Raw genomic sequence first — 62,674 nt, forward strand, 5'->3', positions numbered from 1 at the left:
GTCTATAAATTCGTAACTTTTTGCGCCGGAAATTAGCAGTTAAATTTGTTTAAAGGATGGATGAAAAGGACTGAATGAGTGCCTGAGAGTGTAGTGAGTGTTGCGAGTTTGTTGAGGTTTATTTATGAGTAGATATGTCCAACTTACAATTCTTACTATAATAAAACTTAAATATTTGACTCATTAAAAAAAGGGACTTTTAATTTTTTTTCGAGCCACCAAATTTTTCTCTCAGGCCACCAAAAATATGAAATTGAGGATTTTGGTGGCCCCATTGGGCCACCAAACAAAAAAGTTAAACCTGCTTTATACAATGTATAAGATCGCACATGAAATGTCACCTCACGTTATTTGTAAACTTTTTCAATTTAAGAATAATGAGCATAATCTTAGACACCAAAATTATTTTCAGTTACCAAAAGTCCGTAGGGCCTACTGAATTCAAAAAAAGAAGTTTGTCGTTTAGTGGGGTAAGACTTCGGAATAGTTTAACAAATGAGATAAAAGGGCTTGGTTGGAACGACTTCAGGAGACAGGTGAATGATTTTATAGCGTCAAACATTTGAGTTTAGTAAACACCGAAGATTAGTAAAATAAGTGTTCGGGGGGGGGGTGGAGATCAGTCTGCAATTAGCCGATTTCATTTGTGTACCTTACTATCACAATTATCTTAAATTTTGTATAATTTCTGATAATTCTATTCTGTACATATTTCTACGTCTTAAGTTTTGTACGTTTGTTATGCTGTTTTGTATTGTTTTGTTTTGATTTGATTTGTTTTTCTACTCATTTTCAGTTATGTAACTTTTGTATTGTACAATTCATTGTGTATCGTGTATTTTTAATTCACGGACTGACCGAAAAACAGCCTCCGGCTGAGTCCGGTACCGTGACAAAATAAAATGAATGAATGAATGAACACACACACACACACACACACATATTATATATATATATATATATATATATATATATATATATATATATGTGTGTGTGTGTGTGTGTGTATACGTGAATATAGAAATGATATTCCGCCCAGACGTAAAACAATATTTCTTGCATCTTATTATATCATAAATAGGAGAACAGAGTTCTAGAATTGACACATTATGCTGCCAATACCAACAGTTTGAAAGCACACTTTGTGTATGATCAACTTGTAAAAAAAAAAAAAAAAAAAAAAAAAACAAACAAACAAACTTCGTAAACAAACTCTCTGTGAATAAACTGTTGATATTGAGAGCATGATACATTTCTAGAGATCTGTTCCCCTACTGTTGATGATTCTATTTGACCAATACACGGACTGCGAATAATGTATTGTGATATATACATTGTATTCACTACTGTGAACATTGTGAACAGTGTTCGTATGTGGATAGGTGTATACGTGTAGGTGTATACGTGTAGGTGGAAGTATCTATAGGCCTACCTACCTACTCTTCTCTCCCCCAGATGAACTTAAAGTGGAAATTCAGTCCAACTTTAAGTTAGTCTCATAAAAGAGTAGAATCTGATGAGTTCAACAGTAAAAAAAAAAAAAATTAACAATAAAAAAATCTGAGTGAAATCGGATGAAAATGAGAAGTTTTGCTAATTTCTGCAAAACAGTTCTTGTACAGTGGATATGAATATGCAAATGGGTGAGCTAACCATGTCATACCCAAACAATCTTCCATTGATCCTGTACAAAAACATGACGAAAATTCATTGTTTTTGTCATTGAAGTCTAAAACATGATTTTATTCCTGATTGAATAACTTCAGAATAGTGATCAGTTGGATATACCAGGATTTGAGCCTCGGTCATATGATTGCGTTTAAATGAAAAACTGGAAATTTCAAAATTGTATGTACAAACTATAAAGGCAAATTGTGAGGGTATGACATGGAAAGGAAGAAATCCTCACCAACGTCACAGTTGAATCCACCGTAACCAGAATCACAGGAGCATTGGTACTCCTGGGAGGTGATTCGAATACATGTCCCTTGTACGCACGGGTTGGAGGAACAGGGATCTTTTGCAATGTAAGAATGTAAATTACGAAAGAAAAAAAATTCATACAGAAAGGAATAACCGTTTATCCTAGACTGAAAGATAGCTCTGAGGAGACGGGTAAAATGAAGTTCCAGTGCATTTATAATGATTAAGGTAACATGAGAATATTCCTCACCAAGCCCGTCAATCTCTTGGGAACAAATTGCATTCTCTATGTCAATGATATCAGAAAGTTGATGTAGAAACTGAATGATTACAGAATATTCCAAAAAGCATCTACACAAAGCATACGGGGCGCTCAACAACAACACCAACAACAAAATGATACTTTTATTTTTCATCAACTTATCATTCTTCAGAACTTTACTTTGGAAATGGTGCATTTCAATATTTCATGATATACAGCACGCACATTGCCACTTTTTATACCAAGATCTAAACATGATATACATACAAAGCACACCATGAAGTACAGAACGGTACAAACCATGGAGCTGTTTCTTTGGTGCGAAACAGACATTTGATCATTGTTATTGCTACATGTATTACAGGCCTAATATATACTACAGAGGTACTACAGCCAGGAACCAGCATTCGTAAGAAAGTGGGAAGAGAGCGAGGTGTTATGCTTAATGTTTTGGTTTACTATGGTCATGATGGCATTGTATGATTGTGTTTTCCTTTTCATTACGATCATTGACCTGCTAAAATATTCTTAACATTAGGTCGTCACGTAAAGGGTTTAAACCATCAGACTGAACTGATTCGAACGTATTCAAGCATTTACTTGTTCACCCCGTATTTCTGGTCAGAAATGACTTTTATGTTGCTGATCAAAATGGTCCATTCATATTTGATATTTTGCCGTAGGTCTATCATTGAAAAAATCAGAATGTGAATAGACGTTGCTGAAACAAGAAAATAACTTTGTTTATGAGTAAGCATGTCATATCGATTATCCGTGTATTGCTCATAATTCATGTTCATAATCTTTACCACATACCTTATCATGCATTATCGTATAAATATATAGGTAATGATCTTCAACCCACAACCAATACCTATAGTTAAATTTATATATTTTTCTACATTTATTTCACTAAGTTTGAGGATCACAGGGTTTTGAGTTGAAGTCTCCTCTCTGACAAATCTAATTGCTTTTCGTTACATTTTTTTTTTTGTAGGATGGCTTATTTTTTTTTTTTATTGATGAATTTCAAGCTGCATTTGCGTTTTCCAGATGTGGCTGAACAATAGTTTTGTACACTGTACAAATTTTTCTTTTTAAAGGGGGTATATCACTGAGCGGCGAATGTTAGCGAACGTACCGAATTTTAGGGAATTTTATTTTTCGCCAGGGCTCGTTAACAGTTGCCATCAAATTTGTAAGCAATTGAAATTCGTAAACAGTTTTTATTGCTGTAAAAAAAAATTCCTGTCTGCAATCAGTTTTTCTCGTCGCAAAGAAATTTTGAACATGTTCAAAATTTCTTTGCGAATTTGTATTTTCGCTAACAGTTGCAAACATTCGCAAAGCACTCATAAGAATTCGCAATACGGTGTCGCTAACATTTTTTTAATTCAATTTCAATTTCAATTTCAATTTAATTTTCATATTTCTCAATGAATAAAAAGAAATAAACATTCGCTTATAAAAGTGTAACAAAATGCTATTTCTGGCTCAATAACTTAAAAATTATGTTCAGTTGGTTGTTTTGGGATATCATACGGGGCATGATCAAAGAAAAAAGAAGAAGATAAAGTTTGTACAAACTATATAATAAGTTGTGAGGCAATGACACCATCACCTTACTCATTTGTATATTCATATTAATTGCTTAAGAACTGTCGTGAAGATTAAGAAAACTTCATGACTTTTTTCATCTCTATCTGAATTTGATGAAAGATTAAAAGGTGTTGCGCTTATTAAATTATTCTGTTTCTATCAATTATAACGGAAGTGAGACAAGCATAAATTCCGACAGTCTTGAGAACATGAAAAAAATCGATCCGCTAATCTAATCTATCTAATTTAATCTAATTCAATCTAGTCTAATCTAATTTATAACTTATACTGTTTCTATCAATTACAGCCAAAGTGAGAAAAGAATGAATTCCGACAATCTTGAGTATATGAAAAAAAAAATCGATCCGCTTTCTGCAGTTATCACTTGACAAGTAACAAATAAAGTTTTATTCTGAAAATCATATTGCAGCAGTAAAGCATTCAAAATTAAGAATCGTTACAAAATATAGGCGTACATGGATCTTTTTTTTATTGTTCACCTTGCTTAAACCGGAGAGTTATAGTTTATCAACTGGTCATAGAATCAAACCCGGTATACCCATGGTGTACTCACAGCAGTTATGACATACGCCTCCACGTATAGTGGGAGGAGCGGTGTATTGAGCAGTATTGAGTGGCTTCTTTCATGAGACTGAGTTTTAGCAGATCTCGAATCCTCGATATCCATAATCTGGACATCAACAATGGACTATGAACTTCTCATGTTAACAAAATCCTGAGTATTAAGTAATCTTCGTTTGAATATATTAATAAAATGTGCTGAAGTTGGAAGGAAATATACTACATTGGAGCAAACATGTACACGACATTCATTGATACAATTATGCATGAAATCATTAATCTCAACATCAATACTGCTAGACTCAATCAGGTTAAAACTGCTGTCTTGATATATTTTTTTTTTTTTTTACGGGATAGGATTTCATTGTTGTGGATCTTTAGGACTTTAATTATCTCTTTTTATGCCTCCGCCACGAAGTGGTGCCGGAGGCATTATGTTTTCGGGTTGTCCGTCCGTCCGTCCGTCCGTCCGTCCGTCCGTCCGTCCGTCCTTCCGTCCGTCCGTCCGTCCTTCCGTCCGTCCGTAATGAATTTTGTGGACAAGGTAACTATCAAAACCCGTTGAGGTATCCTAATGAAACTTGGCATGTATGTATATTAGGGGGTGAAGTTGTGCCTATCAACTTTTGGGTGCACATGCTCAAGTTCAAAGGTCAAAAAGTCAAGGTCAAATACATAAAATTTCACTATTTCCACCATATCTATTGAATGCCTGAAGATATTTTCTTGAAACTTAGTGCATACATGTTTTACCCGATTAAGATTCTCTGGTGAAAGTTTGGGTCATGAGGTCAAAGGTCAAAGGTCAAAAGGTCAAAAATATTAAAACTTTTTTTTCTCCATACCTTGGAAAATTGTTCAAGGTATCTTCATGGAACATAGTATATACATATACTGACTGGAAGTGATTATCTAGAGAATGTAGGGTTCATGGGGTCAAAGGTCAGGGGTCAAAGGTCAAGTGCAACACTTCAAAATTTTACTATTTCCCTCCTATCATGCAATGCCAGCAGGGTTATTTTTTTTTTTTTACACTTGGTGTATGCATACATGTGTAACCTAATAGAAATTCTCTGGAAAGTTTTTTTTTTTTTTCTTCTTTTTTTGCCTCAAAGGTCAAAAGGTCAAAGATCAAGTGAAAGTGGTGAACTAACTTTTTCCTCCATATCTCGGAAGTGGCTCAAGTTATCTTGAAACTTAGTACATATTATGCATGTTCTACCTGAAAGTGATTATCTTATGAATTTTAGGGTCAAGGGCCAGATGAAAATGGTAACAATTTACTATTCAATTCAGAAATTGCACTTTTTCTCCACACCTGTACCTTGAAAATTACTCAATGCCTAAATGTATGAATGGGTCAAAGTCAAGTTAAAGGGGCCCTGAAATCCAAATGCATGTTGATCTGTGTTGATTTATAATACCTTCAACATCACTTTTGCGGTGAAACGAATATCTAGAAACATTCCATTTATTTTTAATGATTTTTTCTTTTATTTTTCTTCAGATTACTTGGGAACGCCCACATAAAATCCTTCCAAAGCAATCAATATTCATATTCTTGAGATGACATCATCTGTCAATCATTGCTAAAGTGCTGAAATGTTTAACAAAAGACATTGGAATGCACCTTCCCCTTGGCTCAGCATAACTTGCATGTTTCTGTCATATTAATGTGACTAACAAAAGACATGGCGAGGGAACATGAAAGTTATGCTGAGTCGAGGGGAAGGTGCATTCCAATGTCTTTTGTTAAACATTTCAGCACTTTAGCAATGATTGACAGATGATGTCATCTCAAGAATATGAATATTGATTGCTTTGGAAGGATTTTTTGTGGGCGTTCCCAAGTAATCTGAAGAAAAATAAAAGAAAAAATCATTAAAAATATATGAAATGTTTCTAGATATTCGTTTCACCGCAAAAGTGATGTTGAAGGTATTATAAATCAACACAGATCAACATGCATTTGGATTTCAGGGCCCCTTTAAAGTCCTTAAATCCCTAGATACATGCTCTCCTATTCATCCAATTAAACCTAGGTCAAGGAAGGTGAACATTCAACACATTTGTGACAAACTTGTCATTTCAATATTTTGCCAATTTTGTGAAAATGTAATCACACATTGTCCACATGTACTATCTAGACCTATTGGGAAAATCATGCATTATGGCGGAGGCATACCAGTCGCCAAAGCGACATTTCTAGTTTTCTTTTGTGATAAAGTGAGAATACTATAGGTTTAAGATTCGTCAAAGACTGGGTTGGAATGCTCATGTACGTGACTCTCATCTTCCTTGGTATCCATCACATCTTTCTCTGTATCGGACTCTCCAGAAGGGTGAACCTTTGGAGGGGAACGGATGTAAAGGAAGAGACTGATGCCACCACCAAGGATCACGACGGACAGGACGACCGATATGGCTATGATGAGAGCTGTGTTATCTTCTGTCGGTTCCTCAGTGGGTGTGTCCGTTGTTAAAGGATAGCTTTCCTCGGTGACTGTTGGTTCTTTGATGCCTTCTTCTGCAGTAGTTAATGGTACAATCGGTTGTCCCGAAGTCGGAGCTTGGGTAGTGTTTACCTGAGTGATAATGATAACGGATGTTGATACGATGTTTGATGTCGAACCCACGTTGCCAGCCTCGTCAGATGCTCGCAGGGAAAAGTGATGCGAGACATTCAGGGAACCTTCAGGGAGCTGTACTGTGACGCTCTCCTCCATGCCGGCGATGGCGATGTCGGATAGGTTACCCTCGAGCAGGTGATCGTTGTCTACCAGAGTACACTCTGTGAAGTTCGTCCTCAGTGTGGTGAAGTCAATACAATACCTCAATTCATATGACGAAGCTGGACAAACGAAAGAATATATCATCACCTTATATTCTAACATTCTTCATGCTTTTTGCTTCATGCTTCTTCATGCTTAAATAAAGAGAAAAACAACGTGAATATCATCTTTCTAGAATTGCTTTATAATGATTAAGCGCAGCTCCCACATCTTACCTACTTGCACTCATTTAATTTCTTTTGTGAGGAGGAATGATTAGAGTCAATGAACTTCTTTTCCCTTAAATGTTTTAAAATATTCGTTAGAGGGATGTTTATTCTTAATTTCTATGCTTGCAATGTACAATACTATTCCAAATTAGAGTTTGTTTCACAGGTCCCTAAAAAAACAACAACAAAACAACAGTAGTATCCTAAGACCAGCCTGGTCATGGTCCTCCGATTGGATTTTCACTTTGACATCATGCTCTTGTTATGGTAATTCATGATCGTTTATACACATTGTAATTTAAATATTGGGCAACAACACACACACACACACACACACACACACACCTTTTTGTTCACTGTGCTGAGCATGAAAAGGAGGCCAATGATATGAAAGATGGCTAACATTATCGGTACCTAGGCCATGGTCGAAATCATCTCCGACTGCAGTCCATGCCAGGATCACCGCACTGCTGTCGTATAATGCTGTGTGCCTAAGGTCCATGATGGTGGACGGCGCCAGGATATCAGGGGCAGTGGGTGAGTAGTTCTCAACAACGAACGCTCCGCCCGAGGCAGATCGCATGAATGCCGTCTGTGAGGGCGCTACAGTTGTTCCAACAGATCGGCGACCTGCAGTGCAACAATAACCTCCAGAAAGTGAGTACAGGGCACCGTGTCACGAAAGTTGTCAGCGCTGACAAGTTGTCAGTCACTGACAATAACCATAGTAACAGTCAGTGACCAGAGCATCTCAGCCAATCAAAACCAAGGATTTTACTGAAATAGTCAGCGCTGACTAAATTGATGAAACACCCCCAGATTGTAATTTCATATTCCCAACCTCTTACAGAAGGAAATAAAAAAAATAATAGAATTTACAGATCTAAACCAATATCTCATTTCTTTCATTTTCTTCTTATGTTGTAGTCCAAACGAAAAGAACAGAAACGTTTTCTATGTAGGGCCTAATGCTTATGCGACAATTCCGACAAAGCTTAATATAAATGCTTTGGCTTTGTTTTGCTTTGAGTAAGGTGTTTGATTAGTTTGGTTAGACTCAGTCTGAGACTGAGTCAAACCCAACTAATCATGTAAAATGAAAAAAAAAAAAGTGAATGAAGTAGTGGGTGGAACTTAGATTGTACTCACGTCTCCTGTTGCTCTCAGTCTGTGGTTCAGTCACCATACCCTCAACTCTGGCCGTCACGCCATATCGACCATCTCCGTCGAATTCAAGGAAGACTCCTGAGTACACTCCATCGTCCTTGACTTTATCAAAACCTTTAAACATAGTAATAAGCAATTTTACCACCAGAGAACTCGAGATAAAATGTCGAGATGTCTCATCCGTTCAGCACAGAAATTCAGCAATAATACTCTCACATTTTTTTCTTTTGAAGAAGAAGAAGAAACAATGCAACTCAATGATATTGTAACCAATTCTTAATACTCTGTCAAAGAAATAACAGTTTGTTTGTTTGTTTTTCCCCCTCGAACAAAGCGTCTTCGTCGGCCAAAAAAAAAAAAAAAAAAAAGTGTAACCGCCTCAACATCTCCCTGTTTCTTGCGTAACGATATGCATCAGTTAAAGGAAATTAACTCCAGACTTTTTTTCAATTTTTTTTTTTCAATTTCACAAGAAAAAAAAAATCCTGCAAAACAGTGCAAAAGTGATCAAAATGGGATAAAAAACAGAGAAGTTATGACATTCTGAAATTTCACAATTCTTCGGAAATCACTTCTTGACCAGTCGTTATGGATATTTAAACAAGCAAGCTGATGGTGTCATGCTTTCATAATTTCTTATTGATTTCATATACAGAAATGACGAAAGTCTCACATTTCAGCTGTATAAATATGAAATTACCCATATGGGTGATTTCACGCACAATAACAAAAGAACAAACGTTACCTCTGATATATTTTGGGATGGGAATATGCTTTTGCCTGTATCAGCAAGAAATAACCATTTTTCCTGTTTTCCGAAAAATTTTGAACTTTTAAAATATCATATCGTCCTTTTATTTCGCATACGATTAATGTTATTTTTGGAAAGTTTAAAGGGATTTTTTTCTCTCTTTTTTAGTTTATTTATTTTTTGGGTGGACCTGATTCCATTAACATCTAAAGCACCTCGTGCTGCTGCTAAAGATTGGATACAAAGAATATTCAATGATTGTCAGTCATGTCCCTATTTTCACAGTTCTTCATGTTTGAAATATAATATGTCGCCGCTAAGCTTGCTGACATTCTAAAGGTGAGCGCTATACAGCTGAATTATCTCCTATAGAGTCATTTAATCATTGAGCACGTTAAACAACAAAACTGGTCGGTTCACTGATGTTTTCGAAATTATGTAGGCCTACATTTTTCTCCACACATCTACTGACGATCTATTCCATCCACCTATAGGCCTGCATCCTCGATATTTTTCAATACTGCATGCATGAATGAACGCTTTGCACATCGGTACATTAATTGTTGCTACACTCTTAGAAAAAAAGGTTCTTTTGAGCACCATTAAATGGTTCTCAGCACTGTCACAATAGCGACACCCTTTTAGGTGCTCGTGAGAACCTTTTCTAAATGGTGCTTGTCGGCACCTTTTGCAAAAGGTGCCCATTAGAACCTTTTTCCGATGAAATGGTGCTCGTGAGTACCATTTAAAAGGTGCCCATGGGCACCTTTTTGACTAAAGATGGGCACCTTTTTGACTCTTTTCAAAAGGTGCTCATGGGAACCATTTCGTTGGAAAAGGTTCTAATGGGCACCAATGTTAAAAGGTGCTGACAGGCACCATTTAAAAAAGGTTCTCACAAGCTCCAAAAAAGGTGTCGCTATTGTGACAGTGCTGAGAACCATTTAATGGTGCTCAAAAGAACCTTTTTTTTTTCTTAGAATGTAGTACTAGTATTGGTGTGTTTCACATGCAGTGCTGGTAAAGTGCTTCACTGGCACCATTCTTAAAGGTACATTACCTATCTGCATTGAAAATGTGCATCACAAACTCATTTGAAATGAAATGAATTCATCTGAATTTCATCTCATCAAACATACGTTCAAAACATGTATATGAGCAATACATCAGCATATCATACATTATCATTGACACTGGAAAAAAAAGAGCAAGGATAACACACCCATGCACACACAGTTTCACAAGCATGAATACATGTACATGACATTCACCAATATTTTTTCATGAAACATTACTCAATAACTGAAAACCATAGAAATTTGCTTTCACAAATTCGCAGAAATGTATTTATTCACCTTCACTTTTACAATCTAAAGGTGAGGTTTGTATTTGTCATGTTATAATCTGTCAAATATTCTTAACAAAATATTTTTATTTGTTCACTATCTTTTTTCCACAATATTTGTCAATTGTGTACCGAGCAGTTCTTGAAACAGCATCACACATCTCTGTACAGATGATATGAAATAGCAAGAGGTGCATCAGGCTTTTGAAATACATGTACATAACAAAATTTCTATTTCTCTGTGAAATAATTCCTGCATGGATGAGATACAGTATAACTGTGTAAGTCTTAAAGGGTGTGTACAGTTCTGGTCGAGTTGAGGATTTAGCTTTTAACGTTTTGCGAGATATTCAGAAACCACTCTATGAGATGTCAAAGAGCATGCAATTCTAAGGGGTATCAAAAGTTTACTTGATGAAAATCGGTTTTGAAATGGCTGAGATATCCAAAAGTAAGGTGAAACAAAGAGATCCTAATAAAAGGCGTGGCCTGTCGCCTTTTATTATTATCACTTTTTTGGATATCTCGGCCATTTGAAAACCAATTTTCATCAAATAAACGTTGAATCCTTCTTAAAATTACATGCTCTTTCATATTTCATAAAAGGTTTCTCATTATCTCACTTAGGAATGTTCAAAACATGAATCCCCACCTCAACCAGTACTGTGCAGTCCCTTTAAGATAGGCAGAGGTCAAGTACATTACCTGCTTAAGCAGTATGAGGAACTTTTTCCACATATTTGCTAGTTTGTTCAGTGTTGTTTTTTTTTTCTTTTAACGTATTTGTCCTAAAAGCAACTACAAAGGGCAGGAAAACAATTCCATTAAACAGGACCTTTGGTATTGTCACAGAAAACACACATTATATTGCTGGAATGATATTTGGGGTAGGATAAGCTTTACACTTCTTCACTTCACTTCACTTCACACTCATAACGTCGAGTACTTGAATTAACTTATCTTTGTTTGTATACGAGTGACATTTTTTGTTGTTGTTCTGCAATTTGAAAGCACATAGACACATCTATACAACTGCAAATACAAGAAGAGTATCAATTCAGGTTAATCATGACTTCTGACAATTTACAGCATGTTCTACGAAAACACACACACAAAAAAGAAAAGAAAAGAAAAGAACACATTGTTTTATGATGAGAAGGATAATAAGAATCCCAAGGGGAAAAGAGCTAGGATAACACACCCACACAGTTTCACAGGCATGAATGAACAAAATTCCTCAACCATGATCTAAAATATATAACATTGGGAATCGATAAAAATTTGAAGAGTTTGATAGCAAAAACCGATAAGTCCATTTTTGAAGATTTTGAAGTACGGTCTCTGTCATAAAGTACAAAATAATACCTTTTAAATTATATATTGGTTACTACATATAAAGGTACATTTTTGAAGTTATGGTCAAAAGAAGCAACAATTTTCTTATTGTTCTCTTTATTGTTCTTGACCTTTAATCGCAAATATCTCCATTTGGCAAATATGGACTTATCGGTTTTTGCGAACAAACTCTTCATTTACACTTTTTTTTTAAAGCAGAGCAACAAATTCATTAGAGTATACTATAATGCAGGCCTAAAGCTGAGGTTTGAATTTGCTGTCCTATAACCTGGCTATGACAATAATATGTTGTTAGCATTTTTGTCATTTTGTTCACCAAATTTGCCAACAGTCTTTTAAACACCACCACCACCTACATGTACATTTTGTATTTCTGCAAAAGCAATATAAACTGGTGACAAGAGGTGCATCAGTGCTTTGAAATAAATTACATAATCTTCAATTCTCTACACAATACGTAATTCCTGCGTGGGTATAAATGCAATAAGTTTTGCCAGTCTAGGTGCAAACTTTAAAAGTGAGCAGAAATCGACCACACAATGACTGGAGAAGTATAAAGAGCATTTTCCGTTTGTGCTTTTAAAGTTTAGAACTATGAATGACTCCACTTCTCAGATTGGCATCTGGTCTGATCTCATTACGTCAACCCCCCCCCCCCCCCAATACAGTTGATTCAAAGATGTTAAATGCAAATTATAGTGAAACATTATCACTGGTACATTGTAAGTTGCAAATACTGTATTGGGATCATAACAAAACATATGTGACCCTCCATCACACAAACCAACAAAAAGTCGCCTGACATGAATATTTGGTTGACGGCAGATTCTGAAAGAGCAGCTATAAAATACACTATGGCCCGAATTCACGAAGGTGGTTTAAACTTAGACCATGGTACAAATTTAGACCATGGTCTAAAATAAGCGTTAAATAGGCGTACCAATACATGCGCGCATCAATGCACGTTTTTTGTTTTTTTTACTGGATGCCTGTTTATAGCGTATGCAATCTGTCAATCATATCTACGCAGAAGAAATATAAATAAACCATGGTTTAAATTTAGACCACCTTCGTGAATGCGGGCCTATAAGTCAATGCAAACGGACTTACCTACCCTATCTACATATTTCTCAAAGGTTTTCTCTGGCAGCATCAGTGTTTTTTCTTTGACTCAGCTCATTCTTGGCTAGCGTAGGTTTCTGGTCGATGCTGTCAACGGGCTATCGGGCTAAAATTGTCATTCTGATCGATGTATTCTTTTGGTCACCCAGCTCATTCTTGACTAGCCCATCGGTTCTGTTTGATGCTGTCAACGGGCTATCACAGGCTGTCATTCTGGTCGATGTATCGTCTTAGCCACACAGCTCATTCTCGACTAGCCCAGGGTTCTGGCTGATGCTGCAAATGGGCTATCCCGGGCTCTTATTCTGATTGATGAATTCTTGTGGCCGCCCAGCTCATTCTTGGCTAGTGTTAAGCCTACGGTTCTGGCCAATGTTGTCAACGGTCTGTCACGGGCTGTCTCTCTGATCAATGTAGAGTCTACCTTTTTCCCTAACCGCACCAGCGACCCAAACACGTACGTACTGCTTCATCGTCCCGGCCAGAGTTACTTGTTCCCTGGTTTCTGTGCATGTTGGTGTGTCCACTTCCCTGATATATGAATTGAAAGATACAATAGACCTTCACCGCGTTAATAAAACAATGTCATTGCTATAATTTGATAAACAGAACATAGCATTACATGACGCGACTCCTCACTTAGAACAAGCCTGAAAACATACTGAAGAGATTTTGACCTAACAGTTAGGCCTATTGTTACTGGGCTGTAGACAGACCTCCATTGGCTCTAACGTTAACACTGACACAGTATTAGTTATAGAACAAATTCCCTTATTGCATGTAGACGGTATAGACCTTACCCCGGGGCGCTCCTTGTACACAGTTATCTTTGCGTTCGGCGTTTGGGCTATGTTTCAGAGTTAATAGACTCTATTTTTAATAGGCATAGAAATGTCTAAACGTTACATGCATACCTAGCTAAGTAACTTAGCCCGGCCCAGTCGCTGTAAAAACGTGACAGCCATGCTCCGGCCCGCACGGCGTCTGTTCGGGCTAGCCCATGAGCCATTGCTATGCCAAATTTCTAATTGTAAAGTGTCAGGCCTAACATGTTATTGTTAGATCTGGATCTACTGTACCTGGTAAACATTACACAAGATAGCAGCTTCGATGAAATTAGATCTAACATTAGGATTTAGCTAACCGTTAAAGGTTAATCACTGACTGAAAACGAAAACTGAGTCTGAGTGATGAATCCAACACGTAATATTCTAACTTGATTTTGTACCAACGAATGTCGGGTCATCTAAAAATGAGATAAAACCACATTAAAACTAAAAATCTTACCTCTTCTCCTAAATTGTGATGACTGCCATGGCGAAAATGGAATTGACAGTGACACGTTTCCTGTCCACTTTGTCAAAATTAATGTCTAACGTTACCGGGTGCCGTTCGTTATGGGTGTGATGTGTTTATGTGTAGAGCTTAGAGTTATGTGTAAAAGTGTCTACACTAGCCGTCTGCTGCTATGCATGCATGGGTATTGCATTCACACTCTGCCGCTATGCGGTGGTAGGTTTGAATTGCATAGGCGCAGGCAAGGCGCAGGCAGGCAGCACAGGGCTACACATAGCCGCGGCGCGTGCCGCCGCGGTTACATAGTCCTACAGTGCAGTTATGTGTACGTTTACGCGTGCGCATATCTGATCGAGCGCTAAAATTGGATGGTGGCAGCTGTCAGTTGGCACCAAAGAGATTATAATCTCTTTGGTTGGCACGCAGCCAAGAGAAGTCATTAGTCTACGATAAAAACAATATGTACTTTTTATTATCACAGCAGTAGAAACACATACAATATTTTTGTACCAATACCACAGTTTTGGTGATTCTTACATCTGGCATTCATTAATATACAGCAAGGGAAAATGAAAGTGGACCTAGAGATATTGTTTGACCTGCAGGAGTACAACAAATAACACTCGGGGACTGGGTCGCATACTAGCAAATGGTGACGAACGGAACCATTTCGATTTGGGAACCATTTATAGGTGCTCATCGGAACCATTTTGCGAGAACCATCTGATGAGAACCATTTTGGAGCCGACGAGAACCATTTGAGAACCTTTTTTTCTTAGAGTGTATGCCGGGCAAACCTCAGCCAAGCATCAAGCTAGCTTTCTTCTCGTCGGGGGAATTATTTGTTATAAATGTATGTTATGTTATGTCACACAGATTAATATTGGATAATGTTAGTAAACGCAAAATTGTCAGTAAACATGATGAAGTCTGACCTTTTCCCGAATCAGACAGCTGTAGCAGCCATGTAGTACCGACCGAGCTCTGGATGATCGCTTCAGCGCTGGCCCCTAAAACGGGTTGGTAGTTTTTTTGCACGATACCGTACACCGCAAGCATGGGAGTGGTGTGGTGGTCTATACTCTATAATAACAAAGGAACAATGTAAGGCTTTTGAAATTGTAAAGACATGTATATAGTTCACAAATATGCTATGAGCTAACACTGCCCACTAAAACCTACATAATTCGCTTGTTTCATTATTCATTTCTTTGTTGATCATTGTTTCTGTACCAAAGGGAAAATTATTTCAAATCATTTCCTTCAGCGGACATCCTTGTCAACCAGATGGTCTACATTGACTGTATGGTAAGGGATATTGGACAAAAAAAAATGACAGAGTGCAAACATTGATGTTAGATATACAACATACTAGGTTGACATCATGCATTCTATCTCGGATGAAGTCTTAATTGTAGTTTGGACAATGTTCGAGGGTCACGGCAACTTTTTAACTCGGAGTCTCAAACGAAAGTCTTACTATTATCCAACAACCTGAGATTTTCAGGTATCTTTACAATGAGTATTATACGAAGTAGACCTTTTTTCGGCGGACGATGTCATTCCTTAAGACAAACATTTAAATTTATTCTCTGCTTTTCCTGTACTAATCTTGACTAAGGTGTAAGCAGCAGAAGTCATAGATGCGTGCAATCTTTAATAATAGCGTATGTTTGCTTCAGTGACGATCCACGACTCCCTATCTCTGCGAACACGAAAAGATAAACTAAGGAGGTTGACAAACTGATAATGTAGCCACCAAACTTACCCGAGATCCGAGAATGACGTCAACGTTCACCACCCCGGTCTCGCTCCGTTGTTTTGTTGTAATCATTAAACCCATTGTTTGGTTGTTACTATGAGTAGTACTGAGGGTTACTGTCCAATTACCCGCCTGTTGAACAGAAGTAAAGTTCAAGTGTAGGGTCGTTGAACACGTATAATTGCTGTTGTCACGTTCTTATGGACACATTACGTTTTGCAAGCGATTGGATGCTCATGTAAATTGTCCATGTAAAATTCAAAATGCAATCAGTGCAAAATCATGAGAATGAACGGAGAAGCCTCTGCAAGTTTACTGGCTTATTTGAAATGACAAACAAGCTAATATTTGCACAAATACAATGTACCACTAAATTATATAAACATATCTACAGAGAAGAGAAAATTGAAAGACAAAATAAAGGAGAACTTGCCTTTACGAAGACTAGGTTCTAAGAATACTATTTAACTAAACACAAATTCTTACACAGGCGTTTAAATAAAGTTGATTGATTTAGATTTTCTAGGTAGATTATTGCGGTCTTCTAAAAGAAAGATTTTTGGAGAAAACCCGACAGTTCTCTTTCTGACACAAATGACCTCAAGTGCAGTCTGAATAAAATAATCTTTTCAACAAGTAATGTTCAGATCAATCTCAACTGAACTGAAGTAATGGTAGTATAAATATGACGCATCCGTAGATAGTTGTGTGAGTTTAAATGAAATTGGTTACCATGGTTACTCTTCTTCCTTGTGCAGACGGTAATCAAAATCTTCTTTTGGAAGGAAAAGTTGTAACACTTATGTGAAATTACTGAAAATATATGATAAACAAGTCCTGCAACCTGAGCTATCAATCACCCTGGAATGTTTAACAAAAAAGACCAAACAAACAAACACACACACACACAAACCCTGATAAACAAAACAAAACAAAAAAATCAATCGAAGTATAAATGAAATGATATCGACCGAGATTCATTCGCTCTTAAGAACTCTCAATACTGAATTACCGAAATTATCTATGTGGTTTAAGAGTAATAGATTATCACTTAATCTGAAAAAGACAAATTTTATGTATTTTATAACAAGAAGCACAACAATGAAATGCAACACTTAAATATCATGGTGGATGGAGTATTATTGGAACAAAAAGAGAGTATTCAATTCCTCGGAATATATATAAATGAAAATATGAAATGGAACGCTCATGTACAATATATCTCTGATAAAGTATCTCGTAATGTTGGTATACTTCAGAAGTTAAAGTATTATGTCCCTCAGAATATTTTATTTACGTTATATAATTCGTTAATATTATCGCACATTTCTTATTGCAACATTGTATGGGCAACTTCAAAAAGCCACATTGATAGTATATTACTTTTGCAAAAGAAAGCTATACGTATATGCACCAACTCAGGTTATCGAGACCATTCAGATCCTTTACTCGCAGAATTAAGAACACTTAAGGTAAGTGACATTAATTTTTTTTTTTTTGCAAAACTCACTTTTTATGTTTCGCTTACATAATGGCCAGTTGCCATCTTCTTTTTACTCACTATTTCAATTAAACAAGGAAATACATTCTTATCCAACAAGACAATCTGATAAGTTTCACTTGTATAATGCCAAAACAGTGATGGCTCTGAAATCTGTCAGACACACTGGACCCGATGTTTGGAATTCTCTTCCTTCTGAAATTCGAAGTTTAAAGTCCATGTATTCTTTTAGGAAGGCTGTAAAAACAATGTTGTTATCTAAATATCAGTAATTCTATCGTCATTGTTAATGTATTATACATGACATTCTTTCGTAGAAATATCGACGCAATTAATCTATTATGTCATAATGATTATGTAACCGACCATGACCTGTATCAACTGTCCACCTGCATACCTCGGTGAGGAAATATTTTGTCATGTCTTGCTAATCAGTGATACAGGTGACTTTACTTTGTATAAACCTTTAGTGAAAGCAGACAAACCTCTCCTTTCCCTTTCTCATTTCAACTATCCTATCGCTATGCAAGTCATCCCTCCCTCCTATTCTCCTTCCGAAGTAAAATATAATATCATGTTATGCTACGGAGGCGGCACGCAAATCAAGCTACGCTTATGCTGTAGCCCCTCTGTATTATTCATTGTTGTATGTTTTGTTGTACCTTTGCTGTACATTGTACACATGCAATGAACAAGAAAATACTTATATATATGTATATATATATATATATGAATATATATATATATATATATATATATATATTATCATTATTATTATTATTATTATTATTATTATTATTATTATTATTATTATATTTATGTTTGTACATGAATGTGTGCATGTACAATGATGATACAGAAACCAATAAATCAAATCAAACAAATCAAATCAAACAAACAAAGAGATTCCAATAAGTCCATCGACATGACATGGACGCTCCGGCATATTTTTTTTTTTTTTTTACTTTGTCGTACTAGAATCATTTACAATCATACTGAGAGCATGAACGACACTTTAAACAATCAAAAGGTCTGAAAGCAATATCCTACAAGCAAACGACAAGAATAAAGGTAATATACAGTTGTGACTATTTTGCATAATCATGTGCTACTCTGAATCCCAAACAGTGTCAAAGTTAAAACCATTTTTTTTTTCACGAGTAAGGACAATCGATTTTCTTGTCAATCTTATGTGTTCAGCTTACCGAATACTAGATGATTACATTATTCATGTAGCCTAAGCTTGGGTATCATGATTGACGAGAAAAGCAAAAGAAATCCCCATTGACAACTCACTTCAGCAATGGGGATTGTGATGGATACAATCCTTCTCTGGGAGTCTGATTGGTAGCCTTGAGAGTTTTCATCGAAATATTCTCCGTTTGGTCCTTCGACACTGACTTCAACTTCTTCATCGACGAATCGAGTTACTGCAATCACCGTGTCATTGCCCTCTCCTTCACCGATGACGAAAGAACAGATTTCCTGTCCAGTTGCCGACACATGCACATCGTCCATCCATACCTAGGAAGGAACAGTTACAGTAATTAATATTCTGAGTGCCTCATGGCAAGTTTTTTTTTTCTCATTCATTAACTTGTTTGGCAAGCTTTGTTGGTTTAATAGATACGCGTCAATACGTTTGTAACGGTGTTTGAAGACAAGATCACATACCGTTAAACATCACAAATGTTGTGTGATATTGTTGGGGTACCAACCCATAATACTATCAAACTTTCCTAACCCATCTGTGTAATGATGTTTAAGTAGATAAAAAAGCACTTGAGCCCTATAAAAGTTGTGAGGATTAACCTTTCACTATGCAAAAATATACAAACCATTAGCCATTCAGCAATTTGATAATTCAGTCAGTAATTAGATAAATTAGTTTTTCACGGCCAGCTCCATGTTTCAAAAAATGGGGGCCCTCATCATATATCTGGTGCCATCACCTCCTGGTTTCATCTGCTAACAAGCAAAAAACAAACAAACAAACAAACAAACAAACAAACGAAAATGAAAAACAAAAACAACTCACTCCCCCGCACTTAAAAAAAAAGACTTTACCCGCGCCATCCGCCCATTCCCTCCCCCCCCCAAAAAAAAAAAAACCAACAACAACAACAACGACAACGACAAAACAACAACAACAACAACAACGCTCTGGTAGAATTCGGGGTTAAAGAAAGTGTGGGGGTGGCAAAAGGATTACATCTTATGTATTTTTATGTATTGTGCAAAAAAACAAACAAACAAAAACAAACAAACGGGCCGAACCTCCTCCCCACCCCCCTCCCTCCGCGGTTCCACCGGCCCTGCTATCATCCATGATGATACAGGATGAATTTTTCAAGCCACAATGAATTTAAGAAAAATCTTACAGGGGAACAGCTTGATTCTTATATTTCATCACCAAGATGTTATTCACTGACCAGGAGAAATGATGATATTGAATTGACTTGTCAGTTGAAAGATGCCGACATCATAAGGCGGCTAAGGTCCTCAAACAAATTACATCTCTTAAAGTTAGTTTAAAGTGAGGACCAACGAAGTCCGATGTGACAGCAATCTCAGTATATCTTTATATCTTGTTATCAAAATAAAAACTAAACAAAACAAAAATCAACTGTGTTGGAGATTATTCATACACTAACCTGAATTGGAACGGGGAGGAAGTTGAGTTCGGGACGTGCAGATAATGTTGCTAGGAAGGCTCGGGCCAGACAAGCGCTGCTACCTCCATCAATACAGAAGTAAGGTTTCCCACCTGTCATGGACGAAAGATCCTCCATCTGTTCATCGGCCGCGTCGGTGACGGCAATGGTATCCATCACAACACCAGACTCATTGATGGCGGGGATGGTGTCTCCGATAGTTGGATACTCATTTTCTCCACCATCACTCAGCAGAAGTACATAGCTACCATTTGTAATATCCCCAAGTACCTGTGTTGGAAAATGTATACATTGCATAAGTGTAGTGCAACTGGAATACTTAATTGTTGAATGTATGAATGCAGCAATCCAACCATTCAGCATTCTACGCTTTACTCCTAACGTTTATGAACCAAGAGCTTCACTTAGTCTTTGTATCATGCTAACGAATCTCATTAGTTTGTTTCGTACCTTATTTAAAGGAGAATAAAACCCATATAATATATTTGTGAAGTGAGAAATGCAGCAATAGTCGAATATAATTTTAGCGAAGTTTTAGGAAAATCGGGGTTTGTTGAAAATTTATGAATTTTCAACATTTCGGTGTCTCCATCACTGGATAAGGCGCTGTAGACTACTGTGACATCACGCGTAGACAATCAAAAAGAAAATATCTTTAAAAGAAAGAAGAACGATACCATTTAATATTTCTTTAGCTCAGTAAAAAAAAGCGTGGACTACCAAAATCTCTTTTAAGAAGTATGGTGAACATGATGAATAATATTATCCTTCTTTTAGAAAGCAAAGGAAATAGCATAATCCTTAACTTTTGTCAGTAACTTAATAGGGGATGTAGGGGCCACTTTTCATTTCATTTAAGAAGTAAAATGTTGTGGAGTTCTCTCGATATTTTCTTTCTATCTTCGTCCACGCGTGACATCGCAAAATCTTTATCATCACAAATTCCTGTAGTCTTCTTATCCTTGGTTGGCGGTACCGAAAGATGCATTTGTTTCAACAGATTTTCTTAGATTGCACTAATTCTTTCTGAAAGTAATATTTCTGCCTTCATTACCTGACATTACCCCCGCCACCCCGGTACTATTTTCCTGGCCGAGAGACCCCACCCCCCCCCCCCCCCAAAAAAAAAACAAAAACAAACAAACAAACAAACAAACAAACAAACAAACAAACAAAAAACAAAACAAAAACAAAAACAAAAACAGAACGTTGCTTAATTCACCCCTTATCTCAGGTGAGTGCGGAATGAGCTTTTGAAAATATCAGGAAATGCAGGAATTTATCTCGAGATTTAATCAATTTTCTGTCCTTTTTGAAGATATGTCATCCCTCTTGTAAAATTCCACAGGTGTGCAAACAGAGAGAGGAAGAGAGAGAGGGAGAGAAAGAAACTTAGGAAAATCTCCATTTCAAAAGTCAATAACTCCCTCTTTTTGTCTTTTTTTAAACAAATTCCCGAGCCAGATTTCGTCCCACGGAGCCCTTTCGTAGTCGTTTACCGAAGATTTAGAGGACACGCATGCAGATGAAATATCACAGAGGAATGAGACCCAAATGTAAATTTGGTTTCATTTCCCTTTATTCCCATTACTCAAACCGCAGCAGAACTAAAGACTTAATAAGAGCACGAAGAGAGGTTCACGTCTAGCGCGGCCTCTATACCGCAGCCGATGCAGGTCATCCCATAATCGCGGGTAGGCAGTGCATTGACCAGGTAGTCTCGAGAGCTGTCGCCGTTTTCAACCAGTGTGAGGTCTGCTTCGATTGTTGCATTCGTTTCAAATGTGACGATGCCAAGGTGGCTACCAGCGGGGATGTAGTGACGAATAAAGATGGCCGAAGACTGAATCAGCTTGTCGATTCTGTTAAAACTCTTAAATAGAAGATAAAACAGATTAAAGAAAGATATATTATTGTTTTATTTCATCAGTTGTAGTCCCCTTTCCACTTCTAGGAGAGCGTTAGAAATGTGGTCAAGACAGTCATAATAATATCAACATTTATATGCGCCTTAGGGATTCATGTCTTTAGAGAGATTACAACTTAAACCAACAAGACAGTCTGTACTATTACAGTAATCTTTCAACAATTTCAACAATACGATATTCCCACGATCATTTCTCTATCACTTTGTCCTTTTCTCGCGTCACAATATTTTTCCCCGACATACTTCAGACCAGGTTGCTATCCCTGTCAGTCTGTTGAACGTTCTTGTCTGTTCTGTTGCCTTACTGTTATGTCTTATCTCATTTGTCTTGTCTTATGGTAAATTCTCCTTTAGTAGTGTTACTCCTTTCCAAGTCCCGTTTTCCGTTTATTTGTGCGTATTTGTGAGTGTCTGTTGCTCTGTCTTTACACTGGGCTACCAGACTTTTTTACTCAAGAGAAAAGAGATAGAAGAAGACTATAACAAAAAGAGTGTTGATGGACGGTTAGAGCCGCTCAGCAGTGATATTGCTTGGTTTTTGCAGAAAATAAAGTTTGATTTTAAGTTTAAGTTTTAACAGTGTGAACACAATGTGATTCATCAACTCACAATGTGAAACAAAGCATTACGATGTGAACACTCTGTGAAAACCACACCACAGTGTGAAATCATCTACAAAATGTAAATTCGAGCGTTTTCACATTATAGTTCACTATGTGATCACACTGTGAACACACTGTGGGACACTGTGTTCTTTCCAGTAGGATGGTTATGATTGATATATTGTTATGAAATATGTGGAATCTTGACAGTACTCCTTATCTGCATAAGGTAAAGTCACAACTCTTGTATTGTTTATGTAGCATGACGTCAATGTTTATACAATTTTCTACATTCCCATCTTTTTTTTTATTCAAGCTCATAATATTAAAGTAGCTTTAGCTTTAGGTAAACTGTAACCTCTTATTTTACCTATCTTTATTTCATGTCTGTGTTGCTATAGATAAAAAAAAACAATAAACGAAAAATTATAGTGGTAATATTTATGACTATATATGTGTGGTGTGCAGGTGACTCTTATGATAACGCCCTGTCCTACTCACCCCCATACTGCCACTGGTGTCTAGGACAAGAACCACTCGTCGGATATTCTGCTGAAGGATAGTGAACGAAGGCTCAGGGATGTCTGCAAGATTTGGGTCCGCGCGGTTTTCCTCATTAGTGAAATCTTCGGTTCCTCTCATCACTTCCCAGGCACTCCTTCTTCCACAGCGATAGTTTTGTAGATTATTTGCCTCGTAATTGTGTACTATGTCGTCGCAAAATTGGTAGATCTGCAAAAGATGGAAGAGTTGATGTCAAAATATTTTTTAAGTATCACACGCTTGCTTCGTCATAAGCATAAAATGACCAAAGCAGAGATTTATACCGGAATATATACCAGTTTTAAAATCTCCCTAATATACTCAAGATTGACAAGCTCGTGCATTTTTCATTAATCTATGAATCGTATTTCAGATGATATTGAGGTAAGTTAAGCTTGGCTGTCATCTTGAAAGCATTGGACAATTATCTTAAGTAGTCTGATTAGCATATTCAGCTACAAGTTGTATAAATAGCATAATATGTAATTGCTAATTTTAATCCATGCAGGAAGACTGAAAACATTTACAATACAGCTTCTTAAGGGTTTTCTATAACAAGGAATCCATTATTTATAACAACAATTTCTATTTTGAATGATGCAAGTGTCTAAACAGGCAAATTAGTATAATGAGCTAATTTACATATTTATGTACACAGTGTAGTAGATGCTACCATATGCTATGTACATGACGTGGAAAAGTTTAAGTTGTTAAGTAGATTTTTGTTTGTTTGTTTGTTTGTTTGTTTGTTTGTTTGTGTTCTAGGTGGGTATTGAAGTAAATCAGGCTTGGTTGCCCACCTGTAGTCTCTTTATAAGTCCAATTTACATATTTAGCTCACAAGCATAATGTGCAATGTTTTGCTAACTCTGATCTAACAAATCTAAAACACTGATGATACAACTTTTCAAGGGTTTTCTTTGAAGAGGAAGCCATTTGTAACAACAGTTTCCATTTTGAAATGATGGAAGTGTCTTAAGCATGCAAATGAGCATAGTGAGGTAATGTGGGGATGTGCTAATTATGCAGAGACATCAGCAACAGAGGGGCGCCCCCATGTGGCAGGCACCTTTCTGCTTGCTGTTCACAGGTGAGTTGATGGAAATGAGAACGTCACAAATTACTCAAGAATTTCAGTGCTTAGATGTTATGGTGCTGTATTATCAGTATTGGTAATTGATATGAAGAGTTTTAAGGGCCAAACAGGCATATTATGTGGAGTGAGAGTGTTTGTCAGAATTTACATGAAGCCATTCTATTTGTCTTGGTTGATGGTGGTTTTGTTCAGTGGCACTGAATGCACGGTAACTTATGTATGTACGTACCTGTGCTAAGTCGGTCTACGGACGTGTGTTGTGTGTACGGGACGTATGTAGTTAATTGCGGCTGCCGTAGTCTTGTGCGCACAATGTATTCGTAGTGCAGTAGTACAATGCAAGGGCTGCAGGCCTGCGTAGGTTTGTGTACGTGACCAATTACGGTACTGAACAGTGTATTATGTAGCGCTGTGTAACAGTATAGGGCGTTTAGCGTGATCTGTGTACTCTGGTATTACATGGTGCTGTGTAGTATGGGGCGCCTATAATAGTGTGATAAGATGCTGAGTTGATGGTTTTTGATGGAAGCTATTTACCTATACTACATTTTGGTAATGCATTTATGGTGGAAGTGTTGTGGGTTTATGATGTAATACCACTGAGGTTGTAAGAGGGAATATTATTCCTTCTGCTCTCCCTAATAGAGTAAGATTCTGTATTGATAAGAGGGACTAGGGTATCTTGTGTGTCGTCTAGCAAGAGATTTAAGAAGCTACCTGAGTATCGATCATAATAGTTTTGACACACACAATGGAGGAGTTAAGAATACAGGTGTATTGCACTGCCGTTACCATCATTTAAGGTTTGTCATGCTGAGACATTGTGTAGATTTGCATTTGTTTTTCATAGTTGGTGTACCCTGTGATCTAAAGTTGTAAGATCCGCAGTAGTTGGGTATAATGTAATTTTTCAGCATTATTATACCCCTTGCTGACATTCCAGATTTAAAATAGAGGAAACCTATATGGATCAGATGTGTGATTGTAATTGTTTTGAGTAGGGATAGGTGATTTGACTGTGACGAAGTGATCTGCAGATGTTAGGAATGGTTGGTGGAAGAGAGGATTTATCCATATGATATCGCGTGACTTTTATCTAAGAGCAAAGGTGATCTTATAGAAGGGTTATGTGGAAGTGTTAATAATAGGATGCATTCAGGCTCTGGTAAACTGTTCAGCAATTCAAATCATTGAAGAGAGAACTGCTGTCTCATTTGTTTTTATTATCATTCAAACAAAATAGCATAGTTTGAGTCAGATCTTTGCTGGACTCTAAAACAATAATTCTTTTCACAAATAATGATGAATAAGATATGTATTGTATATGTATATGCAAGGACTAGTAGTCACACATGTTAAAAGCCTTTATCCTACTATACGGGGTCTGATATTACACTAACAGAGTGGACATGACACTGGCTGCTTATCATGAAGTGTGGAGAGTATGATTTCATTCCATAGAGTGAGCCCTTTATGTGAATAGACATCACAGTGTTGCAACTCATAAGTCTCAAAAAGCAGATATTGTTACAACACATTTACATTGTATCAAATGGTTCCACAACATTTTGTATCCAGCCATTTACAGTCTGTTTAATGTATTATAGTGGTTTTTAACAGTCATGATAAGTGAAATAACACCCAGAGGGAGAGTTATGTCACATACAGTTGATTATATGGCAGATGTTTTCACTAGTTATGATACTACAATGTATTATTGATACTCCATTGTGGATTTTTATAGTTATAGAGACAATAACTCACTTGGTATCTGTGTGTTATAATGAATGAGTTGTTTTGGTGTTAAACATGTGCGGACTTGATGATGTGCACACATAGTGTTTCAAGGGTTCTCCTAAAGTACATTTTGGGAGCTGTAATTGTGTTGTGACTATATTATGAGTCAATAAAACAGACCTCTCTGCTTGCTGTTCACAGGACTCCTGTCGAGTGTTTGTCTTCATTGACTGCACGACCTCCCACCCGAACCCACGTGCCGTATAACCATCTCCATCATAGACACACATACACACCCACACCGTCTTCACATCATCTTGCCCTTCTCCACATTTCTCTCTCAATCTCCGCCCCATTCGGCCCCTCTCTACAGTAATTTGCATGTATACAATAGTCCGGTAGATGGTACCATTTACCAGGTACATGACATTGTACAGTTGTTTAGTAGTATAGGCTTTCAGTCGATTTGTGTTCTAGATGTGTACACGTATTGAAATTAATTAAGCTTGGTTGTCACCTGGGCAGCCTTGGAAGATTAATACCTTTATTTAATTGTCTATCAGTAAGCGCAATATGTGATAAGTTGCTAATTTTAATCAAGGCAGTCTGAAAACAAGTTCTTTGAGGTTTAGAATGACAAGGAAATGGTGGACCTTTCTGAAAGAGTGAAACGACCGAGGGGCGGGAGATGGAGGGGAAGGATGTTCCCCTCCACCCGACGGTGCTTTTGCATGCATTTTTAGAACAATCTGGTGCACACATTTATGGATGAAATATTTCAATTTTTCCGTGTCATATACATAGTATGATACCATCTGCTAGACTATTGTACATTTGCAAATTGACTTATTATGCTCATTTGCATGTTTAAGAAACTTACATCATGTCAAAATGAAAGCTGTTGCTACTCGTGAAATGTTGTATTCTTTGTGTTTTCTGGCTTCCAGGTGTAAGATTAGCAATGTACTACATATTATGCATATGCTAATCAGGATAATAAAAAAAGGTTTACCAATTTTGCCCAGGTGGCAATCAAGCTAATTCTAATGTAATATTTCTTGAACACAAATCAACAACAACAACAACAAAAAACACGTGCATCTAAATCTTCCAGGTCATGTTCATGATCTATGGGATCGTCTACTGGAGTATGATAGATTCTGATGAGGCCATTTCCCCCCTACGGCAAAATTGCACCGCCATTTCCTTTATAATAAAAGCACTAGTAATTCCCCTTTGTCGAATATGATGATTTTCTAAATATGGGTGTCACGAAAAAAAAAAATAATGTTTATTCCTCCATTTATTTCTGACTAGATAGTATATGCGACATTATAGAATCCCTTTGTCATACCTGTAGATTTTCTCACAATAAGCACGGTTTTAATTTAATTGTTTATCACATTATATCATTTCTCTTATTTTTCTATTCTTTTTTAGTCATACTACATGTTACTTGAAGAGTTACTTTATCATACCTGTCTATTTTCACATGATTTTCATGATTATTCTATGATAATGTTTCATCAATTGACTTTTTTCTGGTTTGTTTTTCTTTATTTTCTCGCAGGCCACCTAAAAGAAAAGAAAAATAACTTATATAAGGCTGTGTCTATTATGTAGTGTATATGCACTCAGCAAAAATAGTAAACACTTTTAAAGTTTGTTTCTCATGGAACGTTTGGCTAAAACTTAACGTATCAATCAAACACTATATGCTAAAGATAAATCAATTGGCTATCGACCTGGCAGGTCAATAAAAAGGGAAATTTTAACTCATGAGTGAACATCTTTGTTTGTCTCTTCTAAGGCACAAAAGAGAAATTTATTACAATAAGAAACACTAATTAAGTTTCAAATTTAAACCTATGATCCCTATGATATCTTTGAAGCCAAAAGGTTTAATGAAGGCTAAAAATACTAGAGAAGAATGAAAAGTCTTCTGTCAAAACCAAATTCAAATGAAGTGAGAAAAAAAGCAATATCAAAAAAAAAATGGTAGAAATTTAAATTCCTTTGTCAAATTAAGAAAATCGTAAAAAATATTTCGTTTATGAATTTGTCTCATGAATTCTTGAATTATTAAATTAAAAGAATGAATTCAGAAATTCTGTTCATATAATTATCTCTGTGCTTTAATACTTTATACCTGGCAACGCTAAGGAAATAATAATGACAGGGCCCTCTCGTAGAAGAGTGGCTACCCTGGATAAAAAAGACCTCATTATTATTATTATTCCTTATATGCAATTTGAAGTTGAGTTGACAGAAAATTCCCTCCCCCTTCAGTTTCCCACTTTGCTTATGTGTGAGGTCATAAAAAAAATATAGAGAATGATAACTTATTTTTGTTATCTCATTCATGTCTATCATTGTGTTGAATTGGTTTTTCTTATTATTGTTATCTTAAATGGCATTATTTTGCAAATGAAAGGAAATATGTCGATTTTTGCAGTTATAACTGTTGTGCCTTGGAGGGCAAAACGAATGTGTTCGCTCATGCGTAAAGTTTCATTGACCTACGGTAGGTTGATAGCCAGTTGAATCTCCTTTGATATGGCGCAAATGTCTTGATTTTCACCAAAATTTTCTCCGAGAAATATAACCCCGAAAAAGTTCTTACTTTCTTTTTATTTGCTGAGTGATATAATTATGTATACAAAACAAATACATCATCGAATAGACAGTGAGTCTCCTTCTTGTATTCTTGTATTTGTAATTTCATTTATCATCATCAAATAATTGTAAAGTAGCCTTTTTACATACCCCCTCCCCCTCCACAGAAATAAGAACGGGCTTTGGTTACCTTCAACAATTTGCGACATTGACAAACAAGAGTTGAGATAATTTTCAAACATTCATCAGAAATTTGCTTAACTAAATCGGTCAGCATGATAACCAAATATTCTGCCATCAAAGAGTATGAGACAGTTTCACCATGTAGTTTACACTTGTTTATCATCACATACAATTTATTATGATTGCAGTAAATATCTACCTGAATTTGAATGGTTGGAAAAGGAGCCTTATTTTAAAGTCATAATAAATTCAAATGATACCACAACTAAAGATGTGTTTTTATTTCAACCACCCTATTCTTTACAGAGATCTAATGAAGGGGTAATGTGAGTCATTGCTTGGTATAAGAAAGTGATTACAAGCATGTTCAACTCACAGAGTCCACGCATTGAGAGCCAACAGAGTGACCAAAGAGCAGAGAAGCGTTGGCCGTTTGGTCGCTGGGATGGGGTACGAATACGCACTCCTCCGGCACCCACCCATTAGTAGGATTCTCTCCACACCGTATGCCACTCCCATCTATCATGTCGCCAGTTAAATCACGCGAACACCTTGTCGGTTCGAAGCGATCGTTCAACTCGTACTGGTTTGCCTCCCCGTTACCTGAGCCAGTGAAGTGTTCGGGAAAGAGACTCCATCTCAACCGGCCCCATTCCCGGACCATCGCTTTCCCTGCGAGAAAAACAAGAAAAAATCAGAAACGCAGGTCTAATCTTGATGATACAGTACCCATGGTGTCATGATACTGTTTCATTGAATACTGTGTAAGCCATGGTGCGCGATGAACTAGAATGTTTGTCCCTTTCTGAAAATAAAGACCTTATAATTTTGAACTTTGACCGCTTTCCTAACCAAACAAAAACCACATCAAAATTTTCATTTTGCTATTTACAAATATATGGATTTTTTATGAATATCAATTTCAAAAAAAGTAAAAAATAAAAGAGTAAAATAAAATGAATCTGCTATCTAAGGATTTTCTGTCTCCCTCTCTCTCTCTCTCTCTCTCTCTCTTTCTCCTTTTTAATGCCAGCACACTACGACCCTCTATTCACAAAATAATTGCATGTTCCATACTGTCTTTAGGTGTTTCCGTTTTTGTTTTTCTTTAATTTCATTTGTCTGTAGACAATCTTGTCAATTCGTTGAAATTATATGTGTAATGAGTTTGGTTAAAAGTCTTGACAAAACAGAGGCCGCGGTACTTTAGGAAGTGTGTTGGGGGCGGGCCGGGCTGAGAGGGTCAGAGGTTAATATTACCTCCTCCATTCCCCGGCCCTCCCGTAAAATTGGAAGAATCTAAGTAATCAAGGGTGTTCTGATTCCTTTTTCTATTTCCCCCTCATTTCTAAAGTGAGGCTGCAGCCCCCTCCCCCATCCCACTCCTGTTGCCCGAATCTCCAACCAAACAATTCACAATGACTTATCACCCCTGATTAATTTGCAAAGACTGTAAAGTACCAGAGTTCTGTTCATCGGTGGTTCCATAGTCACAAACAGTAATTACACGAATCCAGCTAACGAAAGGGCAATGATTATTAAAGCCGAACCTGCAATTTGGCAAAGAAACAATCAACGTTGCGTCGGAACAAAGAGGTACGTGGTTATGATTAGCTCCCTGGTCCGAGTCGGAACGTTTCTCTTACCCACGCACATGTCAACATTCTGAAGAAGGTACCCAGATGTTAGCGTCATATCCAGCCCTGGCTCCCCGCACCCGGCCTGGTTCGTTACCGAAGGATTCTTGGCAGGTCCCTCCACGACCCGAATGTTGGCGCTCCCAAACGTCTGATAGGTGGCCGTCTCGTAGACATCGGGTTTTCGACTCCATGTGATGGGAACGAGAATTTTTATTTCATTCCAGTACAGTCTTCGCTGCGTTGCATTGAAGAGAATCCCTGAGCCTATCTTAAAGGTTTCCTAATGAAATAAATCAAGAACAAGATTGGTCATGAAAGTTGTCTCTCCTCACCGAACTGAAAATCATAGAGTATTATTATCAATGCATTTCAGTTAAACGATGTTTCAATGCCGTGATGCAATCTCCCGCGCAATTTAAGCATTGAACGACTTCTCGTACGTCTGTAAGGGTCATAAGAAGATTGCATAGGGAATCATCGTGAATCTGCATGAACATAGACAGATGTATGGCCTATGCATGGCTGTACCCCTGTAATCTCATGAAATTGGACTAATTTGTGCCTAGAAGAGAGTACTGTAAAGGACTCCAGATCCCTCCCATAACCTCTTCAAAAACACTCCAAACAAACAGACGAAACTCAAGGAGGGGCGGTTGACAAAATTGGATGATAAGGACCTTGACAACTGAATCATGATAGTATGTTGTAAAAATCATTCTTAGCAGCATTTAGCCTTTTTGACAGGCCCTTATGTTGATGTTAGCTTTTAAAAGGCTCAAAGTTTTGGCTCAGATGGGATTTCAGGTTTCAAACTTTTTTGTGACCTAATGAGAAACCTCTCATAAAATGTTATGAAAGACCATGTAATTCTGAGAGGGATTTAGAGTTTATTTGATAAAAAATGGTTTTGAAATGGCCGAGGTATCCGAAACAAAGTGATCATAATGAAAGATGGAACCCACCTCTTATCATGATCGCTTTGTATTACTTTTTTTTTTGATATCTCAGCCATTTCAAAACCGATTTGTAGCAAATAAACTTTAAATGCCCAAAAAAAATATTTGCCCTGAAGTGGTTTCTTAGTATCTCGCAAAAATTTTAAAGCTCAATCCCCGTCTCAACTAATGCCACCCCTTTATTAAATCGCGAGCATATCACCCTCTGATGGCTCGATGCAAGGGCTGTTCGGGGGGTATACTATTTTGCAGAAAACATAGGGTTTTCACTTGCTTTTAAGGAACCGAGGTTGTAAGACTAGTGGCATCAAAAACTGTTAAGCTTGTCAGTAAGGAAAAGGAATCCAATGTGCAAAGGCTTTTTTCCTCTTTTTGCTTGTAAGCCGATTAGCCCCGGAAAAGTCATCAGAAAATGTTAAGCCCCCCCCCCCCTTTGTGTGTTTGATTTTTGTTTGTTTGTTTGTTTGTTTTTTGTTGTTGTTTTTTTTTTTGCTTGTCAGCCTATTTTGGGACATAATTAACTCTCATTAATGTCTCTCCCTCCTCCATACTCAAAATGAATCGATGTCCCTGTTTCCATAAACTGGACCCCCTCACTTTAATAAAAAAAACGTAGCGTCGTCTTGGTCTGACATATTTAGATCCATCCATTGCTCGCTTCTATCGCCATTCCTTAAGAGCGAGAAGGACTTTGTTGTAGCTATATAAGACACCGTCAAAAGTATGTCACAGTTAGTACGTCTTTAAAGATTTCTACTTACCGCGGTTAAGGATTCTTCTCAAGAGAAAATTCAGAGGACTTTTAGACGAGCTTCCTACACTCTGAATGTTACAGATTATTGAGTAATGATTTGATGTTTATTGATTATTAATAATTTATAGATTATTTATCATTTATTCATTGGCGGTAATTCGCATGACAATGTCGAAATTCATGTCTTAATTTAGTATAGGGCCTACTGCTGAGAACATCAAGACCCGGTTGATAGCAGCCGATTCATTAGGCCGGAAGGCTGGCCCAGTTCGGATCTATTCGAGAATCTTCGTAACGAAGTGTGTACCGCCACTGATGTCTAAGTATTAAAGTACACTGTAAAGGCCGAAAATCTCTATTGGAGTCGACCATATCCAATTCGATGTTCACTGTATATACAATGTATCACGGTGCTATTCGTTTTCAAATGTACCTTGGTGGGTCGGCACCCATGAATCCCTACCCTTCAGAAAAGAAAGATTTGACCCTCAATATTCAAAGATTTCAATATTCAATTTTAGCCGATTTACCCCCCCCCCCTCCCCCCCCCCCCCCCCCCCCAAATATATAGCCAGAAACCTGTTACTACACTGCACGATGTATAGCAGTCACTTATAATTCATTATAACAACTGTCCGGCAGACACAACTCTTACCACTGCCACGTTGATTTCCATGTGCTTGGCAGCGAAATGTGATTCATACAATCATAATAATGATTGTACCGTCTGACATGTCATTGTACCCTAGCTCCTTCCCTATCTGTGCTGGAGATTTCCTTACTAGGTAAACCAAAAATTTGACAATTCATAGAATTGATATCAAGTTAGTTTTCTTTCCGTTTGACACGACTGATTTTGGTTTTGCTTATTGGATTCATTCAAAGTCTTCAAGTAAAGATCAAGAATAAAGAGCTACTTGACTCTGAGGATCGAAATATCGTACCCAACTTGAACCTTATATAAGCTGTATTTGTCATCGAGCTGCTAGATATATTTTGTCCAGCGCAATTAGAAAAAAAAAAACACACAAAGAAATTAGCTACCTGGTACAGTACTACAATCCACAAACCGTTATTTTTATATCTATGTTCTTGCACACCAGCCTAAACAAAATGTCCAATATTGTAGGAAACGAAAATATCTTTCATACGAACATCGAAAGTGATGACTCCAATGAAACGTCTCTCAATAGCCTGTTCGTGGTTATCTTTATACAGGTACACTGTAAAAACATGGGTGTTAGATTTAACACCACGGGTGTTAAATCTAACACCGATCAAACTTCAATAAAGGACCACACCCACAGGTGTTAAAAATGCACTGTGATGGTGTTGAAAAGTGTTCACCTGACACTTCGTGGTGTTAATTTGACACTGTACCAGGTGTTATTTTGACACTGTACTGGTGTTAATTAAAAAATGACACCACATGGTGTTGATTTGATACTTGTTGGTGTTAATATCAATGGTTTAACACCCGTCCAGCTTCAATAAGCTTCTGGTGTTACTTTGGTGTAAAATTATTTTCACATTTTTTCAAAAATCTAGCATTTTAATGTAAAATTCTTGATCGTCTTGTTTAAATTAAAAATCAACAAGAAGTGCAGTTACTAAGAAACTCTTCAAAAAACAGTTTAAAATTTGGAAATGACACCCGGGGGTGTTAATTTAACACCATAAATGAGCACCGAAAATTTAACACCAGCTCGGTGTTCACTATTTAACACCGGACTTTTTGCAGTGTACTAAGAAAGTGAAAACTCAAACCTTTATATGTTCTATCAGTGTGTCGTCTTCTTCAACATTGGAATCAATGGCGACGAGAATGTTGGTGTATCTCCCATTCTGAAGATGAATTTCGTTTTTGTCTTCGCACGAGCCCCTGGCAAACATCCAGGAAGCCATTAAAAGGCAAAGAAGAGCAAAACGCAATAAAATCATTCTGGTTCTTGACTTAACTATATACGAAATGCTAGATTTATCAAAGAATTAATGAAAGCGAATAGCGCAATGAAGATGAGAACAATGACGATCTTCAGGAACTTGATACTTTCGTGTTCTTCCACAAAATTCAAGTGGTATATATTTGAGCAGTCAGCTCAACACACAAGATACGCAATCTATTGGTAAAGAATAAAGTTCAAGCATATTCATACTGCGAAAGCAATGAGGAAATGGATCGCTAAAAGTGTTTATTGTTTAACCCTTTGCAAAAACTCAGATATCGAAGAACTTGCTGTTAACAGTGCATACGTCGAACTGTTAGAATACAACTTCCAGCAAACAGCATTGATGATAGAAATGTTTACTTGCATGATACCAAAGTTGTTTTAAGCAACTGTTGATATGTTTGTAAGGGATAGTAACGAGATATTTTGATAGACTTATTTGTAAGTGTTCCTTGTGAAAAGAAAAACATGTAAGAAGAAATGAAAGACATTAATATTGCAACTGTCACGCTAGGCAAACGTGTCTAATGTTGTATAGAATATGTTACTATGTCAGAAGCATCCTTAACGATGATCTTTGGCTGAGTAAACAAAGTCCTTTGACTTTGATCACGATTGACGAAGAAGAAAAGTTAACTAAGCCAATCACATTTAACACGATTTAAAACTAAGAAAATTCCCCTCACGAGGTGACACAATATCGAGCTTTAGATCTGCTACGGTTTTTAGGTTAAAAATGGTGTTCTGCACATGCGCGATAATTCAGACATGTAGCGTAACGATAGGATGGCACTAATTCCTTCTATTCCTTAATACAAGATGTCCATTCCATTTGAGTTGAAAAATTATTATCTATGATTATTATTATCTATTATTATCTATTATTATTATCTATGACGCACACACAAAGAGTTATATGAAATTCTGAATTTGGGCATGTGCAGAAGCAAATCAAACATTATATGCAGTAATAACTGTGTAAATGCTCTCATTTCTCGCTTAAATCTACACTAAAGAGAACACACACACGCGGGGCCCACATATGCACACATACATGTGTGTATGTGTGTGTGTGTGTGTGTGTGTGTGTGTGTGTATTGTATATGTATCGTATATCTACATGAATATACACTAATTTTCTCCCCCTTTTTTGGAAGGGGGGGGGGAAGATCATTTGAGTGCTTCGGTTGCATGAAGATCGTTGATAGTAATTATATCATTCAAGCTTACCGATAGTGAGTAAATATACTACAAGCAACTTCAAGTTGGTTTATAGGTAAGATATTAATCAAATATTTAATGTGATTATTATTACGATATCATTATTATGACATTTCATCATTAATACATTGGTTGATAAAAGACGAAAAGAAACAGCACTCTCACGCATCCAAAGAAGCATCAGTTCTGCTTATGTCCTTGAATGTTACTCTTTTCCCATTTTCATGGCTATGCTCCTTTTTGTTGTTGTTTTTGTTAACAGCACACTAAATATGTAGTTATCATTCTCGTTGTACAATTACTTAACATAAGTAGTCATTCGATCTTAGCTTAATCAATTGCACATATTTGTTTTGGTTAGCATAATCGTATTCATTAAATTTTCATGTTTTAAATTTTGAAAAAACAAATTTGTTATATCAATGTAATGTAAAGTCACAAACTTTGTCACATGACAGGTTGTTGGAAAATTATTTTCATTTAACATTTTCGTCATCAAATAGCAACCTGAGTGATTTTAAACTCCATGAATACGAAAAGTGATATTTGATATAATACACTGTTATCGTTATATATATAAATATTTATGAGTCAAATATATATATGAAAGAGGAGAGACACAGACAGACAGATAGAGTGCGTGTGCGTGCGTGTGTGTGTGTGTAAAACACACATGGTTGAATCATGTGCCGTGCTGAAGTAAATGAAATGAAATGAAAAGAAATGACATGGAATGAGATGAAAAAAAAAAAATGATTGACGAATTGTCCTATACACCGACGTGAATAAGCACCGAATTGATCAGTCTTTTTAGTAGTAGCCATGATTAAAATGAAAAAAAAATGGGCGTACGTAGGCCCCTACTCGGGCAGGATTCGAACCTACGATCTCCTGATCTTTGGACAAGTGTCATCTCCATTAGACCACCGAGCTTCCGCCCGAAAGCAAGTTCTGGTTCTTATCCTTAGCATGCAGAGGGTACTGCGTAAATTTTTCAAATTCATGAAATAATACGAAAAAGTGGAAGAAACCTATGCGAAGATGCTCATTTTGCTCATGTTTTAACTACCAACAAAATACTTCTAGCTGTTCAAACTATGCTTGGAATGATTGTGGTGTTGGAAACAGAAATGAATTGAACTGCATGAGGTTAATTAAACTACGAATGATATGAGAAATTAGATGTGAAACATAGGGAAATTTCTGAAATGATACCAAAAAGGGTAGGAAACCTATGTTTCCGATTAATATCAAAGATCAAAGGCTTGAAAACTCTTCATTTCGAAATCTTTATTGCGTACAAAAAGGAGCTCCTTGAGTACATAATTATCATGCAGTCTGTTATTGTGATATGTAAAGCCCTCATAACAAAGCGTGGCGAGACTTTCGGTTTGATTCATCACCATCAGCATAATTTTTGAAAGGACTATACTGAGTGCCAAGCAAACATCGTATCTGAATCATAGGCCTTTATACTGTTCACATCCTGTGAGATCACGTTGTTTAAAAACAATCCATTATGTGACTTTCCGTGCATCTTCCACTTCCGCAATCAAGAGCGAATCAACCCTTTTATAGTCGCCGCGGGGTAGTGATTATGACAGCTTTCTTGAGTGCTTGCAGCGTACCCCATTGCTTTAACTTGCACACCAACGTCAAGGATTAATACAACTGGAATCTAATGGCAATACGTGGAATGCAATTGTTTTCTTCACTGTATGGAATGAGAGGTAAACTCAAAGGTTTCAACAGCAGGCTAGAGATCATTAAGTTCATATCGAAGCAGAGAAAAAAAAAAAGGCGATGTAAAAGTTAAATGTTTTGTATGTTAGTCATGTAACTTAATTACCATATTTCGTTACCGTTTTGATGCCATAGTTTTGTGTTGCTACAGAGTAGTGCATTTATGAACCGCCGCAAGCTGCAATGGAGAGTATTTAGTTTGTGCAATAGTACTTGGCTCGCCAAACGCGTCATTGGTTCAGTTGTTATTGGTTTGTATACATGCGTGTGATAAACTAGCACAGCAACATTATGTGCATTTTGAGTGCATGAGCGTGCAATTGCTGTTAACTAACAGCGTGTGAATGTAGTAGCAAGGTATTATCAGTTCTTTCAAAGAATATAATGCACGTAATTTATGGGGTTCAATCTGTCAGTTCAGTCTGACCGGTTTAAAGAGAGCAGTGAATGAAGTGGACGCAACATCTTCCGGGCATGACAGCAAGTTTATTCTAGTCTCTTTGTAGACCACTGACTTGCAGTGTCAAAATTGAGAATCAGTAGGCCTAGGCAGAATCACTGGGCCGAATCTTTAGATTTCTACAAAGAGTCGGTATTTATACCCTTCAGCTGTTTACATCTCCTTGTTTAACATGTCTTTGTGGTGTACATCCCTGGGCCTGGCCTTGGCGGCACGCGACCAAGCCCCAAGAAGGTAAAGATATTTGGCCACAAGGCTGGATCTAAGTACTTCGTCCTTGACCTAATTCGCTAAGGTCAAGTTGAGAACACGGCCTACTGGAAGGACAGGTCAGGTCAGTGGATCGAGGACAGTGGTCCCGAAGGAGAGGATAACAGAAGCAGGGGCGGATCCAGGAATTCTGTAAAGGGGGGCGTGACTAATATTTCTGGTGCCACTTCCGGGTTTCATTTCATTTTTTTTTCTTTTTATTTCTTTTGTCTATAACGACAAATAAAGGGAGGCGTGCGCCGGTTGCGCCGCCCTCTGGATCCGCCACTAAGAAGGGACAATTTGAAAAATCAAAGGGAGTATGGAAGGGAGAGAGGGACTTGCGATTACAAAAGCAACAGTTGGGAAGACCGAAGGGATTTGGAAGGGAAAGAAGGAGTTACCGACAGAATAGAAAGAATAGCAGATGCGGGAAGGGAAAGCGAGACATGAGCCCCGTTTCATAATAAGATGTTAGCACAGCAACTCTGGCTGGAATGGCAACTTCCAATAGCAACAGCCAATCAGGAAGGTGGCTTCTTGTCGTTACTATGACAGTTGCCATTCCAGCAAGAGTTGCAATCTTATAAACTTTTATGAAATTGGGGCCAGAACCGTTGCATTCCAAAGCATTACATAACCATGAAAGCAGACTCTTTGGCCAATATGGCCCAACTCACAAGACGTTGGCAATAATTAATAATACTATCATCAAAATCCCTAACAGTGTAGACGTATTCCTATGATAAAGTTCATGTGAAAAGTACAGAAAATGTGTTCTTCATTATTTTCCCAAAAGGAAATGATTATTATAGGGCCATCAAAATGATGATGAATAAAATAATTTCACTGTCCAAATGCGCTATAAAGAATTCCGTGATGCACACTGTGCTACTTATCACGCTGTATATACGTAGTGCAAAAATATCAGGGGTGACCCCTCACGATGCTACTAAGCGGATCATTAGATATACAAAGAGGTTTGAAATAGATTACCTGATACAACAAATTTTCATTCAATCTAACTGTCATAATTCCTATTAAGTTGTATTGTTCTTGAGAGCTAAATATAAGATATCTGTTCCATCGTCATAATCTTATTACCCAGCCTAGGATCTCGGGCTTCAGTATGCTGGGATGACCGTTCGCAGCATGTAACTTTTTCTACGACGTGGCGTGACGCTGTAACCAAACATGTTTAAGAAGTTAAGACCTAAACAACGGACTTATCATCTGCAATCCAAAGAGACGAGTAAGTTTGATAATGCTTGTTCTTCTTACATCTTTAGACAGTCCAAATATAAGTTAGTATGATAAGAAAGAGTAAAATCTTACGAGTGCAACGGTGCAATATTGATCAAAATCGGATGAAAAATACGGAAGTTATGACATTTTGAAGTTTTGCTATTTTTGGGGAAACAGTTCTTGACCGGTCAATATGAATATGCAAATGACAAAGTGAGCATGTCATTCCTTCACAACTTACCATATAGTTTTTACATAAAATTTTGAAATTTACATTTTTTAATTTGAACACAATTATGCCCGAGGCTCAAATCCTCGTATATCCAACTGATCATTATTTTGAAGTTATTCAACCAGGAATAAAATCATACTTCAGACTTCAATGACAGAAACATTGAATATTCATCATATTTTTGTACACGATCAATGGAAAATTTTGAGGGTATGACATGGTTAGCTCACTCATTGCATATTCATATCCACTGTACAAGAACTGTTTTGCAGAAATTAGCAAAACTTTAAAATGTCATAACCTCCTTATTTTTCATCCGATTTCAGTCAAATTTTTACTGTTGAAGTCATAAGATTTTGCTCTTTTTTATCAGACTAACTTCTATTTGGACTGGATTTACTCTTTAACTGACGAAGTGTTTTCGGATTGTCCGTCCGTCCGTCCGTCCTTCCGTCCTTGTGACAGCATAACTTAAATTGTTTGAGGCACCCAATGAAGCTTGGAATATATATATATATATATATATATATATATATATGTGTGAGTGGACGAAATTGTGCCTGTCAACTTTTGGTTGTACACGCTCAAGGTCAAAGGTAAAGGTCAAGGTCAGCTTCTTTAAATGTAACTATTTACCCCATTATGCAAAGCTTAAAGGTATATTTTCTTGAAACTTAGGGTAAATGTATTACCAGATAAATATTCTCTAGGCAAGTTTTGGGCCATGGAGTCTGAGATCGAAGGTCAAAGGTCAAGTGTAAATGCTAAAAATTTCACTTTTTTTCTCTCCATGTCTCTGAAATGACTCATGGTATCTTTATGAAACTTAGTAAATATGCATGTACTTTACCTGTCAATGATTCTCTTAGGACTCCTTGTGTCATGGAGTGAAAGATCAACGGTCAGAGGTCAGGGTCAAATCCTTAAAATCGCACTATTTCTCTTATATCTATGCAATGCCTATAGGTATTTTCTTGAAATGTAATGTATATGTGTAGGCCTATTACTAAATGATATTCTGTGGGAGAATGGGAACATTCTAGGCCATTGGGTAAAAGGTAAGGATTAGAGGTTAGGATAAAAATGCTGAAATTCTACTATTCCTTTAGTGAAATGACACTTTTTTCTCGATACTTGGAGATTACTCGATGCACAAACATATAGGTATATACTGCCCTACTTTGACAAATGGAAGCAAGTGACATTTTTATCAGAATTGAGTTGTTGGTGTTTTGTTTTTGTTTTTGTTTTTTACTTTTTGAGGTATTTAAGGCATGCCTAACATGTGAGCAATTGCAGAAATAATGTTACTTTGCTTCTGAATTATGAAATTTAAATTTTATGTGTCAAAAGGAAGCAACTGTACACATATTGTCATAATACTTTGACAGAAGGACGCAAGTGGCTTTTATCCAGTCAGTCAGTCACAATGCAGCAAGCCAGCTGTAGGTATGGTGCAACCAGCCAATCAGAGAGCTCCATTTGCTCAGTGACCCTGTCCAGACTAAATGACAATGACAAGGTCATTGTCATTGTCTGCCAGTTTGGTTTTTGTTTGGGCTTTTTCTCTGTGTGAAGGATCAGTCAATATTATCTCAAGACTTTATAACATATTATTGAGGTGTACCAAACAGTGTTACATCATTTTATCGTATAAGTGGACAATCTTTAAGTAGCTAAATGTGACTGCTGTGTAGAAAGCGTAGAATCGAATCAACACTCTTCAAGTTTGTACCAATATCTGCTACTATGAAACTGTGCACGGTGGCCTTATTTGTTACACATTGGCTGAGAGCAGTGGCGTATACAATATTAATCTAGGGGGGGGGCAAGGGGGGCACGTGCCCCGGGCGCCACTCCTTGGGGGCGCAAAAAAAAAAAACGAAAAAAAAAGAAGAAGAAGAAAAAAAAAGAAAAAAACGAAGAAGAAGAAGAAAAAAAGAAAAGAAGAAGAAAAAGAAGAAGAGGAGGAAGACAAAAACTCGCCCGGAAGGGGGAGGGAGAATGGTGGGGGGGGGGGGCAGAAAACCAAATCAAACAAGATAAAAACAAAACATGATGACGCGGACAAAATGACAATGTTTATTGTGTTCACACAAAAATTCCATGTTCTGTGACCTGAACTTCAAAAATTTTCGGCTCGCTCAATGCGCTCGCTCGCCAAAATTTATATAAAAAAGAAGGTAAGAACAAAACGTGATGATGACAAAATGACAGTGTCTATTGTGTTCACACATGTCATTTTATATTTAGCAGGCAAAATGTTTCACGGAACAGCGGCTGCAATTTCATTCGTTCTGAAGCGATCGCCAATTGGATCAAAAGAGGGCGTCAACGGTTTCGAACATACGGGGGAAAAAAACAACAACAAATCAAACAGGATAAGAACAAAACGTAATGATGACGCGGAAATATACAAATTTGGGCTCACTCGCTCGTATTAATTTAGAGTATTTTTTCAAGTTTCATGATTTGTAAGCTGAAATACAAAAATTTTCGGCTCGCTCGCTGCGCTCGCTCGCCAAAATTTGTATAAAAAAAGAGAAGAAGATAAGAACAAAACGTGACGATGACGCGGACAAAATGACAATGTGTATTGTGTTCACTCATGTCATTTTATATTTAGCAGGAAAAATGTTACACGGAGCAGCGACTGCAATTTCATTCGTTCTGAAGCGATCGCCGATTGGATCAAAAGAGGGCGCCAACGGTTTCGAACATACGGGGGAGGGGGCGCAAAAAAAAAATCAAAAAAGATAAGAAAAAAACGTAATGATGACGCAGAAATATACAAATTTCGGCTCACTCGCTCGTACTAATTTAGAGTATTTTTTCAAGTCCTCAGTTTGTTGGTATAAATCGTTATCTATAAGGTCGTAACTATAATTGTGAGATTTAATAAGCAAAGAATGACAAGAATTCCATGTTTTGTAAGCTGAAATACAAAAATTTTCGGCTCGCTCGCCAAAATTTATATACAAAAAAAGATAAGAACAATACGTGATGATGACGAGGACATTTATAAATTTCAGCTCACTCGCGCGCACTAATTTAGAGTATTTTTTAAAGTCCTCAGTTTTTTGGTATAAATCGATATCTATAAGGCTGTCACTATATCTTGATTAGAATTGTTAGATTTGGTAAGCAAAAAATGACAAGAATTCCATGTTTTGTAAGCTGAAATACAAAAATTTTCGGCTCGCTCGCTGCGCTCGCTCGCCAAAATCTATCAAAATTCATTACATTTAAATCACCCTCAAAAGATCCCTTTTAAGTGCTTGAAAAAGCATCATGTGGACTTTGTTTAAAGTCCCTACCGGGATGGGTTTGGGGTTGAACACTTTTTCAGAAATTAGGGGCGCAATTTTCGTGCTTGCCCCGGGCGCCGTTTTCCCTAGATACGCCACTGGCTGAGAGTACATATTATACAGGAATTACACTACAAGTCAGCTTTACCAATACTTTACTACACAACTCCCTGTGGTCACTTACTTCCTGTTATGAGTGTGGGACCTTAGATAGACCAATGTATAAAGGAATGATATCATGCACCAATTAAAAGACAAAAACAAAACAGATCAATGACTAGTAAGATAAATCAGGGTACAGTCGCTGATAGTGTACTTGCATCATCTTCCATATAAGTTGACATTTTTAATACAGTAAGCCAAAATGTGAATGCTATATGTAGAAAACATTGTCAAAATGAAAGTAGGATAGAGGGGGAAACAGGCAGAGAAAAAGAGCGAGAATCATTGAGTGGACGAAATTGAGCAAGAATAGCAGTGATCATTATTTTGAAAGAAAATGAAACTGGAGAAGTGAGGACATGAAAGAAAGTCGAGTACTAGCAGTATGCGGGGAAGAGGAGATGAAATGACAATGACTTTTTTTTGAACAAGAGAATGGAAAGGGAAAACCGCATATAATATGTATCATATAATGCGAGTTCGGGGTGAGGGGAGGGAGTGTAGAGATAAAGAAGTTAAGAAATCAGTACACGCATCCATACTCACATATTACGCACAAAGAGATCTTTAACGAGCTGTAAATTTCCCTTCTAAAGCCTAACCCCTCCTCCATAATTCTATCAAACCCTTTCTTTGTTTTCAAAATTTTAACAAAAATATTAAAAACGAAACCAGGAAGATGTATCAAATATCCTTTGACCATTTGTGTATATTGGGCTATTTTAAATGCTAATGACGTTGCTTCCTTTTGTCATAGTATTTTGAGTGTCGTATCATCATAGTACCTTGACAGAAGGAAGCAAGTGCCATATTTCATACATAAATAGCAATTTATGTGAAAGTAAGTGGTTGCCTAGAAAGTGCATTTTAGTAGTATTTGAACAACATTACTTTAGCTCTCCTTTTCAAACAGTAATAATTTCTCAGTGTAAGGTAGTAGTTTTTTTTTTGTGTCATTTTAGTAGTATTTGAACAACCTTACACTGAGAAATTATTACTGTTTGAAAAGGAGAGCTGAGGGAAAAACACTTTTTGCACATTTACTACTAAACCACTTTTTGTTACTTGCTTCCTTTTCTCAAGGCACTGCAGTATCACATGCATTGCTGCACAGTGATTCTGTAGGAAAAGATTTTGGCCATGGGGTCAAAGGTCAAAGGAAAATGTTCAAATGTCACCACTTTTCCCATATTGAAATGTTTAAAACCATACAATTCTAAGAGGAATTCAACGTTTATTTGATTAAAATCGGTCTTGAAATGACTGAGATATCGAAAAACATGTTATTTCGGCCTCATGTGAGTATAAACATGACAAAAGATCTTAAAACAGCCTATGGAAAAATAAAATAAAAAGTTAGAACATACATAAAAATAATTATAATATCTTGTAGCTCTGAATGTAAAATTTGACAATGATAAACTAAACTCTTGATTTGTTTTGCAAGCTTGACACATGGTTTAAGATCTAAATGGGGAAAAAATGAGATTCGGACTACGTTTAGGCGTCAGCATTACAATAAATCAGGCGAGCACGTTTCAGGAACAAAATAACGACAACAAAGTGAACATATTGACATGCTTGACTGCTATTTCATAGTCTTAGAGAGTAGAATAAAAAGTCAATGCCATTTACATGATCTCATTTTACCTTTAAACAATACTTAAGTGAATTAAAAGCTACTTAAATTAACTATGAAGTGAAATTACTGTTTTTCACGATTGCGAATATATCAGCAACGATTCATATCAAAGGTATCGATTGCGCCAAGGAGGTGTGATTCCGCCTTTGATTGGTTGCACCACTGAACTATTGAATAGACAACTGTTGGATATTCGAAAGTACATATTTCACGTTGGTTTGGAAAGCAAGTCACGAAACATTTGATCAGATGTTCTCCTGAAGCAATGCCGTTAACCATAGTTCGGTACAGATGCAACAGAAATGAATTAAAGGAATGTGTACTTTGTTTTGCAATCATAAACAGGAGCAGCTACTGACGATGCTCTACACAGTAACGTCGTCTTGGTAGGTATAACGACCAAATCACCGTCGAATGGTCGAAAGGATGAGTTACATTCTGACCCCAGTGACAGTCATACCAAAGGCACTCTCAAAATTTACGACGAGATTCCCACGTCTACACAATCTGACTCCGGATTCACATCGCTGGATCGTACAAGCTACAGTATCAAGTCCGAATTTCACGAAGAAACCTCTTTATTTGAACAATTGGCTGACAAGGAATTTTCATCACAAGTACTATCTACCACCTCCTATGAGAATACAAGAAGACAATGTCGGGACTGGTCAGAGATCCACGGAGAGGCAGCTGCGTTTCTGCAAGCTGACAATCAACCCACACCTCATATACCGGATGCTACCTACCGTGAGAAAGAATGTATACCAGCGAGTAATGGGTCCGAATTTCACAGAGAAACCTCTTTATCTGAACAAGCTGAAGTCCCATCTACGATCTTCAGTGAGAAGACAGAAAGAAACAATAGTGACAGATCCAAAATATATGTAGAGACAATTCTGTTTACACAAGCTGATGACCAACTCTCGACACATGTACCAGATACCAGCTACAGTGAGGTGGAAAGTATACGAGGTAGTAGCTGCAGGTCCGAATTACATAAAGAAACCTCTTTATCTGGACAATCCGACACGGAATCATCATCCCAACAATCATTTACCATCGTCAGTGTCAAAACAGGAAAAAGTCATGACAGGTCAGACATCTACGAAGACACAATTCCGTTTACACAGGCTGATAATCATCTTTCGTCACATGTACCAGATACCAGCTACAGTGAGAAGGAAGGTATACCAGGTAGTAGCTGCAGGTCCGAATTTCACGAAGAAACATCTCTATCTAAACAAGCCAACACGGAATCATCATCACAATCATTTACCATTGTCACTGACAAGATAGGAAACGATCATGACAAGTCAGACATCTACGAAGACACAATTCCGTTTACACAGGCTGATAATCAACTCTCGTCACATGTACCAGATACCAGCGACAGTGAGAAGGAGAGTGTACCAGGTAGTGGCTGCAGGTCCAAATTTCACGAAGAAACCTCTATATCTGGACAAGCCGAAACGGAATCAGCATCACAGCAATTATGTACCATTGTCAGTGACAAGATAGGAAACAGTCATGACAGATCAGAGATCTACGAAGACACAATTCTGTTTACACAGGCTGATAATAAACTCTCGTCACAAGCACCAGATACCAGCTGCAGTGAGAAGGAAGGTATACCAGGTAGTAGCTGCAGGTCCGCATTCCCCGAAGGAACCTCTTTATCTGGACAAGCCGACACGGAATCAGCATCACAACAATCATTTACCATCGTCAAAGAGAAGACAAGAAAAAATCGTGACAGATCAGAGATCTACGAAGAAACAGTTCCGTTTAAACAGGCCAATAATCAACTCTCGTCACATGTACCAGATACCAGCTACAGTAAGAAGGAAAGTAAATTGTGCTGGAAATCCAACACTTTGGACGAAGATGTAGCCGACCTTGATGAGGAACTATTCACCTTCCGCAGCGATGGTAAGCCTCTCTTTCCTACGATTTCTCCTACGGTGCTAGGAATCCAGAAACTACCATCTTGTCTTCAAATAAAGGTGAATAAGATTTTCCTTTTTTGTGAAAGCAAGACTGCTCATAGTATACTTGAATGATAGCATAATGCTGTGTATTGAGTCCCTAACAAAACATAAAAGAGTGGCGTGTCGTTTCTCATTTCGAGCGTTTGTTGTTGTTGTTGTTGTTTGTTTGTTTGTCTTTTCTTCCTCCGGCAGTAACGATTTCAAACTATTGAACCAATAACTCGAGTGTACGAAACCACATACGTTTTGTCGCACAATTTCATTTTTATGCCTCCGCCACGAAGTGTCGCCGTAGGCATTATTTTTTCGGGTTGTCAGTCCGTCCGTCCGTCCTTCCGCCCGTCCGTCCCTCCTTTCGTCCGTCCGTCCATCCTTCCGTCTGTCCTTCCGTCCGTAATCAAATTTTGAATAGCGTAACTACAAAACCGTTTGAGATATCCTTATGAAACTTGGCATTGTATATGTAGAAGTGGGCAAAGTTGTGCCTATCAACTTTTGGGTGTACATGATTAAGGTCAAAAGTCACAAGGTCAAGGTCAAATTCTCAAAGATTTTACTGTATCCCTCATATCTATAATGCAATGCCTGAAGGTATTTTCTTGAAACTTAGTGTATGTAGATACATGTACTACCAAATGAGGATTCCCTAGAGAGAGTTTCGGGTCATGAGGTCAAAGGTCAAAAGGTCAAGGGAACATGTTAAAATTTCATTTTTTTTTTTCTTCCATATTCTGACTGGAACAAGGTGACTTAAGGTATCATCATGAAACTTGATATATATTTATGCACGTTCTTTGACAGTAATTCTCTTGGTAATTTTAGGGTCATATGGAAAAAGGTCTAGGTTCAAAGGCTGGGTTAAAATGCTACAGTTTTACTATTTGATATTGAAAGTATATTTTTTCTCCAAACCTTGGAAATTGCTCAATGCATAAACTTATAAAAAGGTCAAAAGTCAAGTAAAATTCCTGAAATCCCCAAGTACCTTCACTCTTAGACCTCGACTCATCCAATTAAACCTAGTTCAAAGAAAGTGAACATTCAACACAATTGTTTGTCATCTGTGACAAACCTATCATTGGATAGTTTGCCAATGACGTGAAACTGTCATTACACATTGTCAAGACATTGTACTACAGACCTATTAGGAGAACCATGCATTATGGCGGAGGGATACCAGTCGCCTTGTTAGTTTTCTTCTTCTTCCCTAGAACCATGTTGTCTGATCTACGAAATGTAAGGTCTACTTTTCGTTGCTGTACATGCCCGTAGATCTCAATGCTCATTTTTTTTTCTTTTTTAGCTTGCGACACTGATTCATCACTAACTGAACCTGCAAATGAAAACTTATACAAAATACAGTTGTTGTTTTTTTATTAAGTTTAGTCACAACGTACACAGAAACTAATCTGTCTATAGATGGACATCTATGTAGAGCAGGGCTGGCCAGAAATCCAACACTTTTTCAGAACTACGTCAACCATTTTTTGTTAAAAGCTGAAAAAAGAAGAAGAATTACAGTTTCGAAATAACGAACGAAATTGTTACAATGATATTCATTTTACAAATCTAGAAAACAACGCTAAAGCAAATCATTGATTTATGACTATAAAAGAATTGACTCCAAGAGCAACATAGACAATATAATGACATAGACCCATCTTGCTAGACAATGGACAGCTTACCGGTAAACTGTCACCACATTTGACATAATACAGATTGGTCTAATTTCAACTACTAGTATACCCTTTGTTAATCTATCGATTTTTTATTTCTTAAGGGGAGTGGGTTGCGTTTATCAATAGGTTCGTTCAACGATTTTTATTTCGCTTTGGGTTTTTTTAGAAGATTCTGTTTTCTTGTGTTTGTGTGTGTGTATGTATTTTTTTTTTTGGGGGGGGGGTAGCTTTGTTTTTGTTTTCTTGCCTGTCAATTTATCTTTATTTAGCACAAGTTTTCATATCTGGCATTGTCACGTTTGGCCTGCACGTACCGCGTGATCACGAGTTCATCTAAAATCATGGCAGAATTATGCGTTATATGTACTCCTTCACTCAATCCTGCATATTAGTATGTAACTATTAGTCATCCCTTAAACTGTTAAAGGTAATTTTTGGAGACCTGCGTCGAGTACATCACTGCTATGTGCTTGTTTAACAAGGAAATTTTATCAGAATATTGGGTTATATGTAACCCACCACTTCGTAGATCACATCGCATGCTTCCACAAGGTGAACAAAGCGTAATAACGTTTTTACACGTGACTGTTATAAGCAAATTCCAGCGCTAGAAATAGCAAAGTCCTGTCTCGCACTTTCTCTTTCAGGCTACGTCTGTCGAGTTGATGTATTGCCATCTAGATCACGGACTCACCGATCAATTATGGCGCAGTCTAGTGTCATGCAAGAACCTGCAAGAAATGAAGATATGGGAGTCGTCGTTGAATTTCTGCATTGCGCCGAAGCTCATCACCGTTACTCGTCTCACAGTAGGACCTCTCGAACACTCCTATCAATACGTGGGACTAATAGCATCTCTTCCAAGTCTTCAGGAGCTGTCCGTTGAAAATAATCCCAACCTTGACAATCTGAACGCCGTAATAACGAGCGTGGCCACCGGCTTGAGACAAACCGATGGCAAGCTCAAATGTCTCACTATCAGCGGGTGTAATGGAAGATTGTCAGAAGAAGCTGTCAAGTTTCTGGATCGCTCCAGAATGAATATTCCGTGTCTAAAAAAACTGAAGTTAGTCAGCTTAAGAGTTGATGAAAATTGGTTGGTCCACACACTCAGTGAGTTTAGAGCGAGCCGGTACATGTCGAACATTGAGTGAGTATTTCATGATTACCTTCACGTAACGGGGTAAACCTTGGGAGACCGACACCAACGAGTCATACAGCCTACGAGTTCGACATTGCAAATAATAATGATAATAATAATGATAATAGTAATAATGATAATTATAATAATGATAATAATAATGATAATAATAATAATAATAATAATAATAATAATAAAAATATATACATGAGTCACACAACCCACGATTCCTACAGCCCATGGGCTTCACACTGGAAAAATAAGGCCCATGAGTGCAACAGCAGGCAAAGAAAGCCCCAATAGTCCGACACTAGGCAAGAAAAGCTTTACGAATCCGACATTACGCTGTGAGCAGTTATTTGTCTCATTCGGTCGAGCGTCTGCCCCCAGATCCAAAGGATTCCCAAGTCAATTATTATGAGCAATGTTGTGTGTAATCATACCGTACCCTCTAGCAAGAGGCAAAACACTCTGTCCCTCGGATGTGACTTGAAATGGAGGTCACGTGTGTGAGAGAGTCACAACTCATGCAAGTAAAAGATCCAACTTCATTCATTCATCGAAAAGAGCAGGATGCCATGTAACCCGGTGAAGTGGTCTCGCCGCACATTAAACTTGACCCTATAGAAGACCACAGAGTGCAGCTGAATAATTGTGCGCTATCCAGTCATCTTCTCAGATTGAAAAATGAAACAACTAGTTAAGCAAGATCAAGGAGTTCGACACTATAGGCAAATAAAAAAAAAATCGACATTACATCACTTAAAGGGCTTTACTGGCGATCTAGTCATGCTAGTGGGCCTTTTTGCTCAGTGTCGAACTCGTGGGCCTACTGTGGGAGTCATGGGCCATTTTGCCATGACTGTATGATTCGTGGGTGTCAAACTACTGCAATGACGTGCACCCCATGCAACACACCAGGTTCCCGGTAACCATGGCAGCCCCGTTTCAAACCACCGTGGACAAAACGCCTCGGATGGACTTGAAACAATGCGATGAGACGGGATGGGCAAGCGTAACAGGCCGTGATTGTTCGAGTTTTAAACAGTCAAAAAAAAAAAAAATGTCACGGCAGTTCTGGTGCTGATGAACAATCTTGTATGCCGTGATTAAACGGGGTGAAAGCAAAGAAACACGGCCGTAACAAAACTTGGAGGCGGTCCGTAGGGGGAGGCCACTGAAAATATCGATAGTCTAGCCTGACCAGATGCCGTAAGAACAGCGTCTGATACAGTAGCTATTATGTTCACCGGGGCGAAGACTGGAACGAACAAGGCTAGAATGCGAAGGGGTGGGTGGGGACAGGAGAATATCTCATCTACAAAATTTGTATATACCCACGGCGCACTACGTTAAGGGCAAATGGGGCTGCCGTGGCCGCCGGGAACATGGTGTAAACGCAGAGATATTAATAACGTCTCCAACACGTCCATAGTTTTATGCTATCTGTATCTTCCACTAACTGTCTATCTTCTAGGAAGTTTTTTGGCAAACTTACTCAAAAGAGATAGTCTCCTCTGGTATATGTTGCATAAGCAGAGCATAAGTGCTCGCATTGTCATGAAAACTTTGCACGGCTTTCCTCATCCTAGGCTAATCGACTGCACACAGGAGGGAGGTGCAGTGCACCGGTATCTCCACATTGAGGAGGACAAATTACACGGCGAGATCGAGGTAGTTCTCCAACATGTAAGTTTCTTGTGAATGTAGGTAGATTTTTTTTTTCTTGCTGTAGCTCTTCGTAAGTTTGATTGCGTGTTCGATCTATCATAATAGCGTTCATGAAAAGATTGAACCTGCCTTGGATTTGAATCCGTCACATACAGCACTACCAACTAAGCCGAATCCGAATGTAATTCGTTGTTGTAATAACAGGATAAACCAAATTATTACAGGATTGACTAACGCGTAATTTTCTTTTTTTTTTTTTTTTTGGTTTTGTGTAGGACTATGTTAAGTTTTTAATGTTCTTTCAATATATTCATTTTGCAATAAATCTCATCGAAAACATGCACGTGACATGGACGACACGGCATACAACAAAATGTCAATATCAAAAGCCGATGCAATCACATGTAGGAATATCTGTTAATGCATATGAATGAGTCGTAATAGACAGAGTTAATCTCAAAATATTTTGATGTCCAAACAGACCTTTCGCAATCCACCGAGGAACTACATGATTCCGCAGAAAACCAAGTCCTGGAAGATGGCACCTTTTAGTTCAACCATTCAATCATTTACCATTGTCAGTGACAAGATAGGAAACGGTCATGTAAGGTCAGACATCTACGAAGACACAATTCCGTATACACAGGCTGATAATCAACTTTCGTCACATGTACCAGATACTAGCTACAGTGAGAAGGAAGGTATACCAGGTAGTAGCTGCAGGTCCGAATTTCACGAAGAAACCTCTTTATCTGGACAAGCCGACACGGAATCTTCATCACAACAATCATTTACCATCGTCAGTGTCAAAACAGGAAAAAGTTATGACAGGTCAGACATCTACGAAGACACAATTCCGTATAGACAGGCTGATAATCAACTCTCGTCACAAGCACCAGACACCATCTGCAGTAAGATGGAAAGTATACCACGTAGTAGCTGCAGGTCCGCATTCCCCGAAGGAACCTCTTTATCTGGACAAGCCGACACGGATTCTTCATCACAACAATCATTTACCATCGTCAAAGAGAAGACAAGAAAAATTCGTGACAGGTCAGAGATCTACGAAGAAACAGTTCCGTTTACACAAGCCAATAGTCAACTCTCGTCACATGTACCAGATACCAGCTACAGTAAGAAGGAAAGTAAATTGTGCTGGAAATCCAACACTTTGGACGAAGATGTAGCCGACCTTGATGAGGAGCTATTCACCTTCCGCAGCGATGGTAAGCCTCTCTTTCCTACGACTTCTCCTACGGTGCTAGGAATCCAGAAACTACCATCTTGTCTTCAAATAAAGGTGAATAAGATTTTCCTTTTTTGTGAAAGCAAGACTGCTCATAGTATATTTGAATGATAGCATAATGCTGTGTATTGAGTCCCTAACAAAACATAAAAGAGTGGCGTGTCGTTTCTTATTTCGAACGTTTTTTGTTGTTGCTGTTTGTTTGTTTTTTCTTCCTCCGGCAGTAAATAACTCAAGTGCAAGAAACTAAATACGTTTTGTCGCACTATTTCATTTTTATGCCTCCGCCACGAAGTGTCGCCGGAGGCATTATTTTTTCGGGTTGTCCGTCCGTCCGTCCTTCCGTCCGTCCATCCGTCCTTCCGTCTGTCCTTCCGTCTGTAATCAATTTTTGAACAGCGTAACTACAAAACCGTTTGAGATATCCTAATGAAACTTGGCGTTGTATATGTAGAAGTGGGTAAAGTTGTGCCTAGCAACTTTTGGGTGCACATGATTAAGGTCAAAGGTCAAAAGGTCAAGGTCAAATTCTCAAACTTTTTACTATATCCCCCATATCTATAATGCAATGCCTGAAGGTATTTTCCTGAAACTTAGTGTATGTAGATACATGTACTACCAACTGAGGATTCCCTAGAGAGAGTTTCGGGTCATGAGGTCAAAGGTCAAGGGAACATGTTAAAATTTCATTTTTTTTTTTCCTCCATATTCTGACTTGAATTGACTGGCAGTAATAATCTAGAGAATTGGGGGATCATGGGTCGAAGATCAGGGTTAAAGATCAAGGTCAACTCCACAAAATTTCACTAATTCCCTCATATCTATGCCATGCCTGCAGGATTTTTCTTGAAACCTTATACATATTTATACATGTATTACCCAATAGAGATTCTCTGGAAAGTTTCTAGACGAAAGTTCAAAGGTAAAAAGGTCAAAATTCAAGTGAAAGTGCTAAATTTCACTTCTTCCTCCATATCTGCAAGGTGACTTAAGGTATCGTCATGAAACTTGGTATATATTTATGCACGTTCTTTGACAGTAATTCTCTTGGTAATTTTAGGGTCATATGGAAAAAGGTCTAGGTTCAAAGGCTGGGTTAAAATGCTACAATTTTACTATTTGATATTGAAATTATATTTTTTCTCCAAACCTTAGAAATTGCTCAATGCATAAACTTATAAAAAGGTCAAAAGTCAAGTAAAATTCCTGAAATCCCCAAATACCTTCACTCTTAGACTTAGGCTCATCCAGTTAAACCTAGTTCAAAGAAAGTGAACATTCAACACAATTGTTTGTCATCTGTGACAAACCTATCATTGGATAGTTTGCCAATGACGTGAAACTGTCATTACACATTGTCAAGACATTGTACTAAAGACCTATTAGGAGAATCATGCATTATGGCGGAGGGATACCAGTCGCCTTGTTAGTTTTCTTCTTCTTCCCTAGAAACGAGTTGTCTAATCTACGAAATGTAGGGTCTACTTTTCGTTGCTGTACACGCCCGTAGATCTCAAATGCTCATTTTCCCCCTTTTAGCATGCGACACTGATTCATCACTAACTGAACCTGCAAATGAAAATTTATACAAAATACAGTTGTTGTTTTTTTTATTAAGTTTAGTCACAACGTACACAGAGACTAATCTGTCTATAGATAGACACATAGAGCCGGGCTGGCCAGAAATCCAACACATTTCAGAACCACGTCAGCCATTTGGTTAAAAGCTGGAAAAAAAAAGAATAATTACAGTTTCAAAATAACGGAATTGTTATAATGATATTCATTTTACAAATCTAGAAAACAGCACTAAGCAAATCATTGATTTATGACTATAAAAGAATTGACTCCAAGAGTAACGTAGACAATAATGGCATAGACCCACCCAGCTAGACATTGGACAGTTTACCGGTGAACTGTTACCACACTTGACATAATACAGATTGGTCTAATTTCAACTCAACCCTTTATTCATCTATGGATTTTTTTTTTTAAAGAGGAGGGGGTTGCGTTTTTTTAATTGATAGGTTTTGTTTCGCTTTGTTTGTTGTTTTTTTTTTGAGAAGATTCTGTTTCTTTGTGTTTGTGTGTGTATTCTTTTTTTGGGGGGTTGCTTTGTTTTTGTTTTCTTGCCTGTCAATTTATCTTTATTTAGCACAAGTTTTCATTTCTGGCATTGTCACGTTTGGCCTGCACGTACCGCGTGATCACGAGTTCATCCAAAATTATAGCAGAACTATGCGTGATTATTATGTACTCCTTCACCCCTTAAAGGTAATTTTTGAACGGTCTCCGTCGAGCACATGATTGCTATGTGCTTGTTTAAGAAGGAAATTTTAACAGAATATTGGGTTACAATTATGTGACCCACCACTTCGTAGATCACATCGCATGCTTCCACAAAGGTGAACAAAGCGTTATGACGTTTTACACGTGACTGTTAAAAGTCAATTCAAACGTTAGAATTAGCAAAGTCCTGTCACGCACTTTCTCTTTCAGGCTACGTCTGTCGAGTTGATGTATTGCCATCTAGAGCACGGACTCACCGACCAACTATGGCGCAGCCTCGCGTCATGCAAGAACCTGCAGGAAATGAAGATATGGGAGTCGTCGCTGAATTTCTGCGATACGCCGAAGCTCATCACCGTTACTCGTCTCACAGTAGGACCTCTCGAACACACCTATCAATATGTGGGACTAATAGCATCTCTTCCTAGTCTTCAGGAGCTATCCGTTGAAAATAATCCCAACCTTGACAATCTGAACGCCGTAATAACGAGCGTGGCCACCGGCTTGAGACAAACCGATGGCAAGCTCAGATGCCTCACTATCAGTGGGTGTAATGGAAGATTGTCAGAAGAGGCTGTCAAGGTTCTGGATCGTTCCAGAATGAATATTCCGTGTCTAGAAAAACTGGAGTTGGTCAGCTTAAGAGTTGATGAAAATTGGTTGGTCCACACACTCAGTGAGTTTAGATCGAGCCAGTACATATCGAACATTGAGTGAGTATTTCATGATTACCTTCACGTAACGGGGTAAACCTTGGGAGACCGACACCCACGAGTCATACAGCCTATGCGTTCGACATTGCAAATAATAATAATAATAGTAGTAATAATAATAATAATAATAATAATAATAATACATGTAGTAATATATCCATGAGTCACACAACCCACGATTCATACAGCCCATGGGCTTCACACTGGAAAAATAAGGCCCATGAGTCCGACAGCAGGCAAAGAAAGCCCAAATAGTCCGACACTAGGCAAGAAAAGCCTTACGAATCCGACATTACGCTGTGAGCAGTTATTTGTCTCATTCGGTCGAGCGTCTGCCCCCAGATCCAAAGGATTCCCTAGTCAATTATTATGAACAATGCTGCGTGTAATCATACCGTACCCTCTAGCAAGAGGCAAAACACTCTGTCCCTCGGATGGGTCATTAAATGGAGGTCTTGTGTATGAGAGAGTTTACGACTCGTGAACGTAAAAGATCCTGCTTCATTCATTTATCGCAAAGAGCAGAGTATTTAACCCGGCGAAACGGTTTCGCCGCACATCAAACTTGACCCTATGGAAGACCATACAGTGCAGCTGAATAATATTATGTGCTATCCAGTCATCTTCTCAAATTGAAAAATTAAACAACTAGTCAAGCAAGGTCAAGGAGTTCGACACTAAAGGCAAATGATTAAAAAAAAAAGAAAGATCGACATTACATCAATAAAAGGGCTTTACTGTGGCGATCTAGTCATGCCAGTGGGCCTTTTTGTTCAGTGTCGAACTCGTGGGCCTACTGTGGGAGTCATGGGCCATTTTGCCATGACTGTATGATTCGTGGGTGTCAAACTACTGCAGTGACATGCACCCCATGATTGCAACACACCGTGTCCTTATGCTGTGTTTACACCAGGTTCCCGGTAACCATGGCAGCCCCGTTTCAGACCACCGTGGACAAAACGGGATGGACGTGAAACAACGCGGTGAGACGGGATGGGCAAGCGTAACAGACCGTGATTGTCGGGGATGCCGTGTCCGAGTTTTAAAAGGTCAAAAAAAAAAAGAATGTCACGGCAGTTGTGGTGCGTGATTAAACGGGGTGAACGCAACGAAACACGACGGCACCTAATAGGCCGTAACAAAACTTGGAGGCGGTCCGTAGCGGGACGCGACTGAAAATATCGATAGTCTAGCCAGACCAGACGCCGTGAGAACAGCGTCTGATACAGTAGCTATATGTTCACCGGGGCGAAGACTGGAACGAACAAGGCTAGAATGCGAAGGGGCGGGGCGGGGTCGGGGAGGGGGGGGGGGGAGACAGGAGAATGTCTCATCTATATACCCACGGCGCACTACGTTACGGGCAAATGGGGCTGCCGTGGCCGCCGGGAACATGGTGTAAACGCAGAGATAATAATAGCGTCTGTAACACGTCCATGGTTTTATGCTATCTGTATCTTCCACTAATTGTCTATCTTCTTGGAAATATTTTGGCAAAATGACTGAAAAGACATATAGTCTCCTCTGGTATATGTTGCATTAGCAGAGCATAAGTGTTCGCATTATCGTGATAACTGTGTACGGCTTTCCTCATCCTAGGCTAATCGACTGCACACAGGAGGGAGGTGCAGTGCACCGGTATCTCCACATTAAGGAGGACAAATTATACGGCGAGATCGAGGTAGTTCTCCAACATGTAAGTTTCTTTTAATTGTAAGTACATGTAGATTTTTTTTTTCTTGCTGTAGCTCTTCATAAGTTAGATTGCGTGTTCGATCTGTATCATAATAGCGTTCATGAAAAGATGGAATCTGCCTTGGATTTGAATCCGTCACATATTTATCATCACGTAGCAGTACTACGAACAAAGCCGAATCCGAATGCAAGTCGTTGTAGTAATAACAGGATAAACTAAATTATTACAGGATTATCTTACCCCTTTTTCTGTAGTTCTATATACCCAGGAAATGGAAGAAATGTGACAGTAGCAAACGTCACTTGAATTAAATGATTGCGTGTTTTAGATACTGATTTTATACTTTTGTAAAATCATTCACTGCTCTTGTTGCTGTCCGCTGCACGTAAAATCAAGTGGAGAAGAAAGAACCATTCTGGGCTCTGAATAATTCAGAGACTGAATTTGTCACGTTATCCTTAACTGCAACTGAAATTGATGAGCTTTCCTCAACATGAATGAAACGTAAATGAAACATAAATGTTTTATTTGTCCATAGTATAGAGGGTTTTTTTTTTTTATTTCCGCCGCAATATATTTTTTTTTAAGTTTTGTGTAAGCCTTTGTAAAGTTTTTAATGTTCTTTCAACATATTCATTTTGCAATGACGCTCATCGAAAACTTACATGTGACATGGGCGACACATAACAAATTGTCACTATCAAAATGCTGACGCAATCACATGGAGGAATGTCTGTTAATGCATGTGAATGGGCCGTAATAAACAGAGTTAATCTCAAAATATTATTGATGTCCAAACAGACCTTTCGCAATCCACCGAGGATCTACAAGATTCCGCAGAAAGTCCTGAAAGATTGCACCTTTTAGTCCAGCCTTGCTTGATCTACAGTGAACACAGCGACGAGAGAAGTCGCAGAGTTCGGATATAAGAACACATACGTTTACTCGAGTCACACACGGCCGGGTCACAAAACGGATGTGATCCGGTTGAAAATGAGCCGTATTAGTCCCGAAATGGAAGGTAAATTATGCTACAGTCACGCATGGCCGGATTTCGAGCGGGGTCCGTAAGGAATTAAAACTGTATCGACCCGTATTGACCCGTATCGAACCGTTCAAAAATCCGCTTATATTAATCCTTAACTGAATCCTTTTCGACCCCTATCGACTCGTGTCAACCCGCTTCGACCCGTACCGTAAACCTTGTCATCATCCGTTGCATGAAGGCCATGCGGTATACGGCAAGGATCCATACGGTTTTACGCTGTGGGTTGCAGCGGGTCGATGCGCGAGTCAATGCGGTTCGAACAGGGTCAATTCGGATATCAATACGGAATTGAAATCCGTGAGAAAATTTTGAACATGACCAAAAAATTTTCACCGCTGTATCGTAGTCCCCGGAATCCATCAGGAATTGACACGGTTTACGATGCGGGTCAATGCGAGTCTCTACGGCTCGAACCGGGTTGATACGGTTTTAATTCCTTATGGACCCGGTACGAAAGCCGGCCGTGTGTGACTCTAGCATAATGATTCGTGCTTCGAGTTACCTGTTGTTTTTTGTTGTTGTTTTTTTTTTTCAATTGCAGTTGATTGAGGCTCGCATAGCAATCACGAAGTTATGATTTCGAATGAATATCATGTGATATTCATAACGATGATCAGTCAATAAGACAATAAAATCATGAACTGATATTCGAATCACAAGCTACATGGGTTTATGCTGCTGTATAGCGTTGTGTTTGTACAGCACTCCAGCGAGTTTAAAAGTTATAGTTAAAGACCGAATATGAATCAAATAACATTCAAGTTCAAGTTCAAGTTGATTTATTTCATTTCCAACAAACAAAATAATTGGAAGTACAATGAAACATTCGTATACACAGATGTCAGAAAATCAGTACCACAATGCGATGTACAGAAATAACCTTGTAAAAAAGATACAGGTAAATTATCAACAGAGATACAAAAAATAACTGTTATGTCACTGTGGTAAATGCATAAACAATATTGCTGGAAATGGAGGGGACTGCTAAAAAGCAGAGTTTGTAGAATGCAGACCCCTCATAACTTTAACATCCTTCCTGAAATATATCTAATTGCTTCAATTACTGGAAAGTTACCATCTACTGCCTCGTGGTAACCATGACAACTCTGTTCATAACTTTACAATCCTAGCTAGTGCTATATATGCAATATAGTATCGACATTCCAAAGGTTCGTTATTAATAATGATAATACAGGGTATTTATAATGCGCCAATTCCACATAACTAATGTGCTCAAGGCGCATTAGAAAAAGTGAGTTTTACACAAACATGCACATGAAAATGAATGCCACAATAATGATGATGGAGAAAAAAAAATCATAACATACAATTCTACTGAAAAACGGTTACGAACAAATGAGTCTTGAGGGCAACTTTAAAGGAGTCGACATTCGAAATGTAATGGATAGCTTGAGGCAACTGATTCCACAGGTAAGGTCCAGCATGTGCAAATGACCGAGCCCCCAGATCAAAGGTTCGTCAATCCGAAAATGAAATAAGGTTGGTTTCGTTATTCCGAAAATTCGTAAATCCGAAAACGAAATAACGTTCACAATTCCAAATATTCGTTTCTATGTACCGCTTTCTGGTTCTATTTTCTAATTTAAGATACCTGTTTCATTTTCGGACTAAAGAACCTTCGTATGAAACATCACCCCAACTATTTAAAGGGATTGGTAGAGATGAGGATTGGGCTTTTTATTTTTGCGAGATATCAAGAAACCACTTATGAAATAGTACAGAGCGTACCATTCTAAGAGGAATTCAAAGATTATTTGATGAAAATTGGTTTTGGAATTGCCGAGACATCCAAAAACAAAGTAAAACAAAGCGACCCTAATATAAGGTGGGTCCCACCTTTTATTAGAATTGCTCTGTATGGATATTTCAGCCGTTTCAAAACCAATTTTCATCAAGTACCATCTAATTCCTCTTGGTATTGCATGCTCTTTCATATTTTAAAACAGGTTTCTCATTTTCTCATAATAAATGCTTAGAATCTTGAAGTTTGGTCTCAACAAATAGTATAATTATGATCCCTTTAATGAAATTCGTTTGTTTCATATCAATGTTGTTGGTACGTACATCGCAGTTCTCTTCTTCAGTCATAGGTGAGGTGTGTAAACTGTGGTTCCGATGTTTCAAAATCTATTTGAAAGACTTTGAAAAAAGATGTAATCAATGAATTTGTAGAACATATTTTGTGCGACGTTTTTCGTTGTTGTTGTTTTTTTTTTCAAATGTACGGGCATCATTCCTGAGAAGCTCAATAATGCAACTTTGCATATTGATAAATCACATATTTAGCCTATTGTCGTCATCTTTGACTCTGATTACCTGTTTAAAAGATTTAAAAAGATGCCCAACGTCTATCGGAAAATTGTAAACTAATTACCGAAAAGAAAGGAGATATTTCACACACACACACACACTTATAGTGACGTTCACTTTTCAGGTTTCCTATACAGGGGAATTTTGAGGGTAAACTGTTTTTGTATATAGATGTGTTGACGATATCTCGAAGCACTCAAAATCACCCACAAATACATTTTCGACGAAAGCAAAATATTGTACAATGTATCTTGTTTCAAAAGCATCTCTGTGACTTAAAAGTAGGGTCTATATGTGTTGGGCGATGGTGTATAGATATATGCGATTGGATATTGATATAGAATATTAAATATAAAAAGTTTTTATGTAATGCACTTATTACGTGTTTTATGTCAACGGTATCATCTTTTCTTCAAGCGGCTGTACTTTTTAATTTTTTTAAGAAACAATAGTATCTACAGTCACAGACAAGTTCTTGTCATTTCCACTATTGCAAACGCTGCATCTTGGGTATGTACATGAATGGTGCATTTCCACTGAATTATTCTTAAACTTCAACTTAACAAAGTATTGAGGTTACATCCAAAAGGAAAATAACTTTTACTATAATCCGAAAGAGATTAGGGTCGAGAACATTCCAAACAAAGTAGCTGAGTCGATGCATTTCTTAGACATTTTTTTCTTGTATTTTTTTCAATAAATTTATTTTTTTGTAATCTTCCTGTATAACATAACTTGGAGTACCGAGTTTATATACTACGACTGTTCGTTCCAGAATTTTGATAAGTTAAGGTGTCTTATTTAATCCATATTTATTCTGCCTTCCCAGAAAATTGGATAAGATTAATAATATTATGATGTCACCTCATCATAACTGACCATCTGTATCGCCTCTTGATTCATATCATGACTTGTATTGTTTCATATTTTGCCAAATGAATAAATTGAATGACTGAATGAGTTCATGAATGTGTCTGAGTTGGCCCCTATTATCACTATGATCATCATCAAATCTAATCTAGTTACATGGATAGGGTCTATATCCAAATATTTGTGTACTAAATTGCCGTGTTATTGTTTTCACAAAGTCTTTACATCTTAAGACAAATTGAAGGATTTTCATATGTTCATGTGGGTATGTTTGATAGGTAGCACTTGTCCAGGTGCACTTGTACCACGTGCGTGCACAGTGTGTGTGTGAGTGTAACAGCCTGTGTTGATTTTCTTTCGGGTAACCTACTTCTACAAGCATCTGCTTCTATGTAGGTTCCCTCCACACACAAGTTTATTTATCCGTCATGAATGTACCCTTGAGAATGATTTCAATTGATTTTGTGCTATGTAAATGCTTTTTGTATGATTTGTATGGAGACCTAATAAATGAAATGAAATGAGATGAAATGTAAATCACCATTATCAATTTCATTGTGTTCCTGTGTTTATCCTTTTCCGTTGACCAAGACAGTTCTGGACCCAAACATGACAAACAGAGTGGGCCTATTCACTTTCTCGCAAGGAATCATCCATTTTTGTATCATTGTGTTCCTGTCTCGTAACACTTCTCAGACAAATTTTGTCCGATCGTGTAGAAATAAGGATTGCTACACACACACACACACACACACACACACATACACACACATGATTATCATATACACACATATATATGTATATAAATAGGGATAATTCAATTCAATTCAATTCACTTCAATTATTTTCATTCCATTTTTCCTAAGAAATTGTATTCCGCCGAGACGTAAAACAATATTTCTTGCAGCTTTATTATTATGTATATCATGATTATATAAAATTAAAAGTAGAAGAACAGATTTCCAGAATTAATCTGTTATGCTGTCAATACCAACACTTTGAAAGCACACTCTGTTTATAATTAACTTTTTAAGAAACTTTGTACATAAACTCTTTGTGAATAAACTGTTGGTAACAGCATGTTACATTTCTGGAGTTCTTTTCCCCTACTGTTGATAATACTATTTGACCAACACACGGCCTACGAATTACTTAACATTATAATGTCTTATTTACATTGTATTCACTACTGTGAACAGTGTTTGTATGCGTGTAGGTGTAGGTGTAAGTATCTAAACCTACCTGTCTACTTGTCTATCCCCCGAGATGAACTTTAATTTACATGTCCGTAAATTTAAGCTATGCTGTAGAGAAGAGGGGGTCAAGACCCAGCATATTACTACTTATATCTCCCAGCAGTGAAACACACACACACACACCATGCCATCATCATCT

At 37.7% G+C, this 62,674-nt stretch overlaps 1 protein-coding gene across 1 annotated transcript; it reads right to left on the reverse strand.

Moving 5' to 3' along the window:
• Positions 1-6,609: 6,609 nt before the first annotated feature.
• On the reverse strand, positions 6,610-34,301 carry LOC140230549 (calcium-activated chloride channel regulator 1-like). The gene is made up of 11 exons (XM_072310694.1): positions 34,164-34,301; positions 30,693-30,966; positions 29,423-29,718; positions 23,373-23,603; positions 21,985-22,215; positions 20,322-20,612; positions 18,964-19,191; positions 15,340-15,487; positions 8,517-8,648; positions 7,782-7,997; positions 6,610-7,217 (listed from the first exon to the last, which is right to left on the reverse strand). Exons 1-11 carry the CDS (start codon positions 34,299-34,301, stop codon positions 6,610-6,612), a joined length of 2,793 nt encoding a protein of 930 aa, XP_072166795.1.
• Between the last annotated feature and the right edge of the window lie 28,373 nt (positions 34,302-62,674).

This window comes from Diadema setosum, chromosome 7 (assembly GCF_964275005.1).
Source record: "Diadema setosum chromosome 7, eeDiaSeto1, whole genome shotgun sequence".
Classification (NCBI taxonomy): Eukaryota; Metazoa; Echinodermata; class Echinoidea; order Diadematoida; family Diadematidae; genus Diadema; species Diadema setosum.

Coding starts and splice junctions, on each gene's coding strand:
- LOC140230549 (XM_072310694.1), bottom strand. CDS start 34,301: ATGGCTTCCTGGATGTTTGCCAGGGGCTCGTGCGAAGACAAAAACGAA. Junction 29,719..30,692: donor GAATGTTGACATGTGCGTGG/GTAAGAGAAACG, acceptor TTTTTCTCGCAG/GGAAAGCGATGGTCCGGGAA. Junction 15,488..18,963: donor TCACAATCCCCATTGCTGAA/GTGAGTTGTCAA, acceptor TTGTTATTATAG/AGTATAGACCACCACACCAC.